At 37.5% G+C, this 72,089-nt stretch overlaps 1 protein-coding gene across 5 annotated transcripts; it reads left to right on the top strand.

Annotated features, from left to right (window-relative positions):
* Positions 1–24,210: 24,210 nt before the first annotated feature.
* Positions 24,211–45,824, top strand: LOC308357756 (methyltransferase N6AMT1-like). Of its 5 annotated transcripts, XR_013968237.1 has the most exons (6): positions 24,218–24,369; positions 26,316–26,402; positions 27,122–27,212; positions 32,309–32,394; positions 34,005–34,121; positions 45,615–45,824. XR_013968237.1 is itself a non-coding variant. In XM_080827511.1 (4 exons), exons 1-4 carry the CDS (start codon positions 24,236–24,238, stop codon positions 45,624–45,626), a joined length of 324 nt encoding a protein of 107 aa, XP_080683637.1. In that variant the 5' UTR covers positions 24,211–24,235; the 3' UTR covers positions 45,627–45,824. The 5 variants fall into 5 exon arrangements, 1 of the variants encoding a protein (XP_080683637.1); XR_013968236.1 differs by lacking the exon at positions 34,005–34,121 and having other exon boundaries at positions 24,211–24,369; XR_013968238.1 differs by lacking the exon at positions 45,615–45,824 and having other exon boundaries at positions 24,220–24,369; positions 34,005–34,533.
* Positions 45,825–72,089: the final 26,265 nt, after the last annotated feature.

Here is a 72,089-nt window from a genome sequence, read left to right on the forward strand (position 1 = left end):
TTTGTAACCTCTTATCTGTTTATCATTCTTTGTATTCTGATCTAACTTGTGGATCAGTCTTTTGTGCCTTTTTCTTCCTTTCAAGTGATGCAGTAAAAATGATCTAAATTTTCTTCTTTTTTCTTTTCCAATTAATTTATTTTACTCTCTCCCATCCCCCAGCTTTAGGGTATTTGGTTCAGTTTGGTATGGTTAAAATAATTTAAATTTTTTGTCCAGATGTACATTGTAATTTAATCTCTGTCTATACTACAAAGTGATCACCACTAAAAGTCTAGTTACCGTCCTTTCTTTGCAGGTATCCATTTCGCCTGCCTCTTACCACCCCTTCCCCTCTTATACACATTTGTTCTTTGCATCTGTAGCTTTGTTTATGTTTTCTTATGTTTGTTCGTTTGTTTTGTTTTTAGAGATTCAATATATTAGTGAAATTACATGATATTTGTCTTTGATTTATTTCACTTTCCATGATACCTTCAAGGTCCATCCATGTTGTTGCAAATGGCGAAATTTCCCTCTTTTTTTTAAGACTGAGTGGTATTTCATTGTGTGTACATACAACATCTTCTTCTTTTTTTTTTTTTTAGATTTTATTTATTTATTTGTCAGAGAGAGAGAGAGAGAGAGAGAGTGAGCACAGGCAGACAGAGTGGCAGAGGGAGAAGCAGGCTCCCTGCGGAGCAAGGAGCCCAATGTGGGACTCCATCCCAGGACGCTGGGATCATTACCTGAGCCAAAGGCAGCTGCTTAACCAACGGAGCCACCCAGGCGTCCCACATCTTCTTTATCCATTTATCCATCTGTGGGGTTTTAGGTTATTTCCATTTCTTGGTTATCATAAATAATGCTGCAGTGAACATAGGGGTACATACATCTTTTTGAATCAGCATTTTTGTGTTTTTTGGATAAATATCCAGAAGTGGAATAGCTAGATTATATGGTAGTTCTATCATTAATTTTTTGAGGAATCACCATACTGGTTTCCACAGTGGCTGTACAATTTAGATTCCCATTAACCCTGTGGATCCTACACATTTTTTTAAAAAAGATTTTATTTATTTATTTGACAGAGATCACAAGTAGGCAGAGAGGCAGGCAGAGAGAGAGGAAGGGAAGCAGTCTCCCTGCTGAGTAGAGAGCCCGACGCGGGGCTCGATCCCAAGACCCTGGGATCATGACCCGAGCTGAAGGCAGAGCCTTTAACCCACTGAGCCACCCAGGCGCCCCGATCCTACACATTTTTTTATTAGAATTATCCCTACTTATTTAGGGTTGTTTTCTTTTGCTTTGTGAATGCGTGTGGCTTCCTTTTTACTCCCTCATATTTTATTTGTTTTTGTGGGCATACAGAAAAGTTTTTGTCAGGGAGAGGGATGGAATGTTTAAACGGTAGGGCGGTGTTCTTTACAAAGTTTCTAGAAATTTATCTTACTTGAAATGGATCTTTTTCAAAATCACCATGTAGCAATAAAAAACAGTAATATGAAAATGGAAAAAGTGAGGCAACATATGAATTGACTTGAAATGTAGAGAGAAAGGGGATTTTTCTGCGAATTGAAGACTGTTCAAGTTACTTTCTCATTGAAACCTGCCTTGACTTCGCTGTCTAAATTTGCAGATCTTCACCTATAATTCTTGATCCTTTGCCCTGCTCTTTTTTCCCCCATAGAACTTGTTATTGTCTAACACTTTATATTATTTACTTAAATGTTTTCCCCTTATTGTCTGTCCCCACCAGAGCTGAAGCTTCATTGCGTTGGGATTTTTAGAACAGTGCCTGGAACATGGCAAATGTTCCATAAATTTTAGTTGAATGAATACAGTTTTAGTTGGAGTAAAATCGAGAATTTAAGTAAGGGTTTCTGAAAATAGTGACCTCGTTGTCTGAGTAAGGGTGAGAAATCTGTTCTGCTAGGGAGTTTAAAAATTAGCCCAATGAGGCTTTTTCATTGCCAAAGGAATCTGTAGGTAAAACATGCCTTAAGAAAGCAGCCTTTCAGCTAAGAGGTCAGTGATTTATATTTGAGTATGTGAGGAACAGGAGATGTTGCTGTTCACGCCCAGGGCCCTGTTGACTATGTGGAGGCCTTTTTCTTGCAGAAACTGCAAACTGGCTTAGCTCTTTTATTTCCCCTACAAAAGAGAGGTCATTGAAGTTACCTTCCTCCATTTTTAAAGATGAAAATAAAAATGAGAGAGATAAGTTGTTTTGCTAGATTAGAGATTAATATGGGATAGTTCCGTTTATGTCTTCTGTGGTGCTACAAATGAAAAGTCTTCTGTCAAATTTCTCTCTGCCCTTGAGAGACCTGCAGTTCTTTCTTCTGTAGGAGGAACTGTGTTAATTTTGACTTAACACTTCAATGGCATTGTGCACCGTGCCATCTTTGGGTAAGCAAACTGGATATCTGCTCTGTGTGTGTGTGTGTGTGTGTGTGTGTGTGTGTGATCACTCACGGTAATATAAAATGGCAACGGGCGACTGGGTGGCTCAGTGGGATTAAAGTCTCTGCCTTCGGCTCAGGTCATGATCCCAACGTCTTGGGATCGAGCCCCACATCGGGCTCTCTGCTCAGCAGGGGGCCTGCTCCCCCCCCCACCCCGCCTCTCTGCCTACTTGTGATCTCTGCCTGTCAAATAAATAAAATCTTTTAAAAAATGGCAATACAAATAAAGTGGTTTATAATAAAGTAACATTTTAGTATATAAATGCTCAGTTACAATTAAGCAAGAAGATTTCATCAAGCATTCAGAAGCACCTCTTGGACTCCCCACTAGATAGAAGAAGTTCAAGGGAGAAAGCGTGCATCACAGAAAATGAGAAAGGAGACTCGGGAGGATCGCCTTTCAGCTCCCCACATGTGTTTATGATTGTTTGTTTTTTAAGATTCGATTTGTCTTCCCCTTTAATATTTGCATATCCCTCTTCTGCAGTCTCCTTGGTTTTGCCCTATACTTGTGTTTATATGTTTATGTTTGTTCTGTCTCCTCTTTTAGGTGGAACATTGTCAGTGGCAGACAGTTTGTCTTCTTTATAATTCCCTAGAGCATTCTGTACAGTGTTTTTTTTTTTTTTTTTTAAAGATTTATTTATTTATTTATTTGACAGAGAGAGAGATCACAAGTAGGCAGATAGGCAGGCAAAGAGAGAGAGAGAGGGAAGCAGGCTCCCTGCTGAGCAGAGAGCCCGATATGGGACTCGATCCCAGGACCCTGAGATCATGACCTGAGCCGAAGGCAGCGGCTTAACCCACTGAGCCACCCAGGCGCCCCTCTGTACAGTGTTTTAAACAAGAAGCACTCAATTAATGTTTGCCTCACAAGTAAACAAGAGGGAAAATTAAGGTTTCAGGAAGGAGATTGTAATATTACCAAAAATTATATTAAGGAGTCACAGTAATCAAAACAGGCATTTGGTCTCTCTGGCATTTAGAGTGAGATGAAAACTGGACTCCACTTGAATGGATACAATGAGCTTGGGGACTGCTCAAGTAGATCACTGTTATTGTTTCCTCCCAAATCCTGGTCTGTGGCATTTTGTTCCAGAGGAAATTCTAGACCTGTGGTGATTTAATCTTGCCAAATGATAAACCCCTGAAATGAGTCATTCTCACTTTCATTCACTTTGTTTTTACATGGACGATCGCACAACCAACCAACGGAAGGCAGCTTTGCTTCCTGATGGGTCGGCATTGACCGTTTTCACAGTTTGTCCTTGTGCTGGTTCCCATGGTAATATTTTACATGTGGATGCTGTAGAGGTCGGTCAAGTTTATGTTGTATATTTGGAAGGAGTAGTTTGTGTGAGTTTGAATCAGGCAGTCCCTGCTACTCAGAGATCTTTTGATAGCGTGGATCTAAGACCAGAACGACGTGTTGTGGACTTGCCATGAAAAGAACCTGGGCTCCTTTCTGGGCCTCCAGCTTGACTTCCAGGCCAGGGAGGGAGACGAACCGTAGAGACTCTTAATCTTACGAAACAAACTGAGGGTTGCTGGGGGTTGGGGTGGGGAGGGACAGGGTGGCTGGGTTATGGACATTGGGGAGGGGATGTGCTATGGTGAGTGCTGTGAATTGTGTAAGATTGATGATTCACAGACCTGTACCCCTGAAACAAATAAGACATTATATCTTAATAAAAAAAAATAAGAAAATGAAGGAGTTGAATGAGGTCATCTATAAAGCAGAGATCCTGAACCCTGTAATATCTAATGCCTCTTTTTTTATAACATACGCTTTATCGTACCCTCTTTAGTACCATGAAATGAAATTCATATATAATATAACCTGACTGCATGCATAATTAAAAACTATATAGCATATATATGTATATGTATATAATCCCTAACGACTATGAAACAACAATGCAAATGAAGTGATTTATAATGAAATAATATATATTTTAATATGTAAATGCTTAGTTTCAGTTACATAGGAAGAAGTATGAAGTATTCAGAAGCTTGTGCCTATATGTAGAATAACAGGGTATGTGGCAGCTACACACAAAGATTGTTTTTGTTGTATGGGCCACTCAGATACTATGAATGATGTTGTTGGTGATGTTATTTTTCCAGAATGATGAGCAACTCTTGGCAGAGTTCCAAATCAAACAAAACGTTGTCTTCTCTTGGTTTATGTAGTTTCATTTCTAAACATAGAAGTTTTTAAGCCATACAAAAAATTTTGTGTGATTGTGTGTAAAATGGAATCAGATTCTAGGCTCAGATAATCATCAACAAATTTATCACCATTGAGGTTCATGAGACATTTGAAAGCTGAGGAGGATATGGTACAGTACTTCATTAAGAAGGAAAGTCTTGCGGGCGCCTGGGTGACTCAGTGGGTTAAGCCTCTGCCTTCAGCTCAGGTCATGATCTCAGGGTCCTGGGATCGAGCCCCACATCTGTCTGTCTGCTCAGCAGGGAGCCTCCTTCCCTCCTCTCTTTGCCTGCCTTTCTGCCTACTTGTGATCTCTCTCTCTGTCAAATAAATAAAATCTAAAAAAAAAAAAAAAAGAAGGACTGTCTTGCACATTGCATAATGTATTTCTGGAGACCCCCCTTCCCCCTCCCCCCCAATGCTAGGAAGCCCTCTTCTCACCCTAACCCGATGACCAGGTATCTGCATCGCCCTCTAGGGGACACATGGAAAACCATTGCTCAAGGACAGAGTTTCTTAACCTTCACACTTCAACATTTGGGTCAGGTAATTATTTGTTGTGCGGGGCTGTCTTTGTATCAGAGGGTGTTTAGCAACATCCCTGGCTTCTACCCACTTGATGCCAGTGCACTCCGCTAGTCGTGATAACCAAAAATGACTTCTGACGTTGCCAGATGTCTCTTGAGGGGTGAAACTCCTCCACACTGAGAAGCACTACTCTAAAATCTGCCATTAGAATAACATAATATTCATTAATATGGATAAAAAACATTGCATACCACACTAATAGGTATTATTGATTTTTCTGTCAGGTTCAGGTAGTAAGAGAGGCTTTTACCAATTTCTCATTCTTGTTTTTCGGGTCACTTAACAGTGGGATTATTTTGTTACCGGGCTTTGGAAGGGTGGGAAGAATGAGCAGTATAGAATGATCAATTTCACAGTATGAGAGAATGAAAATCTCAAGAAAAGCCTTCCGGAAAAGGCCCTTTGATAAGTAGGAGTTCACGGAATTCCTTTCTGACAAGTTTGACATTGATGTTAAAGGTTGCAAAACTAGAATTTTAGTTCTGCAAGAAATATTAGAAATTGTATGGGTACCTACTCATTTTACAGACAAGAAAAGGACTAAAAGCTAAAGTGCAGTCACAGTTTAAGTTGAACCAGGACTTTAATAAATCTCTTGGGTGTCTCCCCGCTGCTCTTTGTACATTACAGTGTCTCTCAACCAGGAGATATTTGTAAAACAGTTTCAGCTTTTTGCAAGGTCTGACTCTTCAAAAATAAAAGACAAAACAGTACTTTTCTTTAAAACCTCGATATATCCATCATGCATGCCAGGAAAAATAAGAAGGTTAGCTATTATATACAAGGGACTTGTTTTCCTAGACTGAACAGAAAGATTTTTAATACTAATGTTAGTAACACTTCGGAGATGATTTTGTGGACAAGGGCTTCTTCTAAGAACTATACCTTTTGATGCTTACAGCAGCCCTATGAAATAGATAGCGCTATTATCACCCCCATTATGTGAGTGAGGCACCAAGGGCCCAAGAAGCCTGCACAAGGTCAGAGGGTTCATAAGAGGCAGAGCTGGGATCTGAAGCCAGGCAGTCTGCTGCCCGCGTCCGTGCTCTTGTCACTACCCACTCCAGTCGGCTTGGGGCAAGCCTTAAACATTGAACCGGTGAAGGATAGATGACTGTTACATCCTGCTTGTGAAATTGGTATTCTTAGGAGCTAAACGTTTGGAAAATTTCAAGTTTAAAATGTACAAACTGAAGTTTTACTATATGTATACATTGTGAAATGATTACCACAATCAAGCTAATTAAGGTATCTATCAGGTCATATAGTTGCCATTTGTGTGTGTGTGTGTGTGTGTGGCGAGAACACTTAAGATCTATCCTCTAAGCAAGTTTCATGTATACAGTACAGGTCACAGTACTCTGCAAATCAGAATCACCTGGAGGATTAAAAAATAACCCAACACAATCAAGTCCTGTATCTATTTGGTTTAGGGTGTGCAAGGAAGGGTATTTTGTAAGACTTCCCATGTAGTTTTAGTGCACAGCACTGGGTTGAAAAACTAGTGTGGTCTCTGGCCCAGCAGCATTAGCACCACCTAGGGACTTGTAGGAAATGCAGGTTCTTGGGTCCTCTCCCAGTCCTTTTGAATCGTAAAGGCGGAGGGGGCCCTTTGGCAATCTAGTTTAGCAAGCCCTTCAGGTGAGTCTAATATACTCTTCTGTAAACAATCGGAAACTTAAAAGCTTAACTTTTTTTTTTTTAACTTTAGAAGAAAATAAATTTTTTAATTTTATTTTTTATTTTTATTTTTATTTTTCATTTTAGAAGAGAAATCTGGTACATATTTATGAAGGACTGATTGAAGAACAAACCAGAGGATGGGGCAGCCTGTTAGAAACTGTTACCTTTACAGGTTCATGGGGTAAGAAAATGGGGCTAAGAACTGGAGTAGTGAATATAGGAATGAAGGCAGGTGACAGATTCAGGAGACGTGTCAGGGACAGAATTAGTGGAGTTTTGTGATGAATTATTGCACTGAGGGGACTGAAGGCAAATATAGAGTGAAAAATGAAGTTTCTTTTTGCGTTGATTAGATGGTGTAAGTAAACAAGGTAGAAATGTGTTTAGAAATGTAAGCTTGGGGGAAGAGATGAAACTGTTGAATATGAGGGGACCTTAACCATCCAAGAGATGTCTTGCCTGGCTGAAAATTTGACTCCAGAACACTGAAAGCCAGTGGGGATTAGGGTGGCATTAGGAGTTTTTACCATGGTATTTACATTTTTGAAATCATTCCTTGAAATGGTTAGATACATACCAAATTATTTTTAAACATGTCCATTTCATTTCATATTGAACCAAAGATGATAAGCTTTAAACACATCTACAAACTCTTGTATTTGGATCATTTATATGAAGTTGTTTTTAATGATTTAGAATACAGCGGCACCTGGGTGGTTCAGTCATTAAGGGTCTGGCTCTAGATTTCTGCTCAGGTCATGATATCAGGGTCCTGGGATTCAGCCCTGTGTTGGGCTCTGCACTCAGCAGGTAGTCTGCTTGAGATTCTCTCCCTCTGCACACCCCCTCCCCCCATCACACATGTGCTCTTTCTCTAAATAGATAAACAATCCTTAAAAAATGAATCTGTAGATACATTGCCAGATCATAGTAAAACAAAAGTTAATTTTTGTAAGTTTACATTGTTCCATTCTTGGGTCAAGCATACACAAAACACATTCATTTTCTTCACTCCTTCCTTCTTTCCTTCCTTCCTTCCTTCACTTTTTTAAAAGATTTTGTTTATTTCTTTGACAGAGAGAGACACAGTGAGAGAGAGAACACAAGCAGGGGGAGTGGGAGAGGGAGAAGCAGGCTCCCTGCCGAACAGAGAGCCCGATGTGAGGCTCGATTCTAGGACCCTGGGATCGTGACCTGAGCTGAAGGCAGACGCTTAACAACTGAGCCACCCAGATGGTCCGAAACACATTCATTTTCAGAAAAGGAACTGAGATGATAGGAAAACAAAATTCTTATTCCAGCTCCTAATTAAAGGAGGTAGTTTGTGTTTTGATTGTGCCCATAGATTCCGGAGCCAGACCGAGTTCTACCACTGACAGGAGGACACATGACTTAAACTCCCCTGTGCTTCAGTGTCCTCATCTACAAATGGCTTAGTTGGTTGATAGTACCCATTTTATAGGGTTATTGTAAGCACTTAATGAGTTCGTACTTCTAAAAGTACTTTGGAAAGTGCCTAGCACTTAGCTAGCAACCATTCAATATAAGCTCTTACTAATCTTGGAAGCAAATTTTCTCACTTTCTACTTAGTCTTTCTAGATTGTTGCTATGAACAGCTTCTGAGTCTTATTTCTGTCAGTTTTATGAACTTCTGAACATTGAAGGAAAATGATTACAAACTGACAGATTTCTAGCAATTAAATTTTGAATCATTCATGGAGAAAATGTAGAAGCTTCCCAGTTTCTATATATATGGAAACTAAAACGTGCCTTTCAGTTCAGACACATCTCAAGTTTGTTAGCAAAAAGTTGAGGGTCAGATGGAACTAGGCTCCACATTCTTTACAATTTTAAATCTGTTTCGTTGATCTTCATTCTGAGTAGTCAGTAGCAAATCAATAATTTACTCTAAACAGGAATAAGTAAATGACTACTCTTTTGATGCATAATATGAAGGTCAAGAATATATCATAACAATTTCTACATCAAAAGTTATGTGAAAGAAAACTACCAAGCAAAGTGTGATTATAATTAGGTATAATAATGATAATTCCAGCCTCAACATTTGACCCTTACGGTGCAGTGAGAAGAAGGTAGCACCTCTGGAAGTAGAAAATCATTTTACTCTTCCATCTGAGATTTGTAAATTAAGGCTGTTCATCACCACTCTTGAAATATAATGATCTGAATTTCACTTAAAGTCATCCCTTAGTTTGGAAATCATTATGCTGATGTAAAGGCCAGGGAGAAATGCTTTATCTTTAACATTGTACTTATCTTCCTCAAAAATAGTTTTACAATCCACATTTTTCTTTTCTTTTTTTTTTAAAGATTTTATTTATTTATTTGACAGAGAGCGATCACAAGTAGGCAGAGAGGCAGGCAGAGAGAGAGGGAGAAGCAGGCTCCCCGCTGAGCAGAGAGCCCGATGTGGGGCTCGATCCCAGGACCCTGGGATCATGACCTGAGCCGAAGGCAGAGGCTTTAATCCACTGAGCCACCCAGGTGCCCCGACAATCCACATTTTTCAACCCATTCCATTTGAGGTGGGAAGCTGGTAGAAGAGGACTAGATATAGTTCTGGGGATTTGTATGTCCAGGCCCTGTCAGACCCACAGGGCTTTTGTAACTTGGCCATATGCCCGGGCAGGCTCTAAATATAGCTCTCACCATCCTGTGCTACTTGGAGTTCTTGTGTTCTGGGAGTGGCCTGTGGTTGGACAAACTTCCTGGGCTCAGTTAAAGATATGGGAAATATGCCATGTTATGGTCTGAGCGCCTAAAGTCAGACTGGACAAGATCCCAGTCACCTTTACTTCTGGGAGGAAACTCTTGTGCAACTCTAAGCAAGGAAATCCAAATTCATGGTATTCTTGAGGGGCTAGTGGAAGTGTGGATTCTTTGGTGAATGGGTGGAAACATATAGAGCTTTGCAGTAAAAACTAGTTGGATATTCTCAGGATATATTTGTTATTTCCTGTATTTATATATCTATCTAAGGAATTAGAGTTCTCCAAGTCATGATTTAGCATGCATAGTGAGTGCGTAGTTGGGTTTATTAAATGATGGATATATTATAGATATTTCAAGGTTATTACTATCATTGTTGACTGATTGGCAAAATAGATTCTTTAATTGTTGATTTAAGAATTAAAATTGTATCACATCTTTGAAAATATTTTGTCCTTCCTTGCTATAAAAATAATTGAGGAAAGTCTTATCCTATTCAGTTAATTTGTATTTCCACAGCTCTGACTGGTTTCGGTACCAATCACTGGACTTTAGTAACAAAAATCATGTATTTGATGTCTTGGATGAGAAATGAGCAGATAAGAAGTAATTTTCTTTTATAAGTTAATCACATAATTCAGCTTGCTTCAAATTGTTTGTTAACAAAGTATGACAATTTATGTATTAAAGATAAAAATTTATAATAAGAAACTGCCCACCTACTTTACTTGAAGGGTAATTACCCTTCATATACTCCATAATTCACCAACTTTGATGAAGGTGGCAGTGAGTTATGATGGTCTTTACCTTGTCAGAAAGACTTTGATAACTTCATCATGCCACCAGTGTCTTAAAATTATGGATTGTATGCAAGGCATAATAACTCTCTTTCTTTTTGATAGAAACTACATTTCTCTTCTCAAGTGGTCAGTAATTCACAGGAATTCGAAAATGGCTTCGTATCTCTAAGTTATATTTCCACTCACAATAGTGATGAAATGCCTTACTTATATTTTCATAGTTTTAAAAACTACTCACATAATAATGTGAATAGAATTCTTGCCTATTAATTTTTTAAAGTGTCGTGGAATCCTTCTGTAACACCACTGAATAACAGATAGTAATATTTGTATTATGGACCAGCTGTGGTACATCTGGTTTTTATGGTGGTATGAAATGAAATACTGTGTTGAGGGAGAATCACGATTTGATCTGAAACATACTATTTTGTTCTTACTCCATTTGGCTGGAATTCTTCCCATTAAGTAACTCTAAGTTTAACAGCAAAACTGTGAGCATTGTGGTGGCATTATTAAAATACATATGTGTTAGGGGTACCTGCGTGGCTCAGTTGGTTAGGGTTTGCCTTCAACTCAGGTCATGATCCCGGGGTCCTGGGATCAAGTCTTCCATTGGGCTCCCTGCTTTGAGGGGAGTCTGTGTCTCCCTCTCCCTCTGCCATTCCCCACTGCTCCTGCTTTCTTTCTCTTAGGTGCGTGCTCTCTCTCAAATAAATAAAGTCTTTTTTTAAAAAAATATGTTCAGGTAGCCAACATACAGAACATCATTAGTTTTTCAAATATCTTTAAAAAAATGTATGTGTTATTTGGAAGTAGGAGATAAGAATGTGTTAAGAGTTGGAGGGGAACATATCAGCTACAAGAACAGAAAGGCTTGGTGCTTAAGTACACGGATGGTTGACACCGAAAGGCAGAGGATACAAGGTGTGGGGCAGTAGGAAGGGTCTTTATGGATGATATCACCAAAGCACGATGCATTTTGCTGGAGAAAAGTTGGCTAACATTGGTATTATCAGGAGATTTACCTTTAAGTCCTAAGTATGAAAAGTACTTTTATTTTAATCTGGGTTTTTAAGTTATACCATGAAAGAGAATAGAAGAGAATAAAATAGCTATTTTGCAGTTTAAAATTCAGTATAGAGGGGCATCTGGGTGGTTCAGTCAGCTAAGTGTCTGACTCTGACCCAGATCAGGTCTTGATCTCAGGGAGATCAGGGCGATCAGGCCCAGTGTGGAGCCTACTTTAAAAAAAAGAAAATCAGTCTAGAGACTGAATTTGATGACACTTTTTTTTTTTTTAAGTCAAAAGATAGGGGCCCCTGGGTGGCTCAGTTGTTCAAGCCTCCCTCTCTTGGTTTCGGCTGAGGTCATGATCTCAGGGTTCTGGGATCCAGCCCTGCCTCAGGCTCCCTGCGCAGTGTGGAATCTCCGCCCCCTCCCTCTCCCTCACCTTTTGCTCCCTGCCCCCCACCCCCGCTCTCTTAAATAAAATCTTAAATAAAATCTTTAGAAATAAATAAAATCTTTAGAAAAAAATAAAAAGATATGTTATTGCAAGTTGGAATTTTTGAAAGCAAAACTTATCTAGCAATTCCACTTCTGTGTATATTCTCAAAGGATTTGAAATCAGGGACTTGAATAGTTACTTGTACACCAGTGTACATAACAGCATTATTTGCAATAGTCAAAATGTGGAAATAACCCAAATGCCCATTGATGGATAAATGGATAAAGTGAGATGTATACGTGCAATGCATATTACTCACTGTAATAAAAGAAATGAAATTCTGACACATGCTGCAGCATGGATTAACACTGAAGACATTTTGCTAACTGAAAGTAGCCAGACATAAGAGGACAACTGTTGTATGATTTCACTTACATGAGGTATTTAGGTGGTCAGATTCATAGAAACAGAAAATAGAATAGTAGTTGCCAAGAGCTGGGTGGGATGGGGGCAGAGAATAGGGAATAATTGTTTAATGGTACAGAATTTTGGTTTGAGAAGATCAAAAAGTTCTGGAGATGGATCGTGGTAGTGGTAGTACAATAATGTGAATGTATTTAACACAACTGAACTGTATATCTAAAAATGGCAAAAAGGTAAATTTTTATGTTATGTATATTTTACAATAACAAAAGCAAAACTTACTAAAATGGTATTATAAAGTAATAAAATGGTTCCAGTTAGAGAATAAACTAACGAGAATTTTATAAGGGTTAGCTAATTATTCATACTTATAAATATTCAGTAGTCATTACTAGACTAAATTTGGGGGAATAAATTCCTTGTCTCGTATATGATCTAGGGAATGATTTGACCATACTTAAAAATATTTTCTTTCGGTACATGGCAAGATTCCTGGAACATGGAAGATGCTCAGTAAATATTTGTTGATTGATATCTGTTTATTCGGGAAATTGTATCATATCTTCTTGTGCAGAATAATCAGCTTAACTGGAACTTATTAAGCCTACTTATAAGCTCAGTAAACAGAAAAATATAACCTTTAAAATAGAAACAATAAAAAATGGAGTACCCATTATACTAGGTTATGGGAATTAATGTATCTCAGGGAATATGCCATGAATTTTTGTTGTTGATATTAAAAACAGTACTAGTAGTATCTTGAGAAATGTATAGTTCTTTGCCTGCAAGACTGTGTCTGGGATCAATAGTCTTATTATCTTCATTTTATAGATGTTCGAAGATCGTTGTGGGTCTCGAGGCCATTTTGGTGCTTTCTTTACTATGACAATAAGTTCATTTAAGCCTGTGGTTCTTATGATTTGACTGTTCTTATGATTTGACTGTTTTCTAAACTAAAACCCTACTGTGTTGAAAAGAGAAGTGAATTATGAGTATCCAGGCAAATCATTTCTGTGAAAACTCAGTTTCAGAAAGACACTGAATTTCATTCATGATTTATCCTTTAAAGAAAGGAAAATATAATTATTAACCATAGAGATTAACTGGAAAGGTTGTCTGTTCTGTGCTTTATTCTGTATAAAATGCAATGTAATTATGACTTCTGTTGTAAATTTCAGTAAACATGATTTAATACTACAGCAAGGGTGCCATGAAAATGTGAATATTAACTTTCCAACAATTTCTAGAAATTAAAATGGAACTTTGGCAATAACATGGCATTTTGACACCAATGAAAATATTTTATGTAGTTATGTAAGCAATAAAAACAAATGTTTTGTAAAAATTTATTCAGAAGGACTTATAACTAGGAAAAACAATCATAATTAACAAGATCTCATAAAGTGCTCAGCAGCCAAAGGTAACTTTTAAACCAGCTGAAGGTGATGAGGTCATTGCTGGTCCTAAGTTCATAAGATCTGACCACCTATAGAGATTTTTTTTAGAGCACTTAAAAGAGTTAATTTTCCAACTATGGACAAGCTGGGAGAGTCTCCCTCTTTCAGGTGACCTTCTATCGTGCCAAAGTAATGGAATTGAACGCACCCTCCCTCGGCTTCTCGAACAGCTGTTCCTGTGGTACAGGAGTAAATGTGTAAACCCTACCAGTACCAGCTGGAAAAAAGACAAGAATCTCCTATTTCTGAATGTATTATGGAGCCCAGATTTTGTTTCCAGGATAAAATGTGTCCAAAAGCAACCACATTTAAGAAGAGGGTTGTGAAATCATCCAGTGGATGAGTAACCATCCTGACAGTTCAACTGGCTGAGGCAAGCAAAGGTGTCCGGTTAGGAAGCATCCCGCTTACTGTACTGACCATGCTGTATTAGAGGGAATCTTTCCTATGCTTTTAACTGAGATCATTATAGCATAAGAATATTAACAATAGCAACATCTTGGGCGCCTGGGTGGCTCAGTCAGTTCAGCATCTGCCTTAGGCTCAGGTCATGATCTCAGAGTCCCGGGATCAAGCCCCACACCGGGGGATGGGGGGGGGCACTCGCTCAGCAGGGAGCCTGCTTCTCCCTCTCCCTGTGCTGCCCTGCTTGTGCTCGCTCACGCTCTCTGTCAAATAAACAAATAAAATCTAAAAAAAAAAAAAAAAAAAAAGCAATAGCAACATCAGAAGTACAAAAGCAATATTGTGTAGATATGTTTTTTCTCAACATGAACATCACTGATCACTAAATTTCTAAAGCCTATTGAGGATTTTGGAAGTCAAATAATAATGATTATGACGATAATAACAGGAGGCATTTTGTTAACTAAAACATGCTTATCTTTTAACTCTACTTTAGTAAAAGTACTTAAAATTACCTTCTAAGTCTAAACAAATAATAAAAATATATAATTTTTAAAGATTTTATTTTTAAGTAACCTCTATACCCAATGTGGGGCTTGAGCTCACAACCCCAAGATCAATAGTTGCATGCACTCCTGAATGAGCCAGGTGTCCCTAAAAATATTGTTTATTAATGTGTCATAAGGGGCAGAGGGAGAAGAAGGCTCCCTGCTGAGCAAGGAACCTGATGTGGGGCTTGATCCCAGGACCCTGAGATTGTGACCTGAGCCAAAGGTAGACACATGACCGACGGAGCCACCCAGGCGCCCCACATAAAGTTTCTTTTAAATAGACTTTATTTTTTGAAGCAGTTTTTGATTTACAGCAAAACTGAGTGGAAAGTGAGAAGTTCTCATATACCTCCTAACACATACGCACACCAAGCTTCTTCCACTATCAACATTACACACACACCAAAGACATACGTTTGTTACTATCAGAGAACCTATAGTGACACATTATTATCACCTGAAGTCCTTTGGTTACATTAAGGCTCACCCTTGGTGTTGTGCGTTCTAGATTTTGTAAAAAACTAACAAATATATATATAGATACATATTATATATGTATAAGTAAATATATATGAAAAATATATACTTTTTTCATATATATATATTTCTCATGTATATATTTCATATTCTCCACCATAGCAGTATTATATGGGATAATTTCACTGCCCTATAAATCTTCTGTGCTTCACCTATTCATCCCTTCCTTCTCACTAACCCCTGGCAGCTACTGATCTTTTTCCTGTCTCTATAGTTTTTCATTTTCAACAATGTCATATAATTAGAATCATAACATACATAGCCTTTTCAGGTTGGCTTCTTTCACTTAATAATATATATGTAAGTTTCCTCCATATCTTTTCATGGCTTGATAGTTCATTTCTTTTTAGGGCTCAAAAATATTCTATTATCTGGGGGCACCTGTGTGGCTCAGTTAGTTAAAGCATCTGCCTTGGGCTCAGGTCATAATCTCAGGGTTCTGAGATCAAGCCCCACACTGGGCTCCCTGCTCAGTGGGGAGTCTGCTTCTCCCTCTGCCCCTTCCCTCACTCATTTTTTCTCTCTCTCTCCCTCAAATAAATTAATAAAATCTTTAAAAGAAAATCTATTGTCTGGATGTGTCACTGTTTTATTTATCCATTCACCTACTGAAGGACCCAATAATCTTGGTTGCTTCCAAGTTTTGGCAATTATGAAAAAAGCTGCTACAAACATCTTTGTGCAGGTTTTTACATGGATATAGCTTTTCAACTCATTTTTTAAAAATTTATTTATTTATTTTAATAAACATATAATGTATTTATATCCCCAGGGGTACAGGTCTGTGAATCGCCAGGTTTACACATTTCACAGCACTCATCATAGCACATACCCTCCCCAATGTCCATATCCCCACCACCCTCTCCCGTCCCCCCTCCCCCCAGCAACCCACAGTCTGTTTTTTGAGATTGAGTCTTTTATGGTTTGTCTCCCTCGCAATCCCATCTTCTTTCATTTTTTCTTTTCCTACCTGCCCCCAACCCCCCCACATTGCATCTCCACTTCCTCATATCAAAGAGATCATATGATTGTCTTTCTCCGATTGACTTATTTCGCTAAGCATAATACCCTCTAGTTCCATCCACATCGTCGCAAATGGCAAGATTTCATGTCTTTTGATGGCTGCATAGTATTCCATTGTGTATATATACCACATCTTCTTTGTCCATTCATCTGTTGATGGACATCTAGGCTCTTTCCATAGTTTGGCTGTTGTGGACATTGCTGCTTTAAACATTTGGGTGCACGTGCCCCTTCGGAGCACCACGTTTGTATCTTTAGGATATATACCCAGTAGTGCAATCGCTGGGTCATAGGGTAGCTCTATTTTCAGTTTTTTGAGGAACCTCCACATTGTTTTCCAGAGTGGTTGCACCAGCTTGCATTCCCACCAACAGTGTCGCCAGCATCTGTCACTGCTTTTCAACTCATTTAAGTAAATACCACGGAGCATAATTATTGGGTTGTATGGCAAGAGTGTATTTAATTTTGTAAGACATCACCAACCTGTCTTCCCCAATGGCGATTCCACTTTGCATTTCCAGGCAGTCTATGAGGTTCCTATTGTCTACATGCTCACCAACATTTGGTGTTGTCAGTGTTCTGGATTTGGGCCATTCTAATAGGTAAACCATTGCATCGTATTGTTTTGAGATTTCCTAATGACATATAATGTTGAGCGTATTTTCATATCCTTATTTGCAATCTGTATTATTTATTTGGTGAGATGTCTGTTCGGAACTTTTGCCGAATATTTAAATCTGTTTTTTTATTTTCTTTTTTTGAGTTTTAAGAGTTCTTTATATGTGTTGGGTAACAATCCTTTATCAGATTTGTCTTTTTCAAATACTCTCTCCCAGCTTGTGTCATAGTATTTTAAGTGTAATGATCAACCCTGAAGGATGGATGCTTTATGGAAACAAACAAACAAACAAAAATTTAGAAAGAATTCTTTGGTTGTAAAAATTTAGACTCATTTATGGGGCGCCTGGGTGGCTCAGTGGGTTAAAGCCTCTGCCTTCGGCTCAGGTCATGATCCCAGGGTCCTGGGATCGAGCCCCGCATCGGGCTCTCTGCTCGGCAGGGAGCCTGCTTCCTCCTCTCTCTCTGCCTGCCTCTCTGCCTACTTGTAATCTCTGTGTGACTTGTGATCTCTGTCTGTGAAATAAATAAATAAAATCTTTAAAAAATTTTTTAAAAAATTTAGACTCATTTTTAAAGATGCACTGAAAATGGACTATGTTAGGTTTATGGGCTATCTCACTGACTACTAAACTATGGTGGAATTAACTGAAATCTCCCAAAGAGTCCCCTTATATCCAGAGGAGATTGGAATCTAGTTAAGATTGGTGCCAGTCTTGGATTCATGGAGAACGCCAGCAGCAACTTGTGGTTTCTGTTAAAATGCACCCAGGCTTAGATGGGACAAGAACCTGTTAAAATAACTTTCCAAAAAGAAAACAAACAAACAAAAAAAAGCAAGGATATTATCTTTTATAGTGCAAGAGACTTGGACCAAAGCCTTTTTTAAAAAAAAAAGATTTTATTTATTTATTTGACAGAGATCGCAAGTAGGCAGAGAGGCAGGCAGAGAGAGAGGAGGAAGCAGGCTCCCTGCTGAGCAGAGAGCCCAATGCGGGGCTCGACCCCAGGACCCTGGGATCATGACCTGAGCCAAAGGCAGAGGCTTTAACCCACTGAGCCACCCAGGCGCCCCGGACCAAAGCCTTTTTAAGATTAAATATATCTCTTGTTACAATGTGCTATTAAATCTGTTGTCTCTGAGAAAAATGAATTCTCACTAGGAAGATGAAATCAAAATATCAAAGCATTTGATCCTACTACCATACCAGCAAAACCACTAGCACTACCCCTAAAATAACAAATCTAAAACACCTCTGAAATAAGAGAGCAGTACTGTAATATACCAGAAAATGCCTGGAATCCCCATGGATCAGTGACAGTTTTACTGCATACGAAACTCACTCTAGTTTGGGTCAGCTAAAGGGGATCCATTACAGGATAGCTAATGGGTATCAGAGCAGTTGGGAGGGCTGAAGAAGATCAGCTCTGGGCTGGACTTCTGGGAACACGTCATAAAGCCACATTACAGAACTGAGCTTCTGGACCTGCCAGAAGGAATTGGCTGCTGTTGCTGGCTCCAGACCCAGACCACTCACGCCACCACCCACAGCAGCAAAATAAAGATGCGCCCTGCCTCTCAACACCTACAAAGCTACAGCCCTAATGCTGAGACCCTCACCACAATTGTTGCAGGAAATCAAGCTCCCCTACAACTCAGCTTGCCTGCCGAAGTAACAGACAAGAGAAGTCAGCCTCTGCTTCAGACTGTACCACTTGTGCCTTCTAAAGCTCACGTGTTGTAAGTGTATCAGTGGAACCTAGATCCCATCCAACACTAGAGCGTCAAAGGAGTCTAAAAAATGTAGTTTTGGGGTGCCTGGGTGGCTCAGCGGGTTAAGGCCTCTGCCTTCGGCTCAGGTCATGATCCCAGGGTCATGGGATCGAGCCCCGCATCGGGCTCTCTGCTTGGCAGGGAGCCTGCTTCTCTTTCTCTCTCTCTGCCTGCCTCTCTGCCTACTTGTGATCTCTCTCTCTGTGTCAAATAAATAAATAAAATCTTTTTAAAAAAAATGTAGTTTTGAGGGTTCCAGCCTCAGTATTTCAAGAAGGCCTTCTAGAAGAAGATGGAAAGGATACTCAGTGAGGTGATACACCATCCCACCCATCCTGAAAAGAGAGTAGAAAGCATATAATTGTTCAAGGAAAACCAGGGCAATTCCAGAAGAATAAGTGTCGAGGCTACGGACACAGTTTATTGGAAAGAATCATGGAGCAACCACCAGAGCGGTTGATTTCCATCTGGAGTAGAAAACACAGATATGCTCTAAATGTTGGGCCAGAAGCCAAGCTCAGGAGGAGGAGGGAGCTCTACTTCCCTAAGAGAAGCTTACTGGGATGCCCTGTCTGGCAGCTAAACACCGCCTCTTCTACAATCCCTGTTGCTGACTCTGGTGTACATAATACCTTCACAGGCAGGCTGACCCAACCTGAACTACAAAGATAGCCATGCAAGCAGAAAGTAAACGTCTAAAGTAAGCAAACACCATGAAAAACATACAAGCTAAGGAATGTCACTAAGGGAGAATTTATGCAGCAAACAAATGGAAACTTTGAAAATAGTACAACTGAAAACCACAGAGAGATGAGAATGGACACTGTATCCATGAAACAAAATACTGTTTTTAAGAACCCCAGATTAGAAAAAGAGAAAATGCTTACCAAATAAAAATCTTAATAGTAAGCCAACAAGCAGAATATATTCATGCTCGCTGGAAGGCTAAATTGTGCTCAGAATGACAGAGATGGTGTCATAGGTGCTGTGGTCCACCACCCAGATCCCTGCCAGGGACCCACACGTTCTGCCACCTGCTGGCGGCTGGCAGCTCACAGCCAAGTCCCTCTCCAGGAATTACCCTTGGGAAAGAATTGCTTTGCCCGTTTATGTCCTTTCCCCAAAGGCACACAGGCCCCCTTGCTTGGATTCAGGACAATCTGAAGGGTCATCCCAGCCCTGAAGCTCCCTGAACAGTCAGGCGAGGCCTTTCTTACAACTGCAGCACAGTTCAACTCTCCTTTCACCCTACCCTCCTTATCTTTCCCTCCCAGACATTGTCTCCGAGGGAACTTAAGCAATAAGCCTCCTATCTGCAGATCTCCATCCCAGCATCCATTTCCAGGTAGCCCCATCTAAGGCAGATAGAAAGAACAAAAACAAAGAGACCTGAAGACATCGAGTGCATCTCCATCTATATGATTGCAATTCCAGCAGACAAGAACAGAGAATGGAAGGGAAGAAAAAAACAAAGAACATATAAATAGATTTCCCAGAATTGATGAAAGAAAGATACTGATCATATTGAAAAAGTCCACCAACAAGACGAAAAGAAAATTTATATATATAAAATATATGTTATATATTATACATGTTGACTTGCCTGGGGCCACCTTGGTGGCTCAGTCAGTTAAGCATCTGCCTTCGGCTCAGGTCATGATTCAAGGGTCCTGGGATGGGGTCCTGCATCAGACTCCTTGCTCAGTGGGGAGCCTGCTTCTCCCTCTGCCTGCAGCTGCCCCAGCTTGTGTCTCTGACAAGTGAATAAATAAAACCTTAAAAAAAAATCTAACGACCTAGTTAATAAGGTAGATCCAATTAATATAGTGACATCTATACTTTGAAATGAGAAAATGAACTTTTCTTACAGAGTATTTTCTTAGCACAACACATAAATCAGAAACTAAAAAAAAAAAACAGATTTAATCATTTTTAAATATCTGCAGAGTAAGAGATATTATAAACAAAACAAAAGACAATAGCAAGCCAGAGTAAAGTAATCACCAACACCCTTCAGTGTGTTTTGTGTTTTTGCCCAGCACCTATATCAGCACTATGGTTTTGCTCTTAGGGTACCATTCTGGCTATCTGGTGGTGATGAGACCTCCCTCCAGGCCCCAAGACAGGTGTGAGGAAATCAATTCACCACATACCTGGCCACAGGATCAATTCAAGCATGAGCATAGGACCCATTTGGGGCCAGTAAGAAGGAGTGAATGACAGGACTTGAGTGCAAGTGACTGAAAAAGACTCTGCCACTGAATTTAGGGAGTGAAGCTATAAGATGCAGCCATCCTGGCATCAGAGCGAGGGCTAGCCTGAGGCAGAGCTGAAGAAACAGAGCCCAGGAATGAGTCCCAGAGACATACAGTGGTGCCTAAATAGATTAGACAGAAATAACCAGGATGCTCAATGTCTTTAAATGTATTGGGATGGGATAGAGTCAGGCAGGGGGTAAACAACTAGAAAAGACTTTGAGGCTGAACTGTGATATATAGATAACTATGCAAATGAAAGGGCAATTATTACTAGGTGTTGTGGGTTCAATCACATTCTCCAAAACGATATGCTGAAATTCTGAATATACATATATGTATATGTATATATGTATGTACATATGTACATATACATACATATATATGTGCACATACAAACACACCCACACATATACATGTATCTTTATTTACAAAGTGTCTTTGGAAATATAATCAAGTTAAAATGAGGTCATACTGGATTAAGGTGGGCCCCAAACCCCATGACTGGTGTCCTTATAAGGAAAGAGGTTTGGAGGAAGAAAAGATACACTGGAAAGAAGTCCACATGAAGACCAGGGCAGAAATGGGAGTTACGCTGCTGATGCAAGACAAGGAAGGCCAGAGATTGCTGTCAACCAGCAGAGGTTAGAAGAGGCAAGGAAGGATTCTTCCCTATAGCCTTCATAGGGAGCCATGGCCCTTCTACCACCTTGATTTCAGACTTCCAAAACAGAGAGGATAAACTTCTGTTCTTTTAAGCCATCTAGTTTGAAATAATTTGTTATGGCAGACCTAGGAAAATAAAACAACAGATGATTATTAACTTTAAGGAAAAGCAAAGAGTTGTGCAAGGAAGTAACAGGTATAATACAGAAATCAGGTCCAGATACCATTTCTATAGACAGAATTATGTAAAAGTCAATCAATCAATCACAATATAACCGTATAGGGACTAGAGGGAGAGGGGGCCTGGCAATTACATTTGTTTACGGGTGGCAGGAGAATCAAATTCTTGCCTTCTATCACATGAACGTAATTTACCTTCTATCATAAGAACTCATAGATTATGTGAAAATTGAGAAATGAAGTAATATTGTTATAAGCTTCGTACATAGAGATATGGATAAATGGCCAAAGAAGCAGATAAAAGTTGAAAATGGTCATTTCTGGAGAATGAGACATGAGAAATTAGATCTTGGTGTACTAGACTGGATTGCTTTTCATAACTCATGTAGCACTATTTGGCCTATTAAATTATGCATGTATCAACTTTAATGGAAATAAAAACAAAATTCAAAAGGAATAAATAGGCAAAAATGAACAGACAGTTCACAAAGGAAGAACTTCAAATGAAGAACATATGAACACGTGCCTAAACTCAATGACAACCAGGCCAATTCAGTTTAAAATAAATTTTAAAAATAAGTCTAATAATAATAAATCAAATATTAAGTCTCCCACCAACTAAGCACAATTAGTTTGGAAAGAAATTTGAAAATGTTTAGTAAAATTGAAAATGTGTATACAACACTGCTAATCCATTCTGGCTTGGATCCCAAGGAACTTTTGTACAGGATCAGAAAAAAGCTTGTTTGAGAAAGTTAATCACAGTATTGTTTAAAATAATGAAAATCCGGAGAGGATTAAATGTTTACCAATAGATATTTAACCATTCCAGATAGGATATTTTATATTTACATATAATGCTATCTGGCAATGAAAAGGAGTAAACTAACTTTATATATACGAAGACACGGAGTGAGAATTTTCAGTGAAAAAGAAATGGGAAGAACAGTTTGTCCAACCTATTACCAGCGAAACAAATTTGAAAACATACTAGCCATTCACTGTCATGAATATCTGAATGTAAAAACATAAAAACAGTGATTGGAGGGATACACACTAAATTCATGAGAGAAGTCGGGTTGGAGAGAGGTTTACAGAATGCAACTGAGGGTCAATACAGAAAAAACATCCACTTCATCTGTCTTATGTTAGTTCTTATATTTAAAAACTCTTAAGGATAGGAAATTGGTTCTACAGATTTTGGGTCTGTGAGTCTCCATAACCATGTGAGATAATTCGTTATAATAAATATTACATTTGGGGCGCCTGGGTGGCTCAGTGGGTTAAAGCCTCTGCCTTCGGCTCAGGTCATGACCCCAGGGTCCTAGGATCAAGCCCCACATTGGGCTCTTTGCTCAGCGGGGAGCCTGCATCCCCCTCTCTCTCTCTGCCTGCCTCTCTGCCTACTTGTGATCTCTGTCTGTCAGATAAATAAAATCTTTTTAAAAAAATAAATATTACATTTAACACAATTATTAAATAGTAATATGTAGTATAATATGTATTTTAAAAATAAAATAAATACTCTTAAGGAAATATGAGAAAGTACTGTTAATTATCAATTCTGGGTGATAGGTACTCAGGTTTTTAAAAAATGGTATCTAGGTATTTACCTGTATTTTTATTACTCAAATTTTAAAAACTAGATGTAAAAATGTTTTATTGCAAAAGTACAAAAATGGACTCAAAAAGAGTGCAAGTGCCTGAAGAATCTAACAATCTATAGAAGATGCCCCAAAACAGCAGAGAATCATCCACTAAAAAAAAAAAAGCACTAAATCCATCCAATTTTATGTGTGAGTTCTACCAGATGTGCCAGAAACAATGTCCTAACTCATCCTGTAATGACAGCATAATCAAAACAGAGCTAGATTATCAGCACTCCAAATTCAGCAGGATATTAAAAGAAAAATCATCTTGCTTGAGTGAGACTTATAAAAAGTGCCTTCATGATTCAACAAAGGAAGGTAATTTTATAATATACTACAGTAAAAAATAAAGTGAGAAAAAGTTTAAATCTCAAAGCTCAAAACTTGAAGTTCAATTGATATTTAAAAACGTAAAATTTAGTGACCATATGTATTTTTTCAATTCTTTGCAAACAAGAAATAGAAGAAAACTTTTGAACATAAAGGAAAAACACTCCCCTTAGTCAAAAACAATCGAGGATGCCCTGCATCAAGGGCTAATCTATAAAATAAAATAAATTTAAATATTCTAAATAAGAAAGCAAAGGTCAGCATTTGCAGACTACAGAACCGTTTACTTACAAATTCCAAGAACATTTACTTACAAACTGTTAGAAATAACAAGCCCGGATTCCTCTCTCCGCCTCCGGCGCCCCGGCCCTACTGCTCCGCCCCCATTGCCCCGCCCTCCACTGCCGGGCCTGCGCGCGCGGAATTTTGGCGTCTGCGCGTGGGACGGAGGGAAGAAAGATGGCAGCTCCGAGCTTCCCCGCACCGCTGCCTGGGCGCGTGGGCCGCGGCGCCTTCACCAACGTGTACGAGCCCGCGGAGGATACGTTCCTGCTGCTGGACGCGCTCCAGGCAGCAGCGGCCGAGCTGACAGGGTGCGAGGAGGACGAGGGTCCCGGCGGGAGAGGGCTCGGGCGTCCTGGAGAGGCGGCGGCGAGGGAGAGCCCGGGAAAGAGGGGATGCTGTCTGCCCCGAGAGGAGGCGGTGTCCGCAGACTCGGCGACCGTGGATACCAGAACGCCGTCACAGACGATCCTCCTTTAGATACCTGTAATGAGCGGGCCAGGGATCTCTCTACTTTTGCCAAGGTGTTGCTTTGGTCTCGGGAGCTCCACAGCTCCTTACTACGCCAGCGTGTATCTTTTCCACAGCCCCCGAGAGCAGTGATGTGCTAACACGTTCAAAAACCAAATATTCCGAAATATATTAATATTTTAATATAAAATATTAAAAGTTGCGTGGCATTTAATTTACTCAGTATATAAAGGCACCCTATAGTAAGGGAGGGGCACAAAAATGAAGTGAGATTGTGAGATCATGGCGCGGAGAAGTATTTTGAAACCCACTGAACAGCATACTCTGCCCTGAACAACAAGCCAGTTAGCCGCGTGTGGCTACCCAGCCCTTGAAACGTGGCTAGTGCGACTGCAGAGCGTAATTTTTCATTTAACTTAAAATTTTAAATAGCTACAGAGCTAGCAGCCTGTGGAATTTTCCCTAGCACTTTGTAAGTAATAAAACTGACTTGTTGAAGTGCCCCCCTCCTAAATTTTAAATGACATTAAAAGAATGAATACCTGTATTGTTATTGTTTTAATGAGAGGAATTTGAGTAATTAGATTTATTTAAAGATCAAGACTTGAAATTGGTTATCTCAAGATAAAATAGCAGTCAGGCTTCATAGATCTGTATTTCTGTATTGTGTTTCTCTCTCTTAAACCTGGTCAGATTTTTCCATATATAAAATGCCCCAACGCTTATGAAGCCAGCTTTTCATTGTAAATGATGGAACTTTGGGATTTACTGGAATGTAGAACCCTATATTTCTTTTTGTAATTTGTCTTTTAGTCTCAAGAGACCCCAGAAAGATTTACAAGCACCAGTTGCATTGCAAAGTATGCTGTGAAAGGAGCTGATTTTGTTATAAAGTCAGATTATTTCTGTTCTTGGGATTCTGTTTATGAAAGCATGATAGTTATTTTCAAATAAAAGCCTCCTGGTAAGGTTCAACAGACCTTCCCACAGAATAATAAAGTTTTGTCAGATAATGTGGGTTGATTCCAAAAGTTAGAAGCTGCTAGAGTTTATTTTTGGATAGTTGTTTGAGGCTAGTAGCCAGCAAGACCTAAATCCCATTAAACCCATTTCTGTGATGGAGAAAACTGGTGCTTTTGATGCATATGTAGACTATAGGCAGGGAAGTAAATTTAATTGAAGGATAAAATAGAGTGTAATAAAGAATTTATTCAAAAGCATTTTAAAGTTATACTAATATTATAAGATCAGATTCTGTGAGATTTTCTCAGTTCAGTGTACAGCTGTACAAATAACGAATTTCTTTTCCTGCTCTAAATCTATTAAGAGAAAGGGGGAATTTTTTTTCTCTAGGATATACTAATGGATTTGTGAATGTTATGTACTTTTAGATGATAGAGAAAACATCATAAATAAATAGTATAATAACTAACCCTATCATTTTAGGGAAGTACTAAACTACTAAACCCTTGTGAGAAGGGGTGATGTTTTTCATATTAATATTTTCAACCCTCAACCTAATTCCATAGTTTTATGTAATGTTTTATAGTAATGAATTGGAAGCTATCTATTTTATGGACTTTAATTACACACCCCAGTGTGTAATTAAACAGTATTAAATGAGCACAAAGTGGTTTATAGTGTGTTTATAAATTTCTTTTGTATTTCCATGTATTTGCAGATGAGTGATGCTGGAGAAATACACATTAAAACTAGATTGAGCGTCATTTTCTGTGATGTATATTTTTATCCTACTATACTCATTTATTTTATTTTGCTTTTTTAGAGTGGAAATACGCCTTGAAGTAGGATCAGGGTCTGGAGTGGTGTCTGCATTCCTAGCCTCTATGATGGGTCCTCAAGCTTTGTACATGTAAGTATAAGTATATCAAATTCATCCACATCTTCCGCTAAGAAATTCACTAGGGGTATGACTGCCTGAATGAAATCATTTTTGTAAATGAAATGAAAGGGTCTACCTAAGTGTAGGAAGGACTCAGATTATAAATTATTCTTCCCTAAACATTTTAACTGCATGTCCAAAACCGTTCCATCATACTACATAATTATAGAAGCAACAAAATGATTTTAGGGTATTTCTAAATTTGAAATTTTTTAGGCAAATAGTCTGATTACCAGAAAAAATTGAAAATTAAATTTTTAAGAAAATTTGAGAATATGGAAAGTTTAAAGAAGAAAATAAAAATCACTTCCAATTCTACCACACATGGTCCAAGTGTGTTTCTTTCTTTTTTTCCCCACTTCCTATGTTTTTAATATTGTATCATGACTATTTTTCAAAAATTCCTTTTAAATTTCATTTTTGTGGTGGCATAGTATTCATTAGATTCATAATTTAATTCCTTCAGATGTGTATGCATGTATGTGTAGTTTCTACTCTTGCACATTATATCAATATAACAATCTTTTTCATTAATATAACATTTATTGCTTTTTCCTTCACCATTATTAAAGCATTTTCATTTTTTCCTAAATCTGCTTTGTAAAAAAGCAGTGGAACATTTAAAATTTTTTCAGTAATAGGTTGCCTCATGGTCGTAAAATACAGTTTTCTTTCTCTTCTGTTTCTAGGTGCACTGATACCAACCCTGAAGCAGCAGCTTGCACTCTGGAGACAGCACGCTGTGACAAAGTCCACATTCAGCCAGTAATTACAGACTTGGTGAGCTATTCATCCTTGTCCAATAATAGTTAATTTCCTTTTCAAATAAGTTAAGGTTAAGATGATTAGGTCAAAGAAGCTTGAGTGATAAATTAATTAACTTTTAATCCACTAAATAGTATACCCCATAATTTATGAAGTAAATTCTTTTTTTTTTTAAGATTTTATTTATTTATTTGACAGACAGAGATCACAAGTAGGCAGAGAGGCAGGCAGAGAGAGAGAGAGAAGAGGAAGCAGGCTCTCTGTGGAGCAGACAGCCCGATGTGGGGCTCGATCCCAGGACCCTGGGATCATGACCTGAGCCGAAGGCAGAGGCTTTAACCCACTGAGCCACCCAGGCGCCCCTACGAAGTAAATTCTTAACTGACGTAATTCATCTTGTCCAAAATTCAAAGGAAATTTCTACTGTCTTGGAAGGATCCGTCATCTTTTGGTCAGAAGTGACGGAGAATCCAGTTTAAACTGGCTTAAGTAAAGTGTGTGGCTTCAGGCATAGCTGGCTCCAGGAACTCAAATGCTATAACAGGCATCTTTTTCTTAGCTCTGAACTTCTCTGTTGGCTCTATTTCTAGGTAGTCTTTTTCTTCTTGGTAAGAAGATACGTGCATGTCTATTTCGCACTTCTCAGCAAACATCTCCCTTATCCTTCCATGGAAAGAAACTCTTTCTATTTAGTTAGTCTTACAAGCCCCAGAATGAGTATTGCTTGGATCATCTTGGATCATATGCCATCTCAAAATCTCTCACTGTGGCCAAAGGGGTTTAGGCTTGAGTAATAGTCTCACCCAGGACAGCTGCATTGGGATAAGCCCTACCCGAGCTAAATGGATTGAAAATGAGAGGATAGAGAATTTACCCATTAGAGATCAAGGAGATGAAATCAAAAGAAAGAGGGGAATGAGACCTTGACAGGTAAAAAAACATGTCACAATTACAGAACCATCATTTTAACTTACACATCTATTTCCCAGTCGCAGTGTTCCTTTACTATTTTAATTAGTAAGACTTGGGTAATTTTGGATATTTGTTGTTGTTTTAAGTGCTTTTTTGTAAGCAAAAAGTCTTAACACCAGATAGGGATAAGAAATAAAAATGTTTTCCGTGCTTCTTGACGTGTATTCTTAGTGTTAAGAGTATTTAGCTTTTCTGCTTTTTTAAACTCAGAAGTGATTTTTCAGCTTAGAAGGAATTAAGCCAAAGATGTAAGAAATTCTTACCTATTAGGACTTGTTACTGCTATTAAAAACTAGATTATCCAGAAAGGTACTCATGTGATTTACATGGGTTCACTGTGAAGGTTTTGCCCTTTAAATTTTTAACTTATTTCTTTATTGTGTCCATGATTAGTGTTAAATATATGGTTTTGGTATAGTAATAAAACTTTAGATAAATAAGAAATTCAGAATATCTTTTTTTTTAACAGAGGTAGAAACTGAGGTGAGGTTCATTTTTTAAAGTCATGTAGCTAATAGAGTGATAAATACAGAATTTAAGCCCAGACCATTGAGTCTAAATCTAGAAGTCTCACGGCTGTTTCAGGACATGGCTCATGGTAGTCCATGCCAGTCAGCTCTTTTGGGGGTTCGAGGTGATGGTGACTCTGAATGCTGACAAAGAAAGAAGGAAGAAGGAGGCATTAGCATAGGTATTATGATCCACTTAGAAAACTCTGTGTTTGTTTAATATTCAGAACACTAGGCATAGATTATCACAGCCTTGATCAAAATCATTGTTTTAGATAACTAAGCTTACCTGTTTACAAAGTAGTACTTTTATTTTGCTTCTTTTTTAGTTTTAGAAAAAAGACTTTTTTCAGATATGTCATATGGCTTTCCTTACATTCCTAAAGTAAACTAATAATAATAATAATAACTTTATCTTTGATTGATTCAGGGTCATTAAAATGAGCATTAGTTACTATTCTGTGCTAGCTGTGATGAGGATTACTCAGGGCTTTCTGCCTTATACTGAGTAGCTAGAGCCTGCAGTGATTTTGAGTTTTCATTTCCTCTCCTCTCTGTCTCTTTTCTCTTGCTTTACGTTGTCTTATTTTGCTGTTACCTGTTAGTGGCATTTCCACTCTCTCTTTCCATGTGCTGTTTGCTAGAATACCAAACAAGTGATTTAGTTAAACTTGTATTTAAGCTAAGAGTTCAGGGGTTCTAAATAAGAGCCTCTCGTATAAATAAAGTACATTTTGCTATTTGAATTTAAAACTTCTTGTCAGAGGCCTTTTTTGCTTACTTCCCCATATTTAGATCTGTTCTAATGTTCTGAGACCACCCAAAAGCTGAATGTGGATGGGTGAGGAGTGTGTGTGATTAGACCTTATATCCAGTCTACGGTGACTTTCTCATTTAAATCCATTTCCTTTTTAAACTACATAATTTTCTGTATTTTAAGATCAATTTTTCCTTTATTTAAAACCCATACTGAAATGATTATTAATATATAGTAACTCAGAACCATTTTTTAAAAGATTTTATTTATTTATTTGACAGAGAGATAGAGAGCACAAGTAGGCAGAGCAGCAGGCAGAGGGAGAAGGAGAAGCAGGCTCTCTGTTGAGCAGGGAGCCCGACGTGGGGCTCATTCCCAGGACCCTGGGATCATGACCTGAGTCCAAGGCAGCTGCATAATGACTGAGCCACCCAGGCACCCCCACCTCAGAGCCATTATAAACAATTACAAAGCAAATTCTTTTTTAGTTTCCCTTCTCAACATTTCTGGAAAATTACCTTCTGGACTTTTTTTTTTTTTTTAACAATGTGAGAAAATTTCTTTATGTAATTGAAAATTGGTTATTTCAAATGTATTTCCTCATACTGCAGTATCACTACCGAAAGGAACAGCAGATAACTAGTCATCTTCCTACTTGCAGACAAAGGTATTCCTGAATCACTTCCCTCAAAAATGTTACTTTTCACTTTTTAAATGAGTAGAGAAAGAAGATACTATTCATGTGTTCTCTTTGAACTTTATAGTTAACAGGCCCATTTTTTTTTAAAGATTTTATTTATTTATTTGACAGACAGAGATCACAAGTGGGCAGAGAGGCAGGCAGAGAGAGGGGGGCTCGATCCCAGGACCCTGGGATCATGACCTGAGCTGAAGGCAGAGGCTTTGACCCACTGAGCCCCCTAGGCACCCCAGTTAACAGGCCTATTAAGACGACAAACAGAAATGCTTTTAGAAACCGGGATAAAATGGAAGTTGTAAGGCAGTGTTTCACACTGTGTGTAAATAGCCCAGTGATGTGCCCAGTATTGAGATGGTATGACTGAGTGTTAAGTAACTTTGAATCACATGATGTAAAAGCTCTTTCCTCTCTAAACCTCCTTCAGCCATTTTGATTACATCTGGGAGGGAGTAGGTTGGCTCTAGGGAGGGAAAGAGGAGATGGCATCAGGGAGAAGTACAAAAGAGGAAGATTTTATTTCTTTAAAAATCCGAAGCAGAGCACCTGGGTGGCTCAGTCAGTAGAGCATCCAACTCTTGATCTCAGGGTGGTGAGTTCAAGGCCCATATGGGGCATGGAGCCTACTTAAAAATCCGAAGCAAATATGGCAAAATAGTTTGTGAGGAGTACAAGGGCATTTATATTATTGTTATTATTACTCTGTATATTTGAAATATTTTATAATTAAATAGAATCTTAATGGGCACATATGGTATAACAATCAAATAATAACAATCATCCACACCACAAAAACTTATCAAATAATAACATTATTTAAGCCACAGAAACTTATGGACATACATTAGAACATGGGATAAATAAGAGTTAAAAATAAATTCTAAACTTTGCAATTTACATTAGGATTTTAAGTTAATAATTTTGCTAATGGGCTTTGAATCTCATGCAATTTTTAATGTCCTTATGCTAAAATTGTAAGGGATGCTCTGCAGTTGTTAAAGCTATATAAATAAAACTTTAATCAATGATATGAATTTCAGTCTTATTCTGGAAAGTTTTTTCTTAAGCATATAAACAGTAACAAACTTTACACTTATATTTACAAGTCTCAAAGAAATGTGTTAAGAGTCCTAAGTATGAAGAGTAAGTATTCCACTGAATTATAGTGTTTCACCAAGAACCTGATGCCCTAGATGCTAACATGGAAAAACAATGCTCCATTATTCCCTTTTCTGTTCTACTTGAGGTTTGGGTCAGAAGCCAAGAAGTACCACTATTGGAAAAGATATAAACAAGGTCTTATTTTAAAACCATTTTTAAAGGAAAAGTGTGCAACTTTCACAGAGGAGTAACACAATCTTTGGGATTACTATGTCAGAGAGAGACACAGAGAATATTTTAAGAAAGGGGTTAAGAAGAGGTAGTAGAATTTTGCTATCTGTTCTCACTTACTCCTTGAGTCTCAAGGCTATAAGATAATAAATATTAGGGAGAAAAATCCAAGAGACAGACAAAACTGGGTAGGACACTGCATCTACATATTCAACTCAAGAGATCTATAATTCACACATAATACTTCACTCTCGACTATGACACTCGGACCACATTCATCCTATCTCAGTAATAACCATTTTACCCAGGTGATGGTAAGCTGTGATTTTTATTTAATATAACTTCTTTTTGCCAATTAAACATTTGCAACAGAGATGATCAGCTGATCTTTCAAGTAAACTTGCTATCAGATATGCTAATATTTCCCATGTAGTGGAAGACTGCAATAAAATTATTCCAAGTTCCAAACTTCCATACTTTTAGAACTTGGGTACAGTTTTTTAAAGGTAACAGTGCTGTGGCAAACGGAACGTATTCACCTATTCCACTTCAGCCCATTATACTGAATTTTACTTAGTACTAAAATTATTAACTTATACTTCTAAAGGCTGGAAAAAAATAAGCTCCCCCAAATCTCTAATTTAGTGTAACTTTGGCCAGGAAGAATAGCAAAATTTGCTTACAAAGTTGAAAGCCTCCTACAACATTTTAAAATTTTTATTTTTTCCACCAGTCTTAAGTTTCAGAAATACTTATTTCTTCCCTCTCAATAGAGGGATAACTACCACTCTGCTTCATGCACGAGATAATCTAATTCTGTTTCTCTCAACTTCATACCCTCTAGAGACTCACTCAAATGGAGTAATAAGCTCACTGACAAGACTGCAATTCAAATTTCACTAACAAACGGAAATTCTTCCACAGCAAAAGGTCAGTGCCATGAATTTAATTTTCTGAATTTCATAACCCTTGATTAATGGAGACACCTTAAATTTCAGTTTACACTCTTTTACATAGGATTTCAGAGCATGCTTCAAATAGCTTATGATAAGCTATATTAATAGCTTAGCCTCATTTTTACCATTAAAATAACCTACAAATATCAGAATACTAATTAATTTTGTTGTAATAACTAATAAATAAATCTTAAAATATCTGTAGATATAAATCAACCCTCTCAATTCATTTGCCTCACTTGGACTCTTCTAGAACATAGGTCAACAAACCTAATGGGCTTTTTAGTATAACATAGTTGTACAGTGCTTTCACAAATTCCAATTCTGTAATTTAGGGTATTTCCATATTTATTTTTAAAAATATACAAAAAGATTAAACTATTAATATAAATATTTTCTCTCAAATATGTAATATCCTTATGTAAAAGAAAAGGTTTCCAAACATTTACAAAGCAATCTAAAGATAAGTAAACCTGATTTTAGGATCATTACATTAACCAAAATAATTTTCCAGAGAAGGTCCTATTTAAAAGTAATGCTCACTGGCCTCCTCCCATCAACACTTTAAGATGGCTCCAGATCCACAGTCCTTGTTTGATTTTCTTCAGGGATCACTTCCAATGGAAGGAAAAATTTTCAGAAAAAGGTCTTACGACAGAGTGGACAAGTGGATTTGTTGCTAGACGTAAACCATTTGTACTGGGAAAAAAAAATGCTTTTTTAAATGTTAAAAGAACCTTTTAAAGCCGTCAGTTTAAATATGCATCCAAGGTAAGCTTAACAATGATTAAGTGGAAAAGGGAGAATACCAAAATTTTAGCTTCCCCCATTCATCTCCAAAATCAACACAACTCAGCATTACTTCCAAAGGCTACAGTACGACTCTTTCTCCCTAGGCTCCCACACCACCCAACCACTAAGACATGTCAGGAAGACCTCCTTATGAAGCGACTGTATACTGGGCAGCTTTCTTTTCACTATGATGTTTAAAACGAGTAAAGAGCTCTAAGGCCAGATGGCCCCTAGTTTTTTTAGTCTCCTTTATGGTCTAGATCTTACAGGAACATCTACTGTTTGAGAGAGCTATAATAAAACACCCACTTATTAAAGTGCTTTGATGCTACCAGTCTCCGTAAATTAATAATTATTTTTTACAGATTTTGAAAAATCATTTTAATATGCCTTTTATTAACTACAATTACGAGTTTAACATCATTTCGTTTTTTAGATATCATACATATAAATATACATAAAATATAAATAAGTTAATTTCTCTTTGGGCTTACCAAGCAGGCTGAATGGAACTTTTTCTTGCATGTTCTACAGGCTTTTTTGGGAAGAGAAACCACAAATGACTGGGAAACATATCATGCAATCTTCAACACCCTCAAAACGTTTGCCTACATTATTTTTCCATAAAGCTAGGTCTTCCATAATACTTCCATTCTGTTAACAAAAAGGAAAAAAATAGAGTAAATATACTCTGAAGACCAAAGTTATTTTTATTCAATTTCATAAATGTTAAAGTTGAATTTTAATTAACTAATTAATTTTTAAAAGATTTTATTTATTTATTTGACACAGAGAGAAGGAGAGTGAGCACAAGAGAGAGAGTGAGTCCGACGACGTGGGGCTCAATCCCAGGATCCTGAGATCATGACTTGAGCTGAAGGCAGACGCTTAACCAACTGAGCCACACAGGTGCCCCTAAATTTTAATTTAGAAAGAGAGAATCTGCCTGGCTATATTCACATCTCCTAAGTTTTCTGAATGTTGGTTTTTAAAATGACCTGCTAAGTTTTAGAAACCAGATACAATTTTTCTCCACTAAAGAAAGACCTGAAAGAAAGGTTTTGCACCAATACATCAAGTTTTATAGTTTCAATGTGCAAACAACTACAGTATGTTTAAAAGTCAAAGAACTTTGAGAGTACTGGGATTTCTCTAATCACAAAAGGAGAGTTGAAATGTTAGACTAAAAGTAGCTCCAAAGATATTCATCGATCCAGTATCTTACAAAAAGATTCCCTCTCAAACAATTTCTTTAACACCATGTATAGTTCTGTGTCATCCACAATGTCAGTGGAGTAAAGTCAACTCCTCTCAAACACCAAAAAAAAAAAAAAAAAAGAAAGACAGACAGAAATACAGAACTTTAAAAAGGAAAACGGCTCAGTAAGTAGGTTCAGGTCATTCAGGCATACATCTGTGTTGACCCAAGGAAATACAGTAACTCAACCTCAATCAGAAGTGATATATTTTAAGTCTTACTGCCCTTTCAAAGAGGAGGTTGGTAGGGCTACCTGGAAAGCCGAATGTACACACAGAAACTTACCTGATGGGTGAGGTAAGTGCTTAACTGCACATCCAGTTCCGCCACTGCTGAACAGCCACACCTACTCTCTTCCCACTCTCCACGGTTATTGAACCCAAGGGGTAATTGGAAGGCAGCTGTATTATAAGTTCAATAACTATGTCCTCAATGGTGTAACTAACCATCACTTCTCTAGTAGTAGCTCGAGCTTTAACCTGCAACACAGGAAAGGTAATACTTTTTGCAAATTTCTTTCCTTTCATTCAAAACACATCTTGATAGGTTGAATATTAATAGTCAGTCTTCACTCAAAGATAGAGGTAAACATGTTGGTTTACTGGACAAGAGCTATTTAATACACAGGATTATATACCTGACATTTTATGGTGATTCTTATGGAATTCGAAGTTAGTTTCAAAAGAAATCCTGCCCATAAAAAAGTATATTTTATGGGGCACCTGGGTGGCTCAGTGGGTTAAAGCCTCTGCCTTCAGCTCAGGTCATGATCTCAGGGTCCTGGGATTGAGCCCCGCATCGGGCTCTCTGCTCGGCAGGGAGCCTGCTTCCCTTCCTCTCTCTCTCTCTCTGCCCACCTCTCTGCCTACTTGCGATCTCTGCCTGTCAAGTAAATAAATAAAATCTTTAAAAAAAAAAAAAAGTATATTTTATGATATTAGGCTTGTCGCATAAGTTTTAAACAGACCAGGACAGAATGAGTTCTTAATTACTGCTTTTCTTCCATACCCAGGGTATCAAATATCATTTATATCTGGAAGTCCCCTATGTCTTTCTCTGCCACAGAATTCCCTTGAGCTCTAAAATCAACCATCAACTGTTAGATTCATAGTTTTCATACTAGCATTGCAAACAACATAAAACACAAATTATCATGCTGGACCCATGCACTCTTCTGACTGTCCTATTTCCAAGCTAAAAACCATAGCATCATCTTAAATTCTTCCTTCTACCTCCTCCCAGATATTAACTAGCTACAAGTTTGGATAAATCATCACAAAATTTTTAACATACTGATACTGCCTCACTCAGGCCCACCTTGTTATTCACAATGTCTACACTAGTGTGTCTCCCCTGCATATTTGAACCCAAGCTTCATGCCAACAGCCTATACTATATATTGCAGTCAGAGCAATTTTACCGATTGTAACACTGAGGGTGTCACTTGCCTCAAAGGAAAATTACCAGTGGCCAAATAGGACCAAATATTTTAGATAATCATTTGAGGCCTTTGCCAACATGGCCCTAATTCATCATGGAAGCAACTGATTCTCTATTTACCTTCAGGAATCCTGCTCTATATGAATGCTGGCTTATTCATCATTTCTTAGGGTAATCACAGAAATTAAACTCTCATCTCCAAGCTTTTTGCTTTTGCCATACTGTTTTCTCTATATTCAACACCTTTCTCCTCGCTGCCCCTAAAACACAACCCTGCCCACTTCAAAGTAATCATCCTCCATAAAGGTGCATCTAACCCCCTCAGTCAGATGAATCTTTCCCACGCTGATTGCAGAGCACTCTTCCTCTTAATGAGCCACTTTCCAGTTTCCAATGCAAAAAACATATCGGTATCACTCTTTCCCCTTTATTAGATTGTATATTTATTACACAGTAGGAATTTGACCCCTAAACTGTTCATTTCCCAAGTGACTGACACACAGTGTCTGAGGTTTGCTTGATTGATCATGATATATCCACTCCAGCTTTATTATTATTTAGTCTGTCTGTGTCTTTACATTTAATGTAGGTTTATTATGGATAAGCCACAATAAATAAATATTCTTATTTATAATGAATCTATTTTGACTTTCAAGTTCAATGTCCTTTTGACACAGTTTTATTTAACTCTATATCATCTCATTATTTGTTTTCTATTTCCTAACCTGTCCTTTCCCCCCATAATTTTACCTTTTATTGGTTTATTTTATTTTTTTAATTCCATTTTATCTTCTCTTTTGGCTTATTAGATATATTGTTATTTATTGGTTGCTACAAATATTACAATCTTAATTTATCAGTTTTTTTTCAAATAATATTATACCACTTCACATAAATTCAACTGAGAGCAGCACACATTTTTCTTTCATCCCATTCTTAATGCTATTGCCAGGCTTTTTAGAGATTTTATGTTTAATTGAGGAATTTAGTTTTCATATTATTTTTTGTTTTGAAGCTTACTTTGATATTAATATCACCATTCTACCTTTCTTAAACTAGTGTTTATTATATATTAATTTGCGTGCATAGTATATATTTATTTATTTATTCTTTTCTTCTTAACTCCTCCGCATTTGTATATTTGTTGCGGGTTTCTTTTGAAGCATAGATGTGGGTCTTTTTTTTAATGACAATGTTCAGACCATTTCAATTAATGTAATTGCTGTCATGGTTGTATAAGAGTCTATATCTTGTTATTTGTTTTCTGCTTGCTACGGCTGTTATTTCCTGTTCTTACCTTATTTTCTTGCCTTCTTTTGTACTTTTTTAGTGTTCCATTTTATTCCTTCATAGATTTACTTGATATATTTATGATTTTAATGGCTGTTCTAAGGATTACAGTATGTATCTTAATTTGCCACAGTGTGCCGGAAGTAATATATTTTTTAACGATTTTATTTAATTGTTTTTATGTGTGAGGAGGAGAGAGAGAGAGAAAGAGAGCGAGAGAGGGAGAGGATGAGTACAAGTAGCGGTGGGGGAGCGGGAAGAGGGAGAAGCAGACTCTCTCCTGAGCAGGGAGCCCAGTGCTGGAATGGATCCCAGGATCCTGGATTCATGACCTGAGCCAAACACAGGTGCTTACTGAGTCACCCAGGTGCCCTGTGCTAAAGTTATATTATACCATTTTATGCATATATACTGACCTTATAGCAGTTTACTTCCTTCCTCCCACCTTTTGTTATTATAAATTTTAATTTTATATATGCCATAAACTCACTGATCATGTTTATTATGTTTACTTTAAGGTTAATCATCATTAAAAAAATGAAAAAATATTTCAGTTTACCCAAATATTGATTATGATAATACCTGTCCTCATTTTCTTTTTGTTCTTATTACTTGGTGCTTGTTGATTTCTTCAGTCTTTGTTTAAATTATCTTTTCTTAAAAATTAATTTTAGAAATATTTTTTTAATTTTTTTTATTTATTTGACAGAGAGAGATCACAAGTAGGCAGAGAGGTAGGCAGAGAGAGAGGGAGGAAGCAGGCTCCCTGCTGAGCAGAGAGCCCGATGCAGGACCAGGACCCTGGGATCATGACCTGAGCCGAAGGCAGAGGGTTTAACCCACTGAGCCACCCAGGTGCCCCAATTTTAGAAATATTTCATCCATTCATTATTCAAATACTTCTTCTGAGCCCTCTCTGGATATAGAAGTATCCAGACTGTGTGCATTTCTACATGTGTATGTATATGTATATCAGATCACTCAATACTGTACCACAGATAACAAAGCATCTGTTCATCTTTTAAGTTTTTTTTTCCTTTGTATTTAGGTTTTAGTTGTTGCTATTGTTCTATCTTCAAACTCACTGATCCTTTCTTAGAAATACTTGATTTTTTAAGACAATTTTTTGGAGAAGTTTTAAGTTCACATAGAAATTTAAAAGGAGTGAATAAAGATTTCCCATATACTCTCTGTCCCCTGACATACATTGCCTCCCTCATTACCAGTACTCTCTAATATTTGTTATAATTAAGGAAGCTACATGGATATGCCATAATCATCCAAAGCCCATAGTTTACATTGGGGTCAACTAGGGTGCACTCTTGGTATTGTCTACTCTATGGGTTTAGACAGATGTATAATGATATATAGACTTTATTATACTGTTACAAACTCCTCCATCCCTTGGCTACCACTAACTCCTGGCAGCCAGTGATATTTTTACTGTGTTCAGCTTTGCCTTTTTCAGAATGTCATATATTTGGGATCATACAGAATGTGACTTTTTCAGATTGCTTTCTTTCACTTAGCAATGTGTGTTTAAGGTTCCTCCATGTCTTCTAGTGGCAGGAGAGCTCATTTCATTTTATCAGGGAATAATATTGCCCTGTCTAAATGCACCACAGTTTATTTACCCATTCTTTCACTAAAAAAAATCTTGTTTGCTTCTAAGTTTTGGCAGTTATGAATATAGCTGCTGTAAAAATCCCTGTGCAGCCTTTTGTGTGTACATAACTGGATACATTAAATCATGTAAAAGTATGTTTAGCTTTGTAAGAAACCACCAAAATGTCTTCCCCAACTGGCTGTACCATTTTATATTTCTACCAGCCATGAATGAGTGTATTGCCTTACATCCTTGTCAGCCATTGGTGTTGTCAGTGTTCCAGATTTTGGCCATTCTAATAGGTGTGTAGTGGTAACACACTGTTATGTGATTTGCATTTCCCTGAGGACATACGATGTGAAGCATCTTTCCTATGCCAATTTGTCATTTATATGTCATCTTTAGTGAGGTTTTTGATAAGATCTTTGGCCCATCTTTAGTTGGGTTATTGTTTTTCTTATCACTGAGTTTTAAGAATTCTTTGTATATTTTGAATAATTGTTCTTTATCAGATATGTCATTTACATATGTTTTCCCAGTTTGTAGATTGTCCTCTCATTCTCTTGACATTGTCTTTCATAGAACAAAAATTTTTAATATTAATTTTAATATTAATGTAATCCAGCTTATCAATTCTTTCATGGATTTTTCCTTTGGTGTTATATCTAAATCATGACCATATGAAGTTTATCTAGATTTTCTCCTATGTTATATTTTAGAAGTTTCATATTCTTGCATTTTAGGTTTAGTTTTATGATCCATTTTAAGTTAATTATTTTGAATAGTACAAGGTCTGTTTCTAGATTTTTTTTTTCCATCTGATGGTTGTTCCACTATTACTTGTTGAAAAGACTATCTTTTCTTCATCCTATTTCCTCTGTATTTTTTCCTCAAACATCAGTTGACTATATTTACGTGAGCCTATTTATGGTCTCTCTATTCTGTTTCATTGATCTATTTCATTTGTCTATTATTTCACCAATACTGCACTGTTTTGATGAAGCTTTACAGTAAGCCTCAAAGTTAGAGAGTGTCCATCCTCTAACTTTGTTCTTTTCCTTCAATAATGTGTTGGCTCTTCTGGGTCTTTTGCCTCTCCATATAAACTTTATAATCAGTTTGTTGATATCCACAAAAGAACATGCTGGGATCTTGTCTGAGGTTCCACTGAATCTGTAGATCAAGTTGGGAAGAACTGACATCTTGACAATGGCAACATTTTATCCATGAACATGGAATATCTCTTCTTTTAATTTAGTTGTGCCTTGATTTTTTTCATCAGAGTTTTGTACATATATATAAACTGCTAATGTCAGTGGTATTACATTTTTAATTTCAAATTTCACTTGTTCATTGTTGATCTGTAAAAGACAATTGACTTTCACATGTTAACCTGCAAGCTTACTATAAATTAGTTCCAGGAGGGGTTTTTTTTAATAATTTTGTTTAGATTTTCTACAGTATTTCTAAACAAATATGTCATCTGTGGAAAAGACACTTTCATATTTTTCTTTCCTTATCAGTGTAAATCTTCTTTTCTTGCTTATTGCATATACATATATATTTTCAGACATTCTTTATCAAGTCAAGGAAGTTCTCCCCTATCCCTGGTTACTAAAAATGAAAGGTTATTGGATTTTGTCACATGTTTTTTCCTAAATCTTTTGAGATAATCATGTGATTTCACTTCTCTAGGCTGTTGGTGTGATGGGTTATATTAATTCATTTTTGAGTATTGAACCTGTCTTGCATAATTGAGATAATACAACTTGGTCATGGGGTATAATTCTTTTTATACAATGCTAGATTCATAAACTAATATTTCATTGAAAATCTTTGCATCTATGTTCATTTAGGTGTTGATCTGTAGTTTTCTTTTCTTATAATGTATTTATTTGGTTTTGATATTAAGGTAATAATACTGGCCCCATAGAATGAGTTATCAACTATTTCCCCTGTATCTTCTGGAAGTAATTGTAGGTAACTGGTATATATCATTCTTTAAATGTTTTGTAGAATTTTCCAGTGACCCATTTGGGTCTAGTGTTTCTCTTTTAGAAGATTGATAATTATTGACTCAATTTCTTTCATAGACATAGGCCTATTAAGATTGTCTATTTCTTCTTGTATGAGTTTTGGCAGGCCATATGATACTTTTTATAGCAAGTCACTATTTATTTTACTAATCACTATAAAAACCTTATAATTCTGTAATTTAATACTTTTATTCAGTCATTTAGATGGCTGGTTGTTCTTTAAATTTTTGTCTATCTTACTAGAATATGCCCTCTGTGAGTACAAAGGTAATCATTATTGATCTATATTACATTATCATTCACCACAAAAGAAATCAAACAAGACCTAAATATATGCAGTGATATACCATGTTCATGAATTGGAAGGCTCAGTATTGTTACGATTCCCATCTTCTCAAAATTGATGTATAGATCTAACTCAATCTCAATAAAAATATCAGCAGAATATATTTATAGATATTGACAAGCTTATTCCAATGTTTAGATTTGTATTTTTTCAAGAATAGCAATCTACCCATTTGTCGTTTTTTGGCCTTTCCTCTGCTTAAGCCTGCAGTTTCTTTCAGGCTTCAAGGGATATTAGGAACACTGAATTTAATTAACATGAGTGGTCAAGTTTACTTAACATGAGTGTCAGACTCCCATTCTGACGGTCTTTCTACATCCCAAATAAAGATAGGATTTGTAAAGCCAAACTATATTATATTTGGCTTCTCCTTTTGTATATGGTGACATAAAGGGTTTTCTTTTTGTATTTTCCAGGTATCAGCATCACTATTTTCATAATCAGTCTTCAAAGTTCAAATTTACTCCTAACTTATAGTATTTTAGAGTAGGAAGAGGATAGAAAATGGATGTGTAAGATCATCTAATTCCATCCCTCTTCCTGAATTTATAATTTTATCCTGAATTAACTGTCACAATGGCTGATCCTGCCTGGGTTTAGACCTGTCCAGTGATAGAGCTCCTAATGAGAAGTCACTCTTGTTTCAGATGGTGTCAGATATTAGAAAAAAACTCTCATGTCAAGAAATTTGTATGTCATGATCATCATGATCATCACCTTAGCCAGTTCAGTGTCTCCAGAAAGACACAGAGCACATCTGTAATAATAGTTCAATAATTTTGCAATACCAATCTTTCAGATATTTATCTGTGTAAACCACCCTAAATGCCCCACAATTCTAAGTGCTAAGAAGAAATATACACTTTTTTAGTACTTAACTTTTCTAGGTTTTTCTTCCTTCTCCTTCATTGTTGATGTTTGAAATCTTATAGGTTCTACCTTCAGAGAGTTCCTGATGCTCATCTATTCCCTTTTATTATCTATGCCACCATCCAAATCCAGCCAATCTCTAGGTCATTTATATACCAATTATTTTTTTTAAAGATTTTATTTATTTAACAGACAGATCACAAGTAGGCAGAGAGAGAAGGGAGGAAGCAGGCTCCCTGCTGAGCAGAGAGCCCGACGTGGGGCTCGATCCCAGGACGCTGGGATCATGACCTGAGCCGAAGGCAGCGGCTTTAACCCACTGAGCCACCCAGGCGCCCCACCAATTATTGAGTCTTGTGTCTCTTCTTCCAACTTGCTTTTCATCATTAGCATTTTCCAAAATAGGTTTTCTGTGGCCTTTGTTCATGTGTGTGTATATGTGTGCATGTGTTGATGAGTGGCTAAGTGTTTATTAATAGGGGAAGAAAGAAATGGGTAGACGTAGGATCACAAAACACAAACTTTTAAGACAAACCCTTGAGTACAATGAATTAAGAACACAAGGCTCAGCCAATAAAAAGCTTTTTTCTTCAGGGACAAAATTCAAGATACGTAACATTAATATGACATGGATATTGGCCTGTTAACATGAAAGCCAGACATACACAATTAAAATAAACAGCTGAGCATTAGCCCTGCCTATTTCTGAAGTCAATAACATGTCAGTGATAAAAGGCATACAAGCTTGTTAGGGACAATAAAACAGTTATTTGGAAACTGTCACAACACAGAAAAACAGAATAAGAGGATAGAGGGTTTATCCTTGGAGTATGATCAAAATAAGGTTTTCTGCCTGCCAGCCCCATCAATAGCAAATGGGACTTTTAAGAAGATGCTGGTTCTGACTACTATTTCTTCAGTGTGCTCTAATGTGATTATAAGACTTTGAAACAGAAATGATCTTGGAATGATCACTTTAGAGGAAATGGTGCACTGTGGTCAAATTCTTTAACCCAGGAGTATAATATCTTCTATAGAAAAATGGCTGACAGCCAGGCAGACAGGCATAGCCAGACCTATATCCATAACCACAAAGACAGTGATATCCAGAACTGTATTCAGAGCCAAATCCATAGCCATATCTAGAACCATAGCCACAGTCATAGCCACAGCCATTGCAACAGCTACACGAGTTTCTGTTGTAGTTGTAACACACGGTGTCTAGAAATTGGGGTTCAGTAGTTCAGTAGTGAAGCAGGTAGAGGTTTTTGGAGTCTGAATGTCATGTCCCATCCTGAGACCTTTATATACTACCAATGTGGGTGAAACACACAACATAGACTCACTGGTCTCATTACCACAGCAATTTTCATTAAAACAAAAGAGAAAACCCTCAACATTCTAAGGACAATGATTTTTTTCAGGTGGCCATGTCCAAGATTTCCCCCTAGCTAGTCCAGAGAATTATAAGGAAACAGACATAATCTATACATTGAACATGTCTTTTTTTTTTCAAAGATTTTATTTATTTACTTGACAGACAGAGACTACAAGTTGGCAGAGAGGCAGAGAGAGAGGGGGAAGCAGGCTCCCCGCTGAGCAGAGATCCCGATGTGGGGCTCAATCCCAGGACCCTGAGATCATGACCCGAGCTGCGGGCGGAGGCTTAATCCACTGAGCCACCCAGGCGCCCCACATTGAACATGTCTTATAGGATGTAATTAAACCTAATTTAGGTTTTCATTCCAGGGAGCATTAATTCTCATGTACATCAGGTACACCTGTGTGGGCACCAGGAGTTGCAATATCAACAAGAAAGCACCTGGGCTGGTAGGGGGAAGCAAACAGCAGGGACATAAGGTGAAGCTTTCTTACGTTATAATGCAAGATGGTGGACTGGATGAAGTCCAGGTAGAATGGCCACAGTAGTGGTGGCTGAAGCAAGAGTCAGGTGAGGCAAAGAAGATCTGATTTAGTGTATCAAGTGTGTCTTTTGCGAATATCTTCTCCCAGTAATGGCTTTCCCCCCCTCATTCTCATGGTTAGAGTTAATTTTTTTTTAAGTATTTTATTTATCTTTTTTTTTTTTTTTGGGAAAGAGAGAGAGGGAGCTGTAGTGGAAGGAAGGGCATAGAGAGAGAATTGCAAGCTGACTCCAAGCTGAGTATGGAGCCTTAGGCAGAGCTCAGTCTCATGACCCTGAGATCATGAATGGAGCCGAAATCAAGAGTTGGACACTTAACCAAGTGAGCCACCCAGGCATCCCTTATATTTGATTTGAATACCACCCATTTTTTTTTAATTTCAGACATTGTATTTTGAGATGTATATTTTCAATTTTTTATCTTTCATTTACCTTCACATATTCATTTTTTTAAAATATTCTTGAGCACATTTATAACACCTCTTTTAAGATCATGATGTGTGGTTTTCATTACGTCTTTGATTCTTTGGTTTGTTGTAAACCAAACTGATTTTGTAACTGATTTTGTTTTATAGTGACAGTTTTTTTCTGCTTCTTTGCTTGTCTAGTAATCTTTAAAAAGATACCAGAGAATGTTAATATGTTGTTTACAATGTGGATATTGTTGTCTTTCTCTAAATAGTGTGGAAGTTGGTTTTGAGCCAAGTTACTTGTACATCCCTTAAACTCTGCACAATTTGTTGGATCTAATGCAACCACTAGTGCTAGTTTGCCCAAGTACTCAGGTATCTCTCTTTTGGATCTACTTTTTAGTAAAGTCTCTTTGCTATGGCTGATGGATCTCAAGTCTTTCTCCGTTCTGCATGATCTCAGGATTAGTTAGCTAATAGACGTGTGGTGTGGTTTTTAAAAAAATTTTTACCTTTCTTATGGAATTAAGCCATACATTTGAGTGTCTTAGCATTCAACAGAGCAGGCAGAAGAGGCCCCTATGTGAGTATCTAAACTCCTTTTTCTGTGTAGCTCTCATTTCTTTACAATGATTATTCAAAACTTACAATCACTCCTGAAATTTGATCTTTCTTCGATATTAACATCATGCTCTTCTTGGGTTCCCCTTCTTGAAATGTGGGCCTGAGAGAATTACAGGCAGAAAGCTAAAGTGATAGCAGGGTTTAAATAGTTTGTTTCCCTTTGGAAAAGCATTGTAGTTCTGAGGTCCCAGTTGGGCAATTTCCAAAAACAGTTATTTATTTCATTTGTTGTGTCCAGTTTAACATGAGGGGAGTACAAGTGCAGTATTAGCTACTCTGACATCACTGAAAGTAATTGTTTCTCTTCAATGCACATTTCAAAAGAGTGAGATAAACTTATAATATTTTTTAAAAAATAACATTACGCTTTAAGTGAAAAAGCAAATTGAATAGTAATATATCCAATGGTACCATGATACCATCAAGAAAAATATGTAAAGTGTGGCATTTATTGAGACAGAAATATGATATGATTGATTTCTTCAGCGGAAATGAGATGCAGTTCCTAAAACAAAAATGGGAAAGTAAAAAAAAAAAAAGTTTTTCTTTAATATGTAATTTCTTATCAATATTCAGCCTGTTTTGTCTTTATATCCAGAACTCTGCATGAAGATTGGCTTTTCCAAATGTGTCTAGAGCAGAAGCAGGATTTATCATCCACTTGTCTGTAAGTCTTTGTAAGTTAAGTGAGTGCATGTCCTATAGAGGGGCATTTGTCAGATCCTCTTCATTACAACTTCTCTCAGAACAGATGTTTTGAGCCCTAGTTGACATCCAATTTCAACACTTTTGTTACATGTGGCATTCTAAAAAAAAAAAAAAAAATTTTTTTTAAAATATTCTCTAATAGAAAAAAAACAGTTAATTGATAAGTGTTAACTTATCTGTCTTCTGGGAGAAGGACATACCCATCTTGGAGCAGCATGCTAATCAACACAAAATTGTCACAGATGTTCATCTATTTAAATGAAGCCGAAAAACATGGTTCAATGTGATGACAGTAAGTCTTTGTTTCCAGAGGGATATTCCCTATGGTCTGAGACATAAAGATACTCTACAATATAGAATTGTTCTGAAAATCATGAAATATTTTGGAAATCGTATACAGTCATTTAAATGAACATTTGGAAAATATTGATGCCATCAGAAAATATTACCTAAATAATACCAAGTGGAAAGCCAGCCTAAAAATGTGTGCATATACACTATGGAGTATTATGCCTCCATCAGAAAGGATGAATACCCAACTTTTGTATCAACATGGACAGGACTGGAAGAGATTATGCTGAGTGAAATAAGTCAAGCAGAGAGAGTCAATTATCATATGGTTTCACTTATTTGTGGAGCATAACAAATAACATGGAGGACATGGGGAGATGGAGAGGAGAAGGGAGTTGAGGGAAATTGGAAGGGGAGGGAACCATGAGAGACTATGGACTCTGAAAAACAACCTGAGGGTTTTGAAGGGGTGGGGGGTGGGAGGTTGGGAGAGCCAGGTGATGGGTATTAAGGAGGCACGTATTGCATGGAGCACTGGGTGTGGTGCAAAAACAATGAATACTGTTACGCTGAAAGAAATTTTAAAAAAATGTGTGTAATATTTTTCAAAATATCATAATTTCCAAAAAATGTTAAAAATAGAAAACTATAGGAAGGATATACATAATAACAGCAGCATTGATTCTTATAAGGTGATGTAAATGTGTAAAGGTTTTACTTCCTTTGTGTTTAGAATTTTTCTAAAAAAAAATCTAGTATTTTATTAATTTTATACTTTATCTATTTAAAACAAGTAAGTTGTAAATCAACCTTAAATATTTATTTGAACTACAAATAAAACAGTCCATATGAGAAAGAAGAACTATGGTCTTATTACCTCAATAAGATAATATTGATCTTGCATCTGTTTCTAACCCTGCATAATCCAACCTGAGCAAAATGGGTGTCAGCTTTTACTCATTTATTTTTCTTAAAATCATGTTCCTTTGGAATTTTAAGTTCTATAAATTTAGATACTAAAATATATATATTCTATTTATTCTTTTTCCTTCCCTATTTCATAAGAAAATAATGGAGAAAATAAGAAATTTTATTTGATGAGCTAAAAATGAAATTAATTATGTGAAGTTTTAAAAAATTTAATTCTTAGTAATTCTTACTTATGGCATTTCTAGAGAGTTATAGCATATTTACCTCTGACACATTAAAAAGAAGTTAATTAATTTGAAAAGAAAACAGAAACCAAACAAGGCACCATAATGCATTCCGTTTCACAACATCATCTGAAGCCAAAGATTTATTTTCTGTTTTCCAAGTGATCACAAATAATAAGTTAACCAAATATTTTGCACAACGTAATGTGGGTTAGTTTTTCCATCCTCTGTTGAGAGCTTTTCCATTTGTCCAAAACCAAAACCTGAAAACTCTGACATGTGGTTTCTTTTCTCATACATTAACATTTCCCTTCTTAGAACAAGTTCTGTTTTAGCCAGTGTCATGGAGGTGGCAATTTCTTCACAGCAGATTACCAAAACAGAATGTTTCTCATTCATGCTACAGGTTTGGATCAATTGCTACTGGTCTGATCCTCATGCTTTCTCATTCTGGGTTCTATGCAGAAGGAACAGCTCCCTTAAGGACACTTTTGTTGCAAAGAGGAAAAGTGGGATTATTGGCAAAACTTGTGATGATTCTGAAAGGGTGTGTTCATATGTGATCCAATCATAGTGGCTCATAGTCCTCAACCAGATGTATCACATACCAAACCCAGCGTTAGTGGAATTAGGAGCATATAATCACTTTACCAAGAAGAATAGGGATATTTTAATAGGAACAATAATACAGTTGACAACACCGTACCTTTGCTGTTACAGATGTCACTCTGGTGAAAGTTTTGACCAGAAGCACTTGCACTGTGCTGAGCCGTTTATGTAGAAGCTTCATTAGTGTCCGCTTAAACAAGAAACCTTCCAGTTGGGTGAGCCCCTAGTGCTTGTCAGTCTCTTCTCTGCTTCTTTCCCTCTAATGTGTATTCTCCTGTGGCTGCCCTTTCTTCTAGCCCTTTCTACGTTGACTTTCAGTTTTCACAGCACATTCGAATACAATCCCCTAAGTGAGTAGCATGCAGAATTCCAATGCCAAATTGTAGTTTAGTGAGAGGGAAAGGCTTTTAGGCTCCACATTCAACTTCTAATGGCATGGTGATGATCATGATGATGATGAATGTTAACCCCCATTAGTGCTATGCAAATCTCTCTAAGTGTTTGAAATACATAAATTCATTTCATACTTTATATAACCTTATGAAGCAATTTCAAATGTCATTTTCATTTTATAGATAAGAAAAAGCCAAGATGCAAGTGTACAAAACAAAAGTCCAGTTGAAGAAGATGAGTAACCCATGGTAGGAAAAGGAGATGGAACGTGATGGTTTTTTCTCTGCAGTATTTAAAGCTAACCTCTTTAGTCCCTTAGTACCTGCTGCCTTTTCACCCCCCATACTGAATCAAAGGGTAGGGAAGGAAGAGCATAAGAGGATAGAATGATTGTATCCGTCTGGGTGCCTTTGTGTTCTCTGTGCTTAGCAGATGGTTATAGCTGGCATCTCTGCCTGCATCTCCTGGAGGATAATAGAGAGGACTTTTCTCCTGTTGGGTACCATCAGACTTCTCTTCTATGTCCCTGACTCCTTACTTTTCTTGATCCAGCGTCTTATCACACTTTCTGATATTTGTCATTCACCACCATCACAATCTCTATCTCGAAAGCTTGGAAGACCATGGCACCTGGCACTGAGTCCTTTTCTTACACTTAATGCATCAAATTACGTGTTTATACAGACACCCATTTAAGCACTCTTGCCTCAAAATTCCTTGATCCCCTCTCACATTTGCTCTACTAGCAAACCACTCCCAGATCCCCTCTTGTCAATATCTCAAGGTGCTCCTTTTCTAGAAGTGAGGCCAGTATTCCTGAATCACTTATTTTTCTAATTCTTCACGCCTGGCTTATGGCCATGCCATTGTATCTACACTATCAGTATAATTGTTTTCCTGAATCGCCTCTTTTTAATGTTATGTTTTTCACATAATGCCTTATATGTGCTATGGTTTACATCTATCATCCCGAGGTGATTATTAATAATGCCGTCTTTCATATTCAAGTGTACTAGTTTGGAGGATAAGTCATATGGTCTTCTACCTACAGTTTGTTTCATCAATTACTCTTCTTTCAGCAAGCTCTCTGCTCCTTCTGTTCCCCTGCCTTGTAAACTTTCACCTGTGCACTAATGCAAGTCTTCTCTATTCCCAACTCGGGCTCCCATCTGCTGCTGGAGGTAACCCCAGTCCCACACGGAGGGACGCCATGTGCCTTCACAGCATTCTTCTTTTTGGCTGAGTCCACAGTGCTGCTCGATCGTCTTTTCACCTTTTCTCAGGCTTCCTTCTTTCTTTCCTCCCCTGAAGCTATTCTGCCCTTCACCATTATCCCTAAAGCCTCTTGTTCAATGCTCACTTCTGCCTCCACCCTCCTCCGTCTGTAACTCTCGGTTCATATTTCATGGAGAAAAGAGAATCTATCAGGGGAAACCTCTATCAACTCTCTTCCCACACACTTCTCTACATTTGCACCTATGTCTTAGCCTTTTATCTTAGTCTCAGAGGAAAGCATATCCTCCCTCCTGTCCAAAAAATCATTCTCCCACTTTGCTTTAAATGCCATCTCCTTCAGCGCATTGCTTGATAAATTATCCTCTCCATCTACTATATTTCCAGCTCTTTTTTTCCCACTGACACCTTCCCTTTAGTCTATAAACATGCTCAAGTCTTTTGATAGTAAAAAGCCCGTCTCAACGCCAGATCACCCCTGGCTAGCTTGTCCTCAACTTCTTTTTTATCCAAGGGTTTTAATAGTTTCCGCCGATGCAGAAACTGCATCCTCACCTGCCCTCTATAACCCAAGCATTGTTCTCCCTTGGGTCACCAACAGCCTATTGAGTACTCCGTCTCCTTGACTCATCTCAATGTTTGTCCTCTTTGTTTTGTGGCATTTGGTGCTGATGGCCACTTCTTTCCTTGGCTTCTATTTTATGCTTTTTTCTAATTTCATTCTCTTGCTTTTATAATATTTCTTACCAATCTACTTACTTGCTGTTCTTCCTCTGTCAGCTGGAGGTCTACTCTTGGGCCATGGTTCCATCACTAAATATACAAAATGCAATATCATAAGCAGGACGTAAATTCCATTTTGCTGCAGCCCCTGGGTTAGTATCTAATGTCATTCCCAACTACTCCTTCATATGCCAATACCTGTTTCATCCTGTTTCTCCTACTTAGAATTTGCTGATCGTGACAGCATTCATAGACCTTCCTGTCTATGGATAACATGCCATCTGGGGTAATGCCTCTTCCCATCTGTCTGCCGGCCGATATCTGAATCAACTGGTAAGTCTCAGCTTGAGCATCACATCATCTGAGGGAGATTTTTTTGTCTGCCTCACCCATAATCGACTTAGTCACATCAGTAGACCCAGTTAATTTCTTCAGCCATCATCCACAAAACCCTAAACTTCCTTTACGACAGAACTTAACATTTGTATTATAGTTGCTTATTTTAGGTCTACTTCAAAGGATTAATTAATTCATTAATAAATTCATTCAGTAATTCACACACATAATGTAAACTGAACACCTATCATGAAAAGAGAAATAAGACATAATCCTTTAGGAGCTTACAGCCAAGTGAGTTAAACGGACAGGTGAGTGCACTACAGGGAAGTGCTCAGAGAGAGGTAGCCATGAGGATTATCACGGGGCATTAGAAAGAGACGCTAGACTGATGGGCAGGTGAACCATCTAAAAAGTAGCAACACATGGCCTGAGTTTTCTATGACAGCGATGGTCCTCAGATAACAAGGCAGGAGGTTATTCCAGGTAGAGGGCACAGCATATAGAAAGGCATGTATTTACTAAACAAGAATGTTTTTCAAGAGATACGGAGTAACTATAAATTCTTTAATTTGTCTTGCCTTCTTGATTTCTGTGTTCTCAGCACTCAGCTGAGTTTCTGTAACAGAAATTTGACTTCCAGATGAATAAGTGAATTAACAAGTCAATGAAAATTATATATTATATATATAGTTTATACACAAGATTTTAAAATACAAAATATAATTTTTATTTTTATATACGTAAATGATGATGATGCAGCTAAAAATAACAGTGAATGCGCAAAAGTTGTTTTCCACAGAAGATGCATTAAGAACCAGGTTCTGCATGGCACTGCAATGATTGACATTAATTATTTCTAATCATGACGAGCTTTCAGTCTCATCTAGTCATAGCAAAACCAATGCTATTGTCCAAAACAGAAGCTCTGTTCTCCTTCATACACCTGGGTTCTCAGCCTTTGGATCTTTTCTATCAGTCTGCAGTTCTGCTGCACTTCTTAATGTTGAGCTTTGTGATGACCATAATCTACTTTTTCTACTTTGATTTCTTTGGCTATTGTTCCTCAGCTCATTTGGAGAAGATCTGAAAGACCAAGCAGTGGGTCTCGTATTTATGGCTGGTCAGCCTGCTTGTTTATTCATGCTTAGAGTGGTACATCCTTTTTTAAAGGTGACTTTTAGTGTGCCTTCACATGATGACTTTATTTTTATTTTTTAAGGTTTACTTATTTATTTACTTGACAGAGAGAGAGACACAGCGAGAGAGCGAACACAAGCAGGGCAAGTGAGAGAGGGAGAACCAGGCTTCCCGCTGAGCAGGGAGCCTGAGGTGGGGCTCGATCCCAGAACCCTGAGATCATGACCTGAGCTGAAGGCAGACGCTTAATGACTGAGCCACCCAGGCGCTCCCAGAAGATGACTTTAGAAAAAGAGCTGGAAGTTGCTCCAGTTTCAGTCTTCGTACCTGGTGAGTGGAATAAATTTCCAGACATGTTAGGGTCATGTCTGGTCCAAAGAAGTGTGCCGTGGAGGAAAAACGTAGTTATTACTAGAATACGACTCTAGGACTAACTTCTTCAAAAAATGAGATAAATTTCCCTTCTAAAACCATAACTTTGGTTTTCAAGTGGTTGATCTAGTTAGCCCTTTCTGAAAGTAATTACATAATTTAAACATTTGTAACGATGTAGGAGAATGACTATCTTCCTAGGTCTATGAGTGAAGGGAAATTAGAAATAGCAAGATTAATGCTTTTTGTCATTTGAAAAGAAATACTGCAGTATCTCAATTCTTCAGTAATTTGAGTGCCCTGCACTAGGATCCAAGGTGCCTGGCTTATGAAATCATCTAAATTCATGTGCCTTGGACTACTGGCTGTCCATACATCTCTTCAGATCATATTTATTGGGAAAAGGAAAGGGTGCATGAGTCAAGGGGAAGGGGAGAGGGGGGAAGCAGACACCCCACTCCGTGTGGAACCCTAAACAGGGCTCAATTTGAGGACCCTGACTGAGATCGTGACCTGAGCTGAAAGTAAGGGGCAGATCCTTAACCAATGGAACCACCCAGATGCCCCTCTTTAAAGATTTATTTATTTATTTATTTGACAGACAAAGATCACAAGTAGGAAGAGAGGCAGGCGCAGAGAGAGAGAGAAGAGGAAGCAGGCTCCCTGCCAAGCAGAGAGCCCGATGTGGGACTCAATCCCAGGACCCCAAGATCATGACCCGAGCCGAAAGCAGAGGCTTAACCCACTGAGCCACCCAGGTGCACCAGATGCCCTTTTTTAGATCGTATTTAAAATGTTGTGTATAATTTTCTTTGTAAAAATGATATCCACAGTTTTCAATTACTTGATATATTGAAGATACATGACCTTCAGGACTTGGTGACACTGCCTGAGACATCATTACTTCATTGCTCCAAATGTGCTATTTATCTAATAGGTAATACTTCTAGCAAAAAATATAATCACTTCAAACATTTGGAGTATATTGCCACAAGGTATTGGTAGTAGTCATCAATTTCACACATAAAAAAGGTGAACATATATTTGAACAAAAGTTAATGGATGATTTTCCATAAACAGCAAATTTTCCAACCCCAAATCCTAACCCAACCTTTTTTTTTTTTTACCATTTCATTTATATTTTTCCAAGCTTTATTGAAATAATTGACATATAATAATGTGTAAGTTTGAGGTGAACAACATGCTGATTTAATACACTACATATGGAGGAACAATACCACAATGGGGTTCATTAACACTTATATCACCACATATAATTACCTTGAGTGTGCGTGTGTGCTGGGGGTGTGGGGTGAGAACATTTAAGACCTACTCTCTTAAAGACGTCTAAGTATACAGTACTGTAACTGCATCCGTGGTGTACATTAGATCCCAGAACTTAATCATCTTATAACTGGAACTTTATGGCCTCTAACCAACATCTCCCCATTTTCCCTAGCCAGAAGCTCCTAGTAACCACCGTTCTATTCTCTGGTCCATGATTCTACATACAGATGAGATCATTATTTGTCTTTCGCTGCCCACTCCCTTCTTGTATGGGAACCTGTTTACATATTTAACATTAAACACATTTAATAGCGTTTATATCAGCTTTGCTCCTCGCTCATGGAGGCTACACAGAGCCTAATCTTGCCTCAGACCATTAGCTGAAGTCACTGCCTCCTTCTGGTTTCTCCGCCTCCCTTTGATGTTTTGTTGAGTCTTTCACATCCTTCTTATTCAGTGTATCCCACCTTCTATAGAATTCTCCGATGAGTGAAGCTAGCCTGTGGAAATCTTAAGCTCTTTTCAACTGCTTTTGAAATAGGGGTCTCTATCTCCATTTCTCCAGACTTACTCCTGTGACTCAATCTCCACCCCACACCACCCACGCCCTCCATCCAGCCTAAAATACTCAGAAAACCGTGGGCACCCCAGACAGACATATTTTGAGATCACAGCCAAAAGGCAGGCTTTCTAAGACCACGAATGGTCATTTATATCTTTCCCTTTTATTATCTACTTTTTCCAAAGCCGAGTGAAATAACTTTCATATTCCATATATTGAATATAATTTACCGTTTGACTGAATCTTCATTTCGCTTGTAATCCTTTCCTTGTGTCTTCCATTCTATAAATAACTATAACTCACTCCTCTATTTTCTGTAAATAAACATTTGTAACTTCCCATTTTAGCTCTGACTAGCAAGAGCCTGGAACTTGTCACTCTAATCCTTACAACAAGAAATGGCTGGCCATACCGAAAAGCAATGACTTTTCTAGAATCTAACAGAGAACTGAGTTTGCAGGACAAACCACCCCTAAAAATCCAGAGAGATGAGAGAATCCAGAGTTACAGCTGAGATCTGCTTACCAACAGAAGTAATAAACTGGTGTAAATACTTAAACTGTGATTGTGATAAATGGCTGGAGGTTACGTGTGGGTTAGTGTAAAAGTGAGAAATTCCTAGGGGCTTCAGTCTCAGAGGGAACCACACTTTTATGGACTTTATCTATGGTAATTCCAATGAACATTTGAGAAAGGTACACTCTTTCCTCTGACTGGGGGAGAAGAAGAAGAGTAATCCTTGTGAAATACATCCAGAGCCTTCCCCTTAAAGGTAGACATCTAGACCAAGGGCAAGGGACTACCAGAGCCCTGGGGGAAGGGGATTCCTCTTACTGAACAACCTCTGGCTTTCCTGCCTCACAAGAGGTAGGGCTGAGAAGTTAAGCTTTTGTTAAATTTCTGTCTTCCAAATCTAATGCAAAATATTTCTTTCAAACCTAGGACTAACCTAGAACTATACAGGAAGGGCACTTCTTAAAAACTCAATTTACCTAAATTGTTAGAATACCATCTGACGGAAGAGGCGTGTTTCATAGGAAAGGCAGTGTTGAAGGATTGAATTACATCCGCTAAAATGTAACCTTGAAGTCTTAACCTTGGGTGCCTGTATATGGGAATTAATTTGGAAATAGGGTTTTTATAGACATAATGAAGTTAACATGAGGTCATACTGGATTAGGATTAGAATCAGGAATTCAGGTTAGAATTCAGTGTGTGGTGTCCTTATAAGAGGACAGAGATGTACACACACACACACACACACACACACACACACACGAGGATGAAAGGCATGTGATGATCTAGGCAGAGATCAAGTGATGTAGCAGCAAGACGAGAACTGACAGCACCATGAGAAGCTGGGCAGAGGCAAGGGATGATCTCTCTTAGAGCCTTCTTATCGAGCATGGCACTGCCAATATCTTGGTTTTGGACCTCTAACCTCTAGAACTGTGAAAACATAAATTTCTCTTGTTTTAAGACACCCAATTTGTGGTAATTTTTTACAGCAGTCCTAAGAAACTAATACAAGAAGTATTACTTATATTGTGACTTTGATATCCTCCTATAGAGTTTGTCTTTATAAATTAAAGAGATTGAAATGTGATCACAGAGAAAATACAAACAACAAAGACTGGTAAATATTTTCTACTTTTTTTTCTGAATAAGCTGTCTTTAATTTTTGGATTAATTTGGATTAATTCAATCATTGATGATTATTTAATATTCAGTACCCTGGTTTTTTAAAAGTCAAAGAGGAAGAGAGACAGAAAATATAATACTTAAAATAGACAGAAATTGAGTTTAAGGAAACATGAAGAAGATATCTGGCAATGACAAAAATCTTAGAAAAATGCCAGAAATGGCCCATGTGTTGCAAGGGAGCTTAATAATTATATTTTAACTGTAGAAATATGTGTAATTTTAAATTCTGATGAAAGGAAAATGAACACTGAAATATTTTCAGGGGAAAAAATAAAACATTCCATGCATTTTTGAAGCTACCCCTTATAAGAAAGGTTTGGCTTAATCATACAGTTTTTCACCAAAGATGGGCTTTTAAAGAGAATGAAGCTCATGTATTATGGTTTACCACACCCACACTGAGGGAGTATAAAAGTCCAGGCGCAGGTGGTGATATTCATTCTCTGGAAAGTCACCTTCAACCTTCAACCAAATCCTCAAGTCCTGACACAATGAGTTTCTACTACGGCAACTACTGTGGTCTTGGCTATGGTCTTGGTTATGGTTCCAACCATGGCCTTGGTGGCTATGGTTATGGCTGTGGCTACTTGTCCCTATTTCTATGGAAGATACTGGTCCTGTGGATTTTACTGAAAACGCTGTTCATCTGCAATGATCGATTTCCCTGATCCAGAATTCACCACCCAGGCTAACTCTCTTTGCTCCTGTTGTGTTATTGACATGAAGCTTCCTTCTTTATCTCTTCTGTGATAATGCTGAGCATATTTTCCAATAAACTTTGTAAACTTTCTAAATCTTGTTTCATTCGTGTTTGTCCACCAGAATGCACTTGTTATTCATAATTTCAACATATTCAAGCAATATATTTCTGTGAAACATATCTTCCCTATTCAGTTATTTCCTCCCTTACTTCCTGATCTTATTAACTGTTAGCCTGTAACTCCTATGTACATCTCATGGGATAACTTGCTCAGATATTGCTCCCTTTTTGATTCAGTATCCTGTAGAATCATGTTATAATCTTATTCTTATGAATATAAGAATACTTCTTTTACAAAGTTATTAGCTTAATGTAATAAGTACTTTGACCTCAGCATATCAGGGAAAATATTTTTGAGTACATTTGCTCTTTAAAAATTTATTTTCAACAGCTTTGTAAGGAAGAGCTGTGCATGCCTTTTTTGTTCAAACTCTGTTCAGGGCTCCCCTTTACCAGGTGCTTCCTTAGAAAACAATGACAGGGGGGCACATTGTTTGACTCTTCCCCATCCACACTCCATGTCCCCAAACATTCACGCTGCCTACACCATTAGCCTTTGTTTTTAGATTTTTTGTTTTTAATTTGACAGACAAAGATCACAAGTTGGCAGAGAGAGGAAGGGAAGCAGGCTCCCTGCGGAGCAGAGAGCCCGATGCGGGGCTTGATCCCAGGACCCTGGGATCACGACTGGGGCCGAAGGCAGAGGCCTTAACCCACTGAGCCACCCAGGCACCCCATTAGCCTTTGTTTTTAAAGGAAACAGAGGACCTGAGAAACTTTTCTGTGTTCAGATTTATTTTATTATTTTAACATTGTGATATGTAACTATTTAACTTTTGGAGTTTTACCCTACTTCTGTTCATAACTTGTAAAAAAAAAATGAAGCTTGAATCAATGTTTCTGTCATTTTTCTAACTCAGGTTGAAAACTGGCATTTCCCCCCTCATTTTAGTCATGAGAGGGGTTTTATTGCAGGTGTTTTCTTTATAGTCTTTCCTTAAACCTGAGGCTGGCTATTCATTTTTATATCATATTTTAGTGACTTCAGTTCCATAATCTTCATCTTCTATTTTTTTTTTTTAATAGAGAGGCAGAGAGAGAAAGAGAGCGAGAGAGCATGAGCAGGGGCGGGGGGAGGGGGAGAGGGAGAATCCTAAGAAGGTTCCACACCCAGCACAGAGCCCAGCTTGATCTCACAACCCTGAGATCATGACCTGAGCTGAAATCGAGTCGGATGCTTAAACAATGAGCTGCTCAGGCGCCCCTTCATCTTTTAATTAAACATGATGTGATTACCAATATAACTCTCATTTAAGTAGGTAAGTTACACAAGTCCTCATGGATCTCCAGTGATTCTCACTAGTACTTCTGTAATGTGTTCACATGCTGTTTGTGTTGAGATTTTTGATGACTTAGTGAAACTGAAGAATGATTTGGATGATGTGTTTCACTGGTTCAAGTTTGAGACAGGACTCTTCAAGGCAAACCATAAAACAGAGTCTTAATGAAGAATAAACTGAGGGCTGCTGGAGGGAGATGAGTGGGCGATGGGCTAGATGGGTGATGGGTATTGAGGAGGGGACTTGTGATGAGCACTGGGTGTGGTATGTAAGTGTGGAATCACTAAATTGTGCACCTGAGACTGATATTACGTTGTATGTTAACTAGACTTCAAATAAAAACTTGACAAAATAAGTAAAGAAACAGGACTCTTCAAATTGGTCATTAGCAGTTTTTTTACACAGTGCTAAATCCAGCCTGACAGAAAACTTTAAATAATGAGTCTTAAATCCCAGGGAATACAAAATAATTAAAAATCATACACCTAATACTTCTTTAAAGAAAGAATGTTTTCACCTACCAGATCTACTGGGATATTTATGGATCCAAAAAAGCAGCACATCTCAAAATGATGCAGCAGCAAACCAAGCATGTGAGGCTACACTTGAAACAATTAACCTTGAATTGGTTTTTAAAAGATTTTATTTATTTATTCAAGAGAGAGAGAGATGGAGATAGCGAGAGAGAGCATGAACAGGGATGGGAGGGAGAAGCAGGCTCACTGATGAACAGGGAGCCAGATGTGGGGCTCCATCCAGGGCCTCGAGATGATGACCTGAGCTGAAGGCACACAGTTAACCAACTGAGCCACGCGGGCCCCCCGTTTTGATTTTTTTTTACATGAACAAACGATTTATGGAATATGTTTCTATTGTACTATCCCCTTTTCAGTATTTAAAGATTTTTTCATACCATGATTTCAAGGTCAATTAAGAGTTTTATTTTGTAAGATGGTCTATAGGATGCAAAGAATGTGGGGAGATATACTGAATTGAATTGTTCTTCATGTGCACCTTGCTAAAATGTTATTTTAAATAAGTTGGAGCTGGGGTGCTGGGTGTCTCAGGTGATTAAGCATCTACCTTCAGCTCAATTCATGATCTCTAGTTCCTGGGATGGAGACCCACATCAGGCTTCCCGCTCAGTGGGGAAGCCTGAGCCTCCTCTGCCTCTCCCCCTGCTTATGCTCTTTCTCTGTATCTCTCTATCTCGGTAAATAAAATCTTAAAAATAATAAGTTAGAGAAAGGGTATAGCCAACAAAGAGAGAGGCATGTGCACTGTCATGGGGAAGAAGAAAATATTATCCAGAGAATAAAGAAGGAACTGGTGACTTAGGGTCGATTTTGGGTTATTTAGAGTGAACACAGCACAGGGACATCCTTAAATAGTAAGTAAAATGATTTTTATTTCATACTGTCACAAATTTAAAAACAGTAGTGGCCTAGAAAAAAAGGAGTTTAAAAGAAAAATCACTGAAAGCCAGATAAAATGCCGGAATCATGGCACTTGGCAAGAAAGTCCCAACTCAATTATGGTGTCCACAAGTGGGGTTTAGCATAGAAAGCACAGGTGTTTAAGGAGATAAATTTCAAAAAATGCCATGCAGACTGATTATCTGAGTGATGATAAGGAACAGAAATGTGAGTGGAGTCCACATTTTCAGGGTCAGAGGCCTGAATGAAACTGCTGCCCTTGATGATAGAAACAGAGAATTAGATAAATATGTGACTACAAGAAAAGAAAGTTTCATCTGACAGTATTTGCCTCTACATTGTCACTTGATTTCCAAGTGAAAATACCTTATTGAAAGAATATTATAAGGTTGATCTTATCTAATTATACTTTTATGTAATCTCTACTCATATATTAATTATAATTGCCAAGAAACACCTCAAAATAACTCTCTGGCCAGCAGATAACTACATCTTAAATTCTGAGTAAAAGAACCAAAATGACCTTCCAGAGTAGGTTCTGGCAGCAAATAATTTATTTTTATGAGGTTTTCTTTTTATCATTATAATTAAGTTGCCCAGGGGCACCTGGGTGGCTCAGCTGGTCAAGCCTTTGGCTCTTGGTTTAGGTTCAGGTCATGATCTTGGGATCCTGGGATCGAGCCCAGCATGAGGCCCTGCACACAGCAGGGAGTCTGCTTGAGATTCTCTCTCCCTCTGTTCTTCCCCTCCCACCAGTGCACACACACAGGTGTGTGTTTGTGATTGTGGTCTCTCTCCCTCTCTCATAAATAATAAATAAATAAAAATCTATAGTTAAGTTGCCTGGATGAGTTCTTATTCCTGAATATTTACAAAGATATTTCCCTTCCAACTGACTGATGACTGACTAGAAATCCAAAGAAATGAATTTCATCACAATTATTTAAATTTATGCACTTTAAACAAATGTACTGAGGAATCTTAGAGCCTGATACATATACATATATATTTAAGAAGGCTAATCTTAAGAGGTATAAAACAATAATAATAATAAGGAAAAATAATATAACTATGGCTTATAAGGTTTATACTTGTCTCTAAATATCTGCACACATGTTATCGATTTTTAATAAGATATGTTAGGGTCATCCTTTCCAGTCCATTTTTCTTATTTTGTTCCATGAGAGGTTATTGCAAGAGCTTCTCAAGTGGTCCTCCTGCTTTCAAGGATTCATCATACAATCCACATTGCAAAGAAAATACGTCTTCCTAAAACATCAGTACTTTGCTGCCATTGCCCTAAACAAAACTGTAGCATACAATGTATGGTCCACCTTGGTCTTATGTTAATATGCTTCCCAACCATCAATTATTCTTTAAACTCTGTGTGTGAGCCACACAGTGTTTTGCTCACTGAGGGCACACCTTGTTTACCTCTGTCTTGGGTCATGAGCTAAAACTGTTTTTCTTTGCTGAAACCTCCTCCTCTCTTCTGACTTTAAAGAATTCTTATATTCTTCTTAATGCAACTCATTTTATACTTCTCAGAATTATTTATAAGACACGGCAGCACTATAATAGTTAATTCCTCTGATTCAGTCTTGAAATGAGTGTAACTATCATTTTAACTCTTCCATACACTCCTTTATGTTGTTCATAAGAAAAAATCACGTGTATATATTCATTAACACACACCAAATACACACACATGCATACAACATGAAGTGATATGCGCACAAACTCCTCTGTGAATACAATGAAATTGTAGGGTTTAAAGTACATGGAGTGATTATTTATATATTTATCATCTATCATTTCTCTGCCCAAAAGCTTAGCATAGTTTTTTTTTCTTCATAATAAGATACACATGGAAACTTTTAATTGTGATTCTCTTGTGAAATTTGAAATATGAAGCATGCCTTTGCATAGATAACTCTTCAAAAAAGCATATACAAATTTAAATTGGCATTTGAAGAAAAAACAAATTTAAAAAAATCAACAAATACATATTTACAAATCATCCCATTAGGCATCAGTTCCATGACCTCGAAGTGTTTTAAAACTAGTCTCAGTAAACAGTTAAAAAATGAAAAACATGAGGTGCCTGGGTGGCTCAGTGGGTTAAAGCCTCTGCCTTCGGCTCAGGTCATGATCCTGGAGTCCTGGGATCGAGCTCTGCATCGGTCTCTCTGCTCAGCAGGGAGCCTGCTTCCTCCTCTCTCTCTCTGCCTGCCTCTCTGCCTACTTGTGATCTGCCTATCAAATAAATAAATGAAATCTTTTAAAAAAATGAAAAACACATTTTGGAAGAGGCAGTGTCAATATGGAAGATTAGTAGTGTGTTAGTAGGCGTTTGTAAACTCGAAGTGTTAAAGGAAGCTAGAAGGAGAGGGGAGGAGGTTACTTTGTAATGAGAGAGAATGTTTGAGTTAAAGACCCAAGTGAGAAAGGCATTTGAAGTTTTAAATGATTCAGGAGGCTCACCTAGGTAGAACAGAGGTTTAATATAAGTTGCAGCAGGAAAAAACTTGAGAGAGAAGGCTTGATTTATTTTATGACAAGAGTATTGAATTACGAATATTATCTTTACAAGTATGAAAGTGCTGACTTTATTATACAAACATGCAAACAAGAAAGTAAAAGCACATACTTGTTCCTATTTCCTTTCTGAAAAATAAGACTTTACAATCACTATGACTATTCAATAAATTTACCCTAGTTTATTTAATCATAAATATTAAGGAGAAATCATCATTGAAGAGAATCCTATCTGAGGCAAAATGGACATATCATTGACAAATATCAAAATTTCAAATTCTCTAAAGTGAAGAAGCCTGATTATTACTTTTTTTAAAAAAAAGGATTTTATTTATTTGATAGAGAAAGATACAGTGAAAGAGAGCACAAGCAGGGGGAGTGGGAGAGAGAGAAGCAGTTTTCCCACCAATGCAGGGCTCGATCCCAGGGACCTGGGATCATGACCCTAGCTGAAGGCAGACGCCTAATGACTGGGCTACCCAGGTGCCCAAGAAGCCCGATTATTATGATGTAGATATGGAAGTATAGGAAAACAGAGGCTTTGAAGACATGAAAATAACTATTCAATACAAAGGCTGGTTTGGAGGAATGAAAATTAAACTAAAAGAAAAATTTACGCACGCATCTTTGGGACTACCTTAATAGGAAAAGTATGGCATAATAGTACTGTTTTCAACAAAAATGGATTTTTGAAAAGAATGACGCTCATGCATTGTGGTTTACCACATCCAGAATGAAGGAGTATAAAAATCCAAGCACAGGTGGTGATACTCATTCTCAAGAAACTCACTTCAACACCAAACCAACTATTATGGCTACTATTATGAGCAACTACCATGGTGGCCTTGGCTATGGTGTTGGTGGCCTTGGTGGTCTGAGCTGTGGTTATGGTTCCATCTGTGGCCTTGGAGGCTATGGTGGTTATGGCTGCAGTTACTTTTGTCCCACTTTCTATAGGACATACTGGTCTTCTGGATTTTTCTAATATTTTTTGTTACCCAGTTATCACTTTTAATAATTTTTAATGGAATCGTTATTTTGTTTCCTTAAAAATCAGCAGTGAAATTTTTGAGAAAACAATGAAGAAGATACTGCAATGAAAACTGATATCTTGAGTGGGTAGAGACATATGTTCCTGAACGGGACCTTCATCAGTCAGGCTGGACATTCTCAATCCTGTGACATTACTGACATGTAACCTCTTTCTGTAACTATTCTGTGGTAATTTGGGGGCCTAGTCTCTAATAAACATTTTCCACAAACATGAAAATGGGATCTTTTATTTTCATTCACTCCAACACAATTGATTTCCAAATTTTTCAGTATCTTAATGTTCATATGCAAATCATCCTGATACTGGAAAATTATTTCTAAAAAGTCAGATCTTCTGTGGCAGTACTCTGGGTGAAGCCACAGAATTTCCATAAATGACAGGAAATGTGTAAAGGTCTTCATTAATCTGGAAATACCATACTTCTCAATCTTCAATCTTTTTGCAGAAGTTTTCTGTCCTGTCTACATTCACACCTTGCTTAGTATTTCCCCTAAGTATTTGTTAAAACCACTGTATTTAATAGGGTCTCCTTCTCTCTTCTCTGTTAAAGTTTTACAAATTGTGATGCAGCCTAATCTAAACCTTCCCTAGAACTGATTTTGCAGGACAACTCAGCCTACTCTAGCTTTGCTTTCTCAAAACAAACAAACAAAACCCCCCAAAAAGCTTCTCAAGGAATTTTAACTTCCTCTAATTTTGTACTTCCATATATTTATCTTTGCACCTGCACATGCAACACATATACATGTAGAAATACACACACACACACACACACACACATCCCTCTTGTGACTGTAATGAATGCATCACTTTATCGGACTGTGAAATGATTGTTTCCTTCTTTCTCATCATCTTGTCTGAAAGTTTGGCAAATTAGCTTTCCTATAATAAGGATTCAGTTAGTAGTGTGGAAAGAATTAGAGTAGTTCAGTAGATGACTCTGGCCTGAAATCCTTGAAAGAAACGAAGGAGAATACATTTCACAGGTGTAGGAAATATAAGAACACTCAGTAGAAAGGTGTGAGAATAAACTTAGAATGTAGATACAAATTTTAGAGCAAGTGGATGATCTTTCTGATTAGAATAGACGTTTCATGGAAGCTAGTAATGGGAAGTAAGTTGGGTGTGTTGGAACAGGGTTTGAATATAAGCTAACAGAAGTTGGCCAATACAATTTGCAGGAAGTTAAAATGTTCCACAGAATAGGTGAATGAAGGAATGGTCAAATATTTGTTGTTTTCTCTAAATAAATTCTGTCTTGTGCTTCAGAATTATATAATTATGCATGACAATTTTATAATTTGTATGCTAGTTCACTGAATTCTAAAAAGAAAGAAAACGTGATATCTGGCACAAATTGAACCTTATAGCAGCCAAAGTGAGGAACTATCATTTGACAAACCCAAATTTTCAACCAGTGCCAGGAAGCAGCTGCATGAGGCAAGGGATTATGATTGTAACATTTAAATGTAGAAATATGTATAGTCATTACTTTAAACATAAAGCTTATTTTTCCATATAAAGACTGATTCTCTAATTCTTAAACATGGCAAATTCAGATGAAAACTCGGCTTCAGGGATGTTTGGAACTACCCTTAAATAATAAAGACATGGCCTAATGGTATTTTTTTTAAACCATAGATTTATTTTCAAAGAGAATGAAGTTCATGGGTTATGGTTTGCCTCATCTTTCACTGCGAATGTAAAAATGTACTAGTTTCTTTGTAATCTTCTTTCCTGGAGCATTCATTTTACTCTCAAATTGAATCTTCAATACGTAACAGATGAATTATCATGGCAACTACTACAGTGTCCTCAGATTTAATCGTAGTGTCCTGTGTATGTCTCTGGTTCCAGCTGTGGCTTTGGAGGCTGTGGCTTCTACCTTCTCTCTCTCAATGGAAGATTCTGTGCCTCGAGGCTCTACTTTTTTGGTAGGACTTGCTGGACTCCTAGGGCCTCAGAAATTGCACATGGCCATGGTTTGACTCAACGTGTCTGTTCTTCTGCATGATAAGTGTCATATTGTATTTATCTTCTTTGGCTTGTAGCTAGTTATTTGGGATCCAGGGTCAAAGAGAAATAGAGCTGGACAGTGGATAAAGACTTTGCTCAGTACTACTTCGGTAGGGAAATGAGACTTCACAAAACTGAGCTCAATTGCGTTCTGTGCAGAGGTGACTGGGTGGTGCAGAGGGAGAATGAGAGAGGGAGTAGGGACGGTGAACGAGCCGGGGCTGGAATAGAGTCAGAGTTGTGGAAAATTACCAAAAAGCGGGAAGGGGTGGTTAGGTAATGGGATTAGGCCATCTGGGTTTGCTCATTAGTGCTTTTCCGGAGGAGAAACAAACTTTTCATATTTCAGGACAGAAGTTAATTTTGCAAATTGGAGCAAGACACCCAGGGAAGCTAGGCCCTTACCCTCCCACAGGGACTGGAGGCAACGCAGAACTTTGGGAGTCTGCATTTAGAAGAAATGGCTCCCAGATCGTTAAGAGAGTCCTGGGTCATAGAAGGTACATCTCACAGGGGCAGAGGAGGGATTTACAGTTGCAATTTCTTTAAGTAAATGCTTCTAAGAAAAGTGAGGTTAGAGCCCCAGAGTCAGGTTTGGGCTGGAACAAACAGTAAATTTTCCTGGCATTTTGAGCCTCCTTAGGCAGTCATTTAAGGGACAGGGCTGAGAGCTGCGGTTTTTGCAGCCAAGGCCGAGGTCCATTTGCAAGAGAGTTTAGAGGAGCCTCAATAAAGTTTGGTCAAGGAAAGAATCTGTCACAAGCAAGTCTAACGATGAAGAATGTGTGCTCTCGAATGAGTGCCAGTGCAGAGACTGTCTTAGCAGGAACTTAAGCCTCAGCCATCTTTGCCAATTTGGCCGTCAGAAAAATGCTCTGCTATGCCCACATTGTCAAAAGGCTCTTAAACACAGGTATCCAATGTGTAGCTTCTGCTCAGTAATAAATAAAAGTCCTTAGTTCATAAAGCAAAAAAAAGTTTTATTTTTATTCCTTCTTCTAGGTGAAGTTCTTACAGATACTGGGTTTTGAATACAATATCATTTTAAAACATTTTTATCAGTTTTATTTTCCTGCATTATATCATTTTTTATCACTGTTCTATGAATGTGCTAAGTCTAAAGAATTTAGGTTAAAATACACTGGGAAAAATATATTCTTATCTCACATGCCTATTCCTTGAATGACTCAGTACTTTTTCCTTACTTCATTTTTTCCCCTTAAATAAATTTTCTTTTTTCCAGTGTCTACTGATCTCTAATACATCTCAAAACATAGGTCAATTTCTGATTCCTCAATGACCTCTATTTTCTTTGTTATAAGTGACACCTTCCTCTAGACTTGGGTATATTTTTATTTATACTTCTATCATTAAACATACACATGCTGCCATCTATTAAAATAAATTTTATACACTACTTATCTCCTCATTCAGAATGAAATGTGTTGAGCCTGGATCATCTGTCAGTCATTTTCGTACTCTGTTCAGTTTAGTAAACATATTACTTTTTTCTACAACATTCTAGAGACAACTGTAACCATTGGAACTATGAAGACGAACAATCTAAAATCTATTTTTTTTTCTTAACATATAATGTATTATTTGCCCCAGGGGTACAGGTCTGTGAATCATCAGGCTTACACACTAAAATCCATTTCTTCAAGGACGATTAAATATTATGTCATTTTTGAGGAGAGAAAAGACAGCAGAACTATCAGTTTCAGCATAATTTTTAAAGTCAACTTTGGGTAAAAACTTTTCGCAGAAGATGTGAGGCCTCAGTTAAGTATTGAGTTATATATTTTATCCTTGGCAGATAAGAAGGTTGAAAAAAACGAGATATGCTTATAGGCATGAGAAATGATGTCCAGGCATGAACAATGCAAATTACAGTATAAAGTTGTATTCGTCTAAGGAATCAGATGACCCGCAAATGAGCTTATTAGAAAATGTCTTTAGCACCAATTAAAGGTGATACATAGGACTTCTTGTTTCCGCTCTGGCATGAAAAAGCTTGGAAATCTTCACTATGGTCCTTATGGCAAGAAAAGTCTGGCCAAAACAAAAATCAATACATTCCCTTGGATATGTCAGAGAACTAAGGTCACTAGGCAGACTCCCATCCCCAAACTAGAAAGACCCATACACTGAAAAATACAGAGCTTCAAAAATTTGCTTATATGGAGCAGAAGCTGCTTGAATCCTAACTGGTAGGGATATTCAATGCTCATTTTTCCCCCTAAGTTTTTAAAGGCTAAATATAGGTGAACATAGGAATGAGAAACTACCAAGGAAACAATGTGAGGCTGTTCCCATACTTCAGTGGGCGGAGTTTCCCTGTGAACAACCCAGAAATATGTCCTCTTGATTCTGGAAGTAAGAGGGGAAGAGTAACTACTGTGAGATATGCCCAGAGTCTTTTGGATAAAAGACCTAATCTCTAGGAGAAAACACAACCCTCCCCCCTACCCCCCCCAAAAAAAAACAAACAAAAAAACTAAAAAACCAAAAAACCACATTCCCAGAGTGTAATTCTGAAACCATACCTGAGTTGAGGAAAGAGAAATTCTCACCGTCCAGCCCCTTCCAGTCTTCTTGTCTCACCTAACGTGGGAGAGGTGTACTGACCACAGAAGACAGGGATCCGAGGAAATCCATGAAGATTGCTGCAGCCAAGAGATAGAGAAAAGGTGGGAAAAGTTTGTGAAGAATTAATATAAGGGACCATCACTAACATGGACTTAGGAAGCTAGAGGGAGAGTCTGATAGGGAAGACTTACCATTCTATGTAAAATATAGCAATATTTAGAGTTAGAGACCCCTAACCAAAGAATCTCAACAGGAAAGTATCATCAGTTACATGTCCCAAAGGGAAAGATATGCATTGCGTTTTCTACAAGACATCAGCCACCCCCTCTCCAACTCAGTGAATGAAAAACCCTCATCACCCTAGGGGAATTCTTGCTTTTCTCAATGGAAATTTGTTCAAAACAACCCCTCCCAACTGCCCCCTTCTTCTCCATAAAATAATGTTCTTCTCCTTTGTGTGCTGTACTTGCCTATGGTTTTGTCATAGCTTATTTGTCCCAGATAGCAATTCTCTGTTATGCCCAAATAAACCCATTTTTGCTGGTAAAATAACAGGCAGTTTTATTTTAAGGTTAATGAACTGTATAACTGGAGAAAAACTTATGAAGTTCACAGTGCTAGGATGCCCCCTCCCAAAAAAATAAAACCTGATATATATATATATATATATTTTTTTAAACCCGATATTTAATCAGAAGATTATAGAATGGTCCCTTTCCTCAGATCTTATCATCAAACCAATACAGCTTCAATATAATAAATTCAAGTGAATTCAAACAAGAGGGACTACAAGACACAGACTGACTCTGAGGGGGTGATACATAGAGAAACCAAAGTCCACAGAAAACAACAAAAACAAAGAGGATACTAGAGGAATTTGAAGACTTTGGCATTTCTTCTACAGTAAATATTTTAAAAAGCCAAAACCCTAACCAGTTTAACATAAATCCTTACACTGAAATCCTCTTTCCCTCAATTCAGTTTTTATTAACCAATACATCATGTCCAACTTTCAACAAAAAATTGCAAGGCATGTCTAAGGTAAGAAAAAGCAGATTCTGAAAGAAGCAATGATCTGAACCAGACTCAAAGATGGCATAGATGGAATTAATAGACGTGAAATTTAAAATAACAGTAGTTAATATGTGAAGAGCTCGAATGGCGAAATATGTGTCTTACAAAAATGGTTACATTGAGGGAAGCAGAGAGATGGATATTTTAAGACAGTATCTAAAAGAAATGCTAGAAATAGGAAAGGTCGCCTCAGAAATGAGGGGTTCATCAGTGGACTCAGCACAACTCAGGAAGGAATCAATGAGCTTCAAGAGAGATCAAAATAAACTGACAAAAATGAAGTGTAAACATGGAAAAAGAAAAACAATAACACACCCAAGACACTGTGGGGCAATATTAAAATGTGTATTATACATGTAACCGTAATGTCAAATGAGAAGAGAGAACAAAATTAAAAAAAAGAAATATTTGAAGCAATAATGGCTGAAACTTGCAACATTATTAATATGCCAAATCATAGCTCTAGATTGTTCTGAGAATATCCACCTGAATAAAACAAAACAAAATAAAGCAATCTGTCAAACACCCATACCTAGACATATTACATTCAAACTAGAGAAAATCTAAGACAGGCAGACCTTTCTTAGGAAAAAAAGAACCTAAATTCTTGAGGAACAATGGTAAGTATTATGTGGATTTCTCATATAAAATTATGCATGCAAGAAGAGGGTGAGATGGAATACTAGTGTATTGCCAGAAAACTCCATGAACCTAGATTTCTACACCAGAAATCAACCTTCAAAGAAGGAGAATAAATTCTTTTTTTTTTTTAATTTTATTTAGTTACTTGATGGGGAGAGAGAGAGAAAGATCACAAGCTGGCAGAGTAGCAGGTAGAGGGAGAGGGAGAAGCAAGCTCCCTGTTGAGCAAGGAGCCCGACATGGGGCTCAATCCTAGGACCCTGGGATCATGACCTGAGCCAAAGGCCGTTGCTTAACCAACTGAGTCACTAAGGGAATCCACCGCCAGCAACCTGCTCTGTAAAGAAATACTGAAAGAAATGTTTTAAGCATGAAGATGTTAAAGAAATTTGGATCTACACAAAGAAAATGTGAGACATTTCAAAAAATAAAGTAAGCATTGCTAAGAGTCACTCAAAACAGTCACAAAGTTATTGAGGAAGTAGGGTTTATGTGGGTCTCCTGCTTCAATTAACAAAACACCAAGAACTTCCAATTTTTGTCAATTTCAGCTTCACCACCTGTTAAAACACATCTTCCTATTTCGGACTGAAATAGATAATGAAACACCGATTAGCTAAATAACCAATCACATATAGTCAGTTTAAAATCTGCCAGCAGCAATCATAATTCTTACAATACAAACTTATGTAACCTTGTGGGATTCTTTTTCCTTTATAAGCCTGCACTTTCTGCTTGCAACTTGGAGCACACTTTTGATTTCAGATGACTGTCTGCTGGTGTGCAGTCCCTATAGGCCCAAATAAACACTTTCGGTTGCTTTATAGCCTCACTGTCTTCTTGGAGACAGAATGGAATGGAGAAAGAATCAAACAGGGTGAGGTAGAATCTTTTTTTTTATCCTTAACTGATCTAAAATGTAACTGTTTACTTAAGGTAATAACAGTAAAAATGTATTTAGTAAAATAGCATAGGGATAAGTGAAGTGTTGTAAGAGGCAGGAGAGTGGAATTTGGAACACTCTGTTACCAGGTATCCATAGTACTTGGGAAGTGGTGCTGCTATTTGAAAATGAACTTAGATTAGTTTAAATGTGTGCTGTAAACTCTAGGGTAAACACACACACACAAAGTATAATTGAAATGCTTTCTAAGAGAGGAGATAAAGTGTGGTCATATAAAACGCTCATTAATAGCAGAGAAAGAAGAACAATAAGAGAAGAAACAAAGACCAAATGTCTATTGATAGAAAGCAGTTACAGACATGGACATTAATTCAACTATATAAACTGTACAAATAAACACTTTTAATGTGAATGATATAAATCCATCAGGGAAAAGATAAAGATTGTCATCATCATGGATTAAAAACAAACAAATAAAGAAAAAATACCACCTAAGGCTCAACTACCATGCTACCTACAAAGAAAAACACACTTTAAGTATCAAGATTGAGACACACTATAGTAAAGGGATGGAGAAAATACACCATGCAATCACTAATAGAAAGAAAACTAGGGTTTTTACTGCAGGTAGAAATACTCCAGAAAAGGGAAAATGAACAAGAACAAAGAAGACAAAATGATGCTAAACTGTATGCACTTGGCAGAAGAATGTAAAGATAACTGAGACAAAACCTGATGAAACTTATGGAAGAAATAGACAAATCCAGGGGCGCCTGGGTGGCTCGGTTGGTTCAGCATCTGCCTCAGGTCATGATCTCGGGATCCCGAGGTCGAGGCCTGCATGGGGCTCCCTGCTCAGCAGTGTGTCTGTTTCCCTCTCCCCTAGCTTGTGTTCTCTCTCTCTCTCTCTCTTAAATAAATAAATAAAATCTTAAAAATAAATAGACAAATCCAGTCCTATACCTGAAGACTTAACATGTTTCGTCAGTAACTGATAGATTAATCAAGCAAAAAATCAAGAGAGATATAGATGACATGAAGAATGTCATACAGATGACATGATCAGTTTGACAGAATTCATATCTATAAAGTATTTCATCCAATAAGAGTAGAATACACATTCTTCAAAAGCTTGCTAGAAACATTCATTGAGATAGACCACATTCGGGACCATCAAACACATTTTAACAAATTTAAAAGGAAATAGAAAACATGCAAAGTATGTTCTTAGACCACAATGAAGTTAATTTAGAAATCAATAATGAAAACATAGTTGGAAAATCTCAAATATTTCAAAAAATAAATAGCACACTCCTAAATGACATATGAATTAAAAATATGTCTCAAAAGAAATTGAAAAGATACTTTAAACTAAATGAAAAAAAATGAAATTTAGTGAAATGTGTAGGATTCAGCAAAAACAGTACTTAGAGGGAAATTTATAGCATTAAATGTCTATATCAGAAAAGAAACAAAGTGCTCTAAAATTTATAACCTTGCTTCTACCTTAGGAAACTAGGGGGGAAAAAAGTTAAGCCCAAAGGAAGAAAGGAAGCAAAAGAAAAATATAGAATAACACTAGAGAAGAGACCAATCAGCTTAAAAACAGAAAAATAGGGGAAATCAACAAATCCAAAAGCTAATTCTTTGAAAAGATGCAATAACTGATAGATTTCTATCATGTCTTGCCCTGGGAAAAAAGATGAGAGGCACATCACTCCTATTAGAAATTAAATAGAGGTCAAGGCCACTGATTTCATGGGCCTGAAAAGATAATAAGAAAGGTACAAATAGTTCCACACCCATAAATTTGATAACTTAGATAAAATGAGCAAATACTTTCAAGATACAACCAAAACTCATGTGTGGATAAATAGATCATCTAAAAAGGCCTATAACTATTAAATTAATTTTAAAACCATAAACAAAAACTTTCCAAAAGAGAAGGCACCTGGACCAAAACATTTCCAGTTCCACTGGGGACTTCTACCAAACATTTGAGGAAAACATATGACTTCTCCATAATCACTTTTAGAAATAGAGGCTGAGGGAACACTTACTAAATCATTCTATTAGTTCATTATACTAATATCAAAATCAGACAAGAGCATTGGTAGAAAAGGAAAGTGAAAGAATAATGTATCTCGGGGTGCCTGGGTGGGTTATCTCAGTGGGTTAGGGCCTCTGCCTCCGGCTCGGGTCATGATC

This window comes from Martes martes (assembly GCF_963455335.1).
Source record: "Martes martes genome assembly, chromosome: 16".
In the NCBI taxonomy this organism is placed as follows: domain Eukaryota; kingdom Metazoa; phylum Chordata; class Mammalia; order Carnivora; family Mustelidae; genus Martes; species Martes martes.

Bases quoted from the DNA above. Each gene is read 5' to 3' on its own strand.
- LOC308357756 (XM_080827511.1), top strand. From the start codon at position 24,236: ATGGCAGCTCCGAGCTTCCCCGCACCGCTGCCTGGGCGCGTGGGCCGC. The intron at 24,370-26,315 runs GTGCGAGGAGGA...TTGCTTTTTTAG, and splicing joins GCAGCGGCCGAGCTGACAGG to AGTGGAAATACGCCTTGAAG. The intron at 26,403-27,121 runs GTAAGTATAAGT...TTCTGTTTCTAG, and splicing joins GGTCCTCAAGCTTTGTACAT to GTGCACTGATACCAACCCTG.